This window comes from Ochotona curzoniae, unplaced genomic scaffold (genome assembly GCF_017591425.1).
Source record: "Ochotona curzoniae isolate NIBS_2020 unplaced genomic scaffold, NIBS_Ocur_1.0 contig_1341, whole genome shotgun sequence".
In the NCBI taxonomy this organism is placed as follows: domain Eukaryota; kingdom Metazoa; phylum Chordata; class Mammalia; order Lagomorpha; family Ochotonidae; genus Ochotona; species Ochotona curzoniae.
In genome coordinates this window covers 15-72,103 of record NW_024465050.1, presented here as the reverse complement: position 1 = coordinate 72,103, position 72,089 = coordinate 15, and the positions used below count along the sequence as shown (strand labels likewise).

The window sequence follows — 72,089 nt, the reverse complement described above, 5'->3', positions numbered from 1 at the left end:
CCTTCTCCTCCCCCAAGACGGGCAGCTGCTCAGAGAGCTTCAGGGCCGGCCGGGGCTCACACCTGAGCCCCACCACAGAGGGGTTGCACCTGGCCTTATGGGCTGAGAAGGAAGCCAAGGCCATTGCAGTAATGAATGCCGTCGAGGAACACCAGGGCTCCGGGATGCTCAGAAGGTGGAGGAGGCCAGCCCTCCTGCTGTACAGCAGCCCACCGACCCTGCGTCCCCCACTGTGGCCACCACACCTGAGCCTGTGGGCGCCAATGCCGGGGACAAGAATGCTACCAAATCTGCCCATGACGAGCCGGAGTACGAGGACGGCCGGGGCTTTGGCATTGGGGAGCAGGTGTGGGGAAAACTGCGGGGCTTCTCCTGGTGGCCAGGCCGCATAGTGTCCTGGTGGAGGACGGGCTGGAGTCCAGCAGCTGAGGGGACCCGCTGGGTCATGTGGTTCGGAGACAGCAAGTTCTCAGTGGTGTGCGTTGAGAAGCTGTTGCCGCTGAGCTATCACGCCGGGTCCCAATATAAAATAAATCTTAAAAAAAAAAAAAAACCTGTAAAATAGGTTGTCCTTCCATTTGACGGACAGAGATGGAGGAGGCTTACAGTTACAAGTTGAGTTTGAGATCATGCTTTAAATTAAAAGTCATCTGGACACACTGGCTCATCTTCACTTGCTTATTTACTTATTTATTTACTTATTTATTATTTACTTAGCATGTAGTTATGAAGGAGAGATGGAAAGAAATGAAAGAGAGAGAGAAATATGATCCCATCTGCTGGTTTTCTCCACAAATGCCTCAGCTGGAAATAATCCAGGCTTTTCAGCTGAGTATCATGGCCCCAACTAGTTGAGTAGTCACCTGTTGTCTCCCAGGATACACACCAACAGGGAGCTAGAACCCAGGAGAGTTCAATGCCTACCCATCATTGCCACATCCTCTGTCCCATTAAACTAGCCCATACTGCACGCATGAGTGCTACCATGCTTTGTGAAATAGATAGTATTACTAACATGATCACATCAAGAGAAAAGTGTACATGAAGCCAGTTTGAAAATATATCCTTCATAGTTCCCTCTTTGTGGAGTCATGACTCAAATCCCATCACTCACACAATAAAACTGCTTGGGTCATGCCATTTCCTTCCAGACCCGAGTCTCCATTTTCATTCTGAATTGATTTTAGGCCCTAAAATATGCACCTCTCTCATGTTTCTTGTGGTCTTTCTTCAAACTTCTTTCTCATTAAATCATTTTCTCCCTCCTGAGGGAAATTGAAATCAGAAAACAGACCTCAGTGGTCATTATACCTTTTGGATTTCACAGCACTGTCACATGCTAAAGTTTCAATAGATTTTTGGAAATAAAAAAGGATATATTCATTAAAACGGTATTATGTGAATTCAATGCAAGGGAAAGATAAGCAATGAAAATAAAAGATAAGGGCCCAGCGGTGTAGCTTAGCGGCTAAAGTCCTTGCCCTGAACATGCTGGAATCCCATATGGGCATTGGTACTGACCCAAGCAGCTCCACTTCCCATGCAGTTCCCTGCTTGTGGCCTGGGAAAGCAGTTGAGGATGGCCCAAAGCCCTAGGACCCAGCACCCGCGTGGGAGACCTGGAGGAAACTCCTGGCTCCTGGCTTTGGATCTGTGTAGCACCAGCCATTGTAGACACTTGGGGAATGAATCATCGGTTGGAAGATCTTCCTCTCTGTCCTTCCTTCCCTATGTATATCTGACTTTCCAATAAAAATAAATAAATCTTTATATAAAAAAAGGAAATGAAAGATATGCAATGAAAATTCCTTATTTTTCGCCTAATGGAAGATGCAATTTCTTAACATCTACTACATAGAGCAAAGATATGTGAATATTTTCTAGAACAAGAGCATGGAGGGTGTTTTCTCCCTTGAGACAAACCCTGCAGCACTCTGATGATGCAAAAAATTTCCTCTGCCATCTAACTGAATGATCTGGATTACTAATGATTGGATAAGATGGTTGCTAATATAGATTACATTACTCAGCTTACACATTCACCTATAAATGGAAGGAGTAATGCAGGTAATAGTATCTCATATGTCAAACATAAAATTCTTTGCATGATGAAGAATTAAGTATATCTTAATTCTCTCTCTGATTATATCTTCCCAATTGGGCTATCGTTTTTTTGTTTGTTTGTTTGTTTGTTGCGTTTCCAACTTTATTTTAGAAAAACAAGTGCAGGTTCCAGTGCCCCCCACGCCCTCCACCACCCAGCCATAATTTAAATAACAGAGACAGTTGGAGGGAGGAGGAGGGGGAGGAGTGCAGCTACAGCCTCTGCAGGGCAGCATCTACTCTGTCTTCTTGGCCACCAGCATCTTATCATGTCCATCAGATGCTTCTCAGCCTTGGGGCCCTCAGCCCCTCCCCGGCCCAGGGTCAGAGGAGGCAGCTGCAGCCCCACTCACTCACCAGGGCCCGGCCACCCTTGGCCCTCACGCCGCCATGGATCAGTGAGCAGGCGGGCATGGGTGGCACACTCCTAGCAATTCTCCAAGAGCAGGTGGCTGGTCTCCTCGTTGAGTGCAGACTAAGGGTTGGGGTGGATCAGCAGGCACTTGATGCTCAGCAGCACGTGTTGGATGCCCAGCTCTGCCGTCCAGTCCCTCTTGAGCACATTAACACAACCCTCGCCATTGGCGCCCACGTGAGGGTGGAAGATCTTGGTCAGGAAGTAGCCCTTTGTGGGAGGAGGTGGGGAAGTCCTTCCCCAGCAGGGGTTCCATGCGGGAACAAGCCTCCTCCAGCATGCGTGCAGGGTTCCCTCAGGGCCCCCAATGGTGACCTGCAGGTCAGTGTGGTCCTCCGGGTTGGGGAACAACGTGATGCCATCAAGTGGGTCAGCCGTCAGCATCTTCACCACCTTGTACACCAAGCCGATGAGGGGGAGGGAGGTGACTGCGGTCAGCCAGGCGGGTCCCCCCACCTCCTTCCAGAGCTGTCCAGGAAGCCAACCGGGGTGGGAGGGAGAGCACTGCAACCCCACTGAGGACACACAGCCCTGCTCTGGTGCCTGCTGCATCCAACGCCCACTGCGCACTCAGCGCAGACCCGCCTGCCGACGGGGCTCAGCTGCACTCACATTTGTCTTTTTGAAGTAAATTTTGCTCATACCGCAAAACCAAACAGGCAAAAGCACACGGTAATGAAAAAAAAAACAAAACAAAAAAAAAAACAGAAAAAACAAAGAAGCATACAACTGATTTACAACAGAGTCAAAGGCGACCTGGAATGCCACGGCAACTTGAACGAGGTCCATGGATCACATGTGAGAATATGAACTTCTGCAGGAGCAGAAGCTGTGGAAGACTCCATATTTCTGGACAAGGAGAACGGGGTTAATTCCAACTCAGGTTCCTGCTGACTTTGGAGGTTACAGCTATGTATTCTGTGTTTCGGCTGTTACACTTCTCAGGGCGGAACAGAATTTGTCCAAGTGATCTTAGAGCAGAAACACATCCGGATTCAGCAGTGAGTCTGTTACAGGTGAGTTTGACAGCAGTTGGCTCCCCTTTCCCTGGGTATCTGATATGAAAGATGCACCCTTCTAAAAAGGCAGAGAAAGGTGTGCTGCATGGTCTTGATTGTTCTAATGCTCAGATCTAATGATTTAATCAACGTTCTTAATTACTTATTCCTTTCCCCGTATTTTTCTTTTTCTTTTTCTTACCTTATCATGACTATTAGTATAGTTATTTCTTTTATTGGAAATGCAGATATACAGAGAGAAGAGACAGAGGGAAATCTTCTGTCTGATGATTCACTCTCCAAGCATCCAATGGCCGGAGCTGCGCCGATCCAAAGCCAGGAGCCAGGAGCTTCTTCTAGGTCTCTCACGTAGGGGCATGGTCCCAAAGCTTTGGGCCGTCCTTGACTGCTTTCTTAAGCCACAAAGAGGGAGCTGGATGGGAAGTGGGGTCGCTGGGATTAGAACTGGTGCCCATATGCAATCCTGGTTTGTTCAAGGCGAGGACTTTAGCTGCTAGGCTACCGCACCGGGCACTACTATCATTATTGAATCTCCACAATCCTCAATCTGAACTTCCTTGCTGGATTTTTCTGGGCTAAGAAAATACATTTAAATCTTCTAAATTATTTTATAAAATATTGAATACAAACTTCACTTGCATGGGAAAACAAAAAAATGAGATCTAAAAGAAAACAGAAGCAACAATAATCAATACATGAGAAATAGGAATGAAGTAGCATTTTGTAAAGCCTGATGCCTAAAAGTCTTCCTGGATTTTCATTGTCTTTTTAGATCCATCTATACATGCTAAGCTAGACATCATATTTTATCTACAATTATATGTATTTCTGGTCTTTATCACTGTATGTTAATCGAATCACAATGAGTCAGAATTCATTATTGTATGATACAATTTTGGAGATAATTTCAGTTGTGTGCATTTTAATGAAACGCAGTTGAATTTGTCATATCCTCAGTTTATGCCACATTTGCTATCTGTGCAGCTTCAATTGCATCATTTGACAAATTGGTATGTATACACACGTTTTAATATGAATCATTCACACGACTTTCAGAATTGTAGACTCTTAATTATTTGCATTTCTGTTTCAGAAGAAAAGAGAGAGAGAGATTCAGAGAGCTTCTCTTGCACTGATTTCATTGCCCACATGGCTGCAATGTGTAGGACTAACACAGACTAACACGTACCCAGGCCAGGACTCAGGGACTCAGTCTCGGTCTCCCTCGTGGATGACAGGGATCCACCTGCTTGGGCCAGCACTGATGTGTGTAGGCAGGATGTGTGTAGGCAGGGAGCTGGAGTCAGGAGCCAGAGGAAGGATCAGGCCCAGGTGCTCTAAATCTGCATGTGGCTCTCCTGGCTTCGTTTCCTTTTTAACACTCAATATTTTGCTACCCACTTCCAGATGATTTGCAGTATCTCACACCAGCAGCTGTATTCATCAGAATTACTTTCATAATAAAAAATACATAAATAAATAAGACAACACATTCCCTTCAAACTGTAAGTCTTTAGAGCCTCTTCCTTCTCTTTCCCTTGCTAATTTTCCTTTACGATGAAAAGGCATATCCCTCCGGCATTGTGTTTAGGTACAGAGCCCAGAATGCAGACCCAAGAAGACATATGCAGACACAGGAAACACAGCTGGGCACAGGAATAACTAATCGGGACTGACATATAATATGAATAACGACTTTGAAATCATTTTGAATAATTTTTGTCAATGTGAACCACTAGAATTTGGGTGTGGTTTATTACCACAGCAAAGTCTATTTTGAAGTTGTTATTATGAAATGTGTCAGTTGATTTGTGTAAATGCAAGAGATGAGTGTTTAGAATGAGAGATCAAAATGCTTGAAAAAAAATAATTTATGGTATCCGTGCTACCAGGTCCAACACTTGGCAGAAAACAATTTTGTAAAGTTGCAAAGCTAAGAGGAAAAGAAGGTTGTGTACTTGTTATGCTACTTTTAATGTTTATGATTTCTGAAAAGCTGACTATGTCATCATACCTTTGCTCAAGTTTTAAGTTTGTCTCTTTAAATTTTTAAATTTGTTACATGTAAATAAAGTTTTCAAATTTGGGGGTGATTTATTTTAAAAGCATCACAGAGGAAAAGGCATACATAAACACAAATGCAAATAGTGAGAGAGAATCTTCAATCAAATAATTAGATCATTTGTTTCTCCCAGTGGTTGCAACAACAATGTTTGGACCAGCCTTAAATCAGGAGCAAGAACTTTATCAAAGTCTTCAACATGAGGGATGGGTTCCCAGCCAAATTTGAAAGATCCCCCCTTGCTTTTTCCAAGCTGTTATCAAGGAACTCCATCAGAAGTGAAACAGCCTGGATTTGAGCCAGCCTGCATCTTGGATGGAAACATCACAGACTGTTGCTTTGCGTGCGATGCCACAACATGCCCCAAGGAAGGTTTTATTTTTCAGATGTTTAGACAGGCTTGCTAATAAAACTAACATTTTTCCTTAGGTATGTTAATTCACTTGATGAATTTTGAGTCTGTCTCCAAGTTCACCATTTCTCTACACTGATCTGTTGTCGTGATCATGCCATAGTGTTCATATTACTGTGGCATAAAATCGGCTTCTTAGCTGCTAAAGAGAAGACTGTCTTTTTCTCTTTTTTTAAAGGCGGCTTCTACTAAAAATTTTTAGTGATTTTTAAATGTGAAGGGTAGTGGGGGCGTGCACGTGGTGGGACAAAATGTCCGAAAGGGTAGGCAATTGTAGCCAAGAGTGCAGAGAGAACCATGAGACAAAAATAGGTGGAAGAAAGAGCTGAAGAAGATGCCCGGCGGCATGGCATAGCAGATAAAGTCCTCGCCTTGAACACACCAAAATCCCATATGATTGCCTGTTCTAATCCCGGCAGCTCCACTTCCCATCCAGCTCCCTGCTTGTGGCCTGGGAAAGCAGTCAAGGATGATTCAAAGCCTTGGGACCCTGCACCCATGTGGAAGACCGGCAGGAAGTTCCTGGCTCCCGGCTTCAGATTGGTGCAGCACCGGCCCTTGCCCTCACTTGGGGAGTGAATCATCGGATGGAAGAGCATCCTCTCTCTCTCCTCCTCTCTGTATTCTGACCTTGTAACAAAAATAAATAAATCTTAAAGAAAGAAGGAGCTGAAGAAGAAAAATCACTGGACAGATTGAGAGAAATTCCCCGAGGCCTCTGGAGGAAAGCAGAAGCTGCACACACAAGGAGGAACTAGTGAAAATCGCTGAAGTTGGAGCTAGCAGCACAAGAGTGGAAGCGGAGTGTGAGCACAGGAGAGAGATGGGAAGGCAGCCTGTGCCTCAGACAACAGAATTTCTTCATCCTGATGCTTAAGGCAAAAATGTTCTAGTGGAGACAAGCGTTAGTGTACGAATCGCTTCATTTCTGACTTGTGGTGCTGGGATAGAGCCCAGCCAGGAATCAGGAAGCTACTCTGATGCTGGCACATTTCCCCACGTGTAAGACAGGAAAAGTAACTATTTTTCAAAGCTGTCGTCTTATCCACCTGTCCAAGGCTCTCGGTGGTAGACTCTGATTTGAAAGACTCCTGGAACATGCCAGCTTGTTTTGGGGAAGCAGCTTCTCTTGGCTACGGCTGGTGTTCTGATCTGCCTAGATTCCATGAATGTAGGGGGAAACTGATGGAGCAACGGAAAAAAAAAACTGCTAGGATAACTAACCAATCATCTGAAATTCAGGTGAATAGGAAAGAATGTATGCTTGTATTCCTGTTCACTCTTCTCAGCTGCGGAACAAGTCTTGGAATTCATACTAAGGAAAAGAACAATCCAATCCAAGAATTGACACTAACAGAAACGCTGTGTCAAAAGATCTAAACTGCACAGTTGCAGAAATTAACTGAAATGAATGCCTTTTATTACCTTAACTAAAAGACGTGAAAAAACCTTTTGGGGAATGAAAGCGTTTACTTCATCTTAGAGCTTGGAGGTTACACTTGGGGATCAGGAGGCCCCATGATGTGGTACTAGTCTTGCCATGGCAGAAGTGGAAAAACTTTCCATCATGAGTCTGGAAGCATAAAGCAAGCTAGGTACTCAAAATAAAAAAAGATACTAAAGCTTCTGTCATGAACACTAATTCTCCACCTGCTAGTGCCAGCAAGCCACATGGGCACTGGTTCACGTCCTGGCTGATCCACTGCTGATTAGCTCTCTCTTAAGGCCTGGGAAAGAAGTAGAAGATGGCGCAAGTCCAGCACCTCGTACCCATGTGGGAGACCAGAAAGCTGCTGCTGGCTCCTGGCTTCAGAGCAGCTCAGTTCCAGCTGTTGCAGCCAGTTAGGCAGTGAATCAGCAGGTGAACGACCTTTCTCTCCCTCACTGTCTTTATCATGTGCCTTTCAAATACAAATAAGAGAGCCTTTTAAGAATTGCTTTGGCCCTACAAGGTCTCTTGTGTTTCCATGTCAATTTGGCTTGCTCCTCTTTTTTCTTTTTTCTAGATCTGGGAATGTCATGAGTCTTTCTATTGGGATCATATTGAATCTGAATTACTTGCAATAGTGTGGATAATTTCATGATATTAGTTCTACCAATTCACAGACATGGACATTTTTGCCGTCTGCTTCTGTTTTGTATTAATATTTGCAGATATCACTCACAGACATAGTTAAGTTTATTTTAGGACATTTAAATTTTAAAAATATTTCTGGGTGGACAAGCATTATGCTTTCTTTAACATGAATTGTATCATTACTATTATTGATAAAGATAACCAAAGGAAAAATAAGAATGGAAGTGATGGGGGATACAGAAGTATTCTGAAAACTCAGTTGAAATGAACAACGATCACATATCATATCAGACAATCTCTCACCATATCATATTAAAATTCTAAGTCATGTGCCTTTAAGGGATACCAGCTGAGTTGAGTTAAACAGCTCAGTGTGAGTCAGCATTTCCATTTAGGTTTCTACTAAGAAAGTGTCAGAGCTCCCCAGCCAATGTGTTAACTTCAGTTTTATCTTTTCTAAACTTTCTTCTTTCTCATTTCCCTATACTCTGTATGCTTTTGGCAAATAATAGTACTCACATGTACATTTTATGCATATCTCATATTTCTGTTACAATGAACTCTTAAAATAGCATAATTTGAGTCAATGAGATCTGCTAAATTTTGGAAAGTCACGATGCTATAATAGTTGTTTATGAATGCACTGTGTGCCCTCATTGGACCGTTTCAACAAGAGAAGGGAAGATAAAAACGAGTGTGGATTGAAACCAAGGCCAAAAGAGACTCCTACTATTGGGGCAGCAACAGGACTGTGGTGCTTGGTGTGGTCTTGACATGATAATCCATTTAAATACGGTTTCTAGAGAGTCGTGAAGACGATCAGAATACACAGATGATACAGATGGAGTTCATCGGTTTCCAATGAGTAAATCCTTCATGTGCCTTGCAATCTTCCTTATCTACTCTTGCCTACTTCGTTTTTCAATTAGTTTCATATTTAAATAAATGCAAATTTGTGGCTGAAATTACACTATTTAGCTATTCTACTAGATTGTAAAATAATTACTATGTATGACACCTAAAAGCAAAATGATATTCTATGTTTTCCATCTAATATTTAGTTTCATTTATTATTTTTAAAAAAAATTTTAAAGATTTATTTTTATTATTTTTTATTGGAAAGGCGGATATACAGAGAGGACAGACAGAGAGGAAGATCTTCTGTCCGATGATTCACTCCCCAAGTGAGCACAAGGGCCGATGGTATGCTGGTCCGAAGCTAGGAGCCTCTTCCAGGTCTCCCAAGTGGGTGCAGGGTCCCAAAGCTTTGGGCCGTCCTCCACTGCTTTCCTGGGCCACAGGGAGGGAGCTGGAAGGAAAGCAGGGCTGCCGAAATAGAACAGGAGCCCATATGGGATACCTGGCGTGTAAGGCTCGGACCCTAACCACTGCGCAACCGCGCTGGGCCCTTGAACACAATGGGAGACTCGGAAGAGGCTCCTGGCTTTGGACCACCATAGTATCGACCAATGCAGTCGCCTGGAGAGTGAATAATTGGATGGAAGATCTTCCTCTCTGTCTCTCCTCTCTGTATATCAGCCTTTCCAATAAAAATAAAATAAATCTTAAGAAAAAAAAACAAATTTTACTGAAACCTGGTGGGTTTTAGGATGTGGCATCTCATGCCTGGATCCCAGATGACAGCCACCATGTGCACCTGGTGTGCTGTCCTTGGGCCTGCCTGGGCTCCGGGGACTGCTCCCTTTGGAATAAGTACACTGAGGGGGGCGGTCTCTGTGAATGGAATGGTCCAAGGCAAACCCGCCGCCCTCATTGTTTGGTGAATGGGACTGGGGAGGGGCGCGACATTGGGCCTGTGAGTTTAAACTTCCAGCAGCCTCCTGGCTGCTGGTGGGTCTCAGGATGGGGTGTCTCATGCCTGGATCCCAGACGACAGCCACCATGTGCACGTGGTGAGCTGTCCTTGGGCCTGCCTGGGCTCTGTTTTGTGCCAGGCTCTGCCTGCTGACCACCCGGCCTGGGAGCTCTAGGGTTTTAATTCTTTGAATTGCTGCTTAGGTAAACACAGGTTGAATCCACTGTGCTTCTAGAATGTGAAGCAATTGTAAAAATTCCCAATGACAGCAACTCTTCCTTTGAAAATCTTGTAATCACTGAACAATGCTGACCACCAAATACCTGTCCATGCAAAAGCTATGGCTCAGGGCTTGTCCTGCAGAGATCTATCATGTTACCTGACATGATGATGGATCAGGAGAAGGGTCACACTAAGCAGGGCCATTACACTAACTAGCACACAAGAACCATAACCGGGGGCCGATTCTGTGAGGGATGTGTGGGCCAAACCCTGTGGAAATTCTAGCCCACTGGTTAGCTCAAGAGATGGGGTGGTGATGGACTAAGCTAGGTATGACCAAGGAGCCTGCCATCAATCACAGGTGAAGGAACCCCTAATAGTCTGGACTGGTCAGGGCAGCAGCACCCAAATGTGCATCCTGAATAGGGTGTGGGGTAGGCTGGGCTGCAACGTTCACCAGCTCATACAAGGCCAAATGGAAGGCAAGACTTTGCCAGAACCTGACCTAAATCCAGTGGCATGTATGAGAACTGGGTCTGAAAGTGGATTAAGGAGAGGAGCTTGGGAAACTCAATTGGCGAATCATAGCTCCCACTGGTGATCATGTGGTCCATACCTGGGAGTCGGACAAGCTGAACAAAGTAGCTCCAACAGCTGGCTAATGTGTCAGTTCATAATAGAACAGGGTAGATCAGGCAGGACTGAGCGAACCTTAGCCCACAAGCAAAACTAAAGACCAGGAGGGAGCATAGGTCATGCCGAACTAGGCTCTTGCACCTACTGGTCAGCATGAGCCAGGAACACTAAGTCACAGTGTCTAAGTCAGAGGTTGGGACAGGTGAGGGACTGAGCCAACCTGTGTCAGAGCAACCACTGGCATGTACGTGATCTATGGCTGGGAACAGGCCTGGTTGGGGGCTAAGAGGACAACCCTAGCTGGTTTGAGGTTCCGACCAAGGGGCGTGTGGGCTGGAATGGGGGCTGAGTTCTGAACGGGAAATGGTTGTAGTCTCCCTTGGCACAAGTGTGGACTGGGATTGGATGCACCAAACCGGGCCAGACTCCAACACCCTCTGGTGTCCTGGAGGACCAGGGTAGATGTGGGATGGACTAGGCAAGGTCTCAACCCCTACTGAGCCATGTGTGAGTCATATGTGGGTATGCAAGAGCCATGGCTGGGCTGAAACATCCAACAGCAAGGACCAGTTTGGGTTGAAGACCAGTCAGGAAAAGCCACAGTTCCTGCTAAGATAGGAGGTAAACTGAGTAGAGCTGGCTCATGGACCCAACTGGGATAAGCCATGCTGGGCTGATTACTTTTACTGAGCAAACAAAATTAGGGTTGTTTGGGCTTAGCTGCAGCATCAGCTGGCAGAAGCTGGGACTGGGGCCTAGTTCTGTCAAGTCAAATCACAGAACCACCTGGATAGTGCATAATCCGGGAGTGAGAGACCTGGGAGGGCAATAGTGGGCTCATCCCATTATTCCAGCCTTGTGCTAATAGGAAAGAAGGCTAACAAATTGATCTGGCTGCTTCCTGCTACGGGTGTCCTTGACCCTAACTGAGGTCCAGAAGAGACTCCATGGGCACCAGAGTGTAGGGGTAGAGCAGCATCCACTTGAAGGCAGTCCATGGGGTTTCATGAATTTTCTTCTAAATGAATGTTAGAAAACAAGGGGCAATAGTTCATAAGAGACCTATTATTACTAACGGAATGAGTATTGGAATAAGCCATGACGTGAGTGTGGCTCCCCCAATATCGAGACTGAAGTTGCTGTTTGAACTGTGTGAATCAGTTCATCTGCTTTGTTAACGTGCTTTAGAAAATTAGTAGGGTTGGAGGAAGGGGATGCATTTTGACATTGAAAGGTTGGTGTGGTAGGCCCTGTCTGTTGCACCTTCCACAAAGATGTGGTAGAAGTTTTGAAAGGATTTAGATGGGAAAGATGGCACCAGGAGGTGTAGCCAAGAGGTACACCACAGTGGGCGTGGGAAGGATCACTGTGGGAGGTCAAATTCACCAGGGCTGAAGTAAGTCTGGGTAAAGAGTCTTGAGTAGAAAGGAGTCTCCTTGTTGGAGAGGAAGGGCATCTGGGTCCACTGATGTGTTCGAGTCAGGACACGGGAGACACAGGTCTGCGTGTTCTCAGAGAAGCTTGAGAATCAGAGTCAGATAAGGTAAACAGTTAGCCAAGGTAGAAGACTTTGTAGGAAGCTGGTGCTTAACCAGGAGGGGTCGGCCACACATCAGCTCAAATGGGCTCCATTCAAGGGGCTTGTGAGAGGTGACCCTGATGTGTAGTAGGGCCCGGGGGAATCAATCCACCCATGAGGATCTGAGCTCCAGGTGATGGGTAAGACCTCTGACACCTGTTGAGTGACCTGTGAGATGAAAGCCGGCCCATTGTCAGACTGGATGGACAGAGGCACACCAAACCTGGGAATGATGTGTTTCAGTAGCGTCTCTGCCACCACTGCTGAGGTCTCCTTGGCCATTGGGAACATTTCTACCTAACCTGAAAGGGAGTCATGTTTTTAACTGGGGTAATGAATTTCTTAATTGTGAAGATCCAGCCCTCTGATGATTTAAATAAGTATGATATTTCAAATAAAAGTACAGAAATGTAGGACATTTTCTCAAACATTACATTTTAGAAAAAATGAAATCACCAAAACAATCAATCAAATGCATTAAATGGACATGACGGTTTAAACACATACTAGAGAACAATTCAGGAAAAAAAGCATGACAAATGTAAATATTTTCCACAAGTGCAAATAAAGACTGTATTTACAACACAAATACAGAAGCTGACAGATCACTTTGAAAGAAATACAATGCCCAAAGTGGAAAAAGGCATGCACATTCATTGCATGGAAAAGGCACTACCAATAGCATGACAACTATGTGTGCATTTGGCTAATGCGAGTGTAGGAGCAATGGTAGGCATTTGAGACAGAACTTCAGGTGCCCTTTGATGTGTGCACCCACATCAGAGGAACTGGGCTGTGCTCCTGGGGCAGGCCTAATTCTAGCTTCTTGCTAATGTGTCCTCTGGGAGGCAGCCGGCCACACTCCAATCCATGGGTCCCTACAATCCCTGCTCCCAGCTCGGGGCAGCTCTGACTGTAGCAGGCATCTGAGGAGTGAACCAGCTGAAGGGAGAAATCTCTCTCTTTCAAATAACTGAATATTTTCAAAAGAATTCTATTCAGCTTAAGACAACTAAGAATATTATACAAGCTACAAAGTAAAAAATCACAAAGTTTGCAATCAAATTTAAACAAAAGTTGTAAGACAAGCCCAAATAAAGCCCAAGGCTGCATTTCCCAGCCTGTTGAGAAAGTTCATGATGAGGCTGTGGGGATTCTATCAAAGGTCCTGCCCAGATGCCAGGTGGGGGCACATTTTAACTTATACTAACATGAAACATGCTCATACAAATGTCCAAGTGTCAACAAGTCTGACGATCATGCATTGCTATCAGTTTCAATTACTGTCTTCCTAAAAGCAAAGGCCCTGAGGTCTAAAACCTGCAAGAGGATTTAAAAGCCTACAACTGCAATGCAAATGCTCTATGGAGTAAACACTTCCTTCCTGTTGTTGGTTCATGACTTCATGCTTCACTCATGGCTGCTTAAAGTGTCTAAGAATTACGTTTTCCTACTCTCCTTGAAAACACACAGCCATTTCAATATGGTTCATTCTCATTCATAAAAGCAGCGTCAATTGGTGGTCATTTTAAGACATCAGCTAAGGAACTAAAGACTCAGCAATATATATACTACAAAAACTACTTGTTCTGTCATATCATGTGTGTTGTATGTGTGCTTACTGAGTTTATACATGCTACAATTTATTGAGGAAACATGTTCTAATTGGCTGAAAAAGAACACTCATAAATTAAAACTGCTACATAGTTCAATATGTTTATAATGCCTGTGATATACACACTGGTTTGAACATATGGTAGAAAGAAATAAAAATGTGTTTAAGTCATTGACACATTCATGCTCCAGTTTTCTGGGGAAACAGTATACACTTGTTTTACACATTCAATATCAAATCCAACTTAGCTCCTACAGATGTTTGATAAATTTCATGACTGAAAATATAACCATGTTGTTCTAGCATTTCCTACTCTTAAATATGTATATATCATTCAAGTGCATAAATGTAAATGCTACATGTTTCCCATACATATACTCAAGTCTTAAAATCTATAGAACACATTGTTACTTGGGTCAACATTTCCTTAGGTTATTCAAATGCAACAGTTAAATTCTTAGGTTCTCAGTTAATGACTCAGAACACAACTTTAAAAGCTATGCCTCATTCCATCGTTTCTCCTTGGTTCTGAGATGAAAAATTCATTCCACTCTGAAGGAATTTCAAGATGGATACTTAGATCATGAGACCTTAGAGAGGGATGGGTGTCTTTCTCTGTAATCATGCCAACAAATACACCACGTGTTTCTGTAGTTTGGGGTGGAGAGGTCTTTCAGCATGAGCTCCTCTGCACTGCTGGCAATCAGGACTTCCACATCAGAATCAGTGTGTAGCGCTCCTCTGTACGGCATGCAGAGGTATAACAAGACCATCTAGGATATAACCTTCAATTTCAAAGTGGATTTAGCATCACAAACTCAATGAATCTGACATATCCAACCCATAGAACACAAAAACTGCAAGACAATATCACTCTGCACAGAGAAAATCAATGGACAGACTTCCTCATCAATTGACACAAAAATCCTCCATGAGAATGACAAGAGTGCCAGTCACCTGGCACAGGTATTACTCAAAACAGAACCTAACATGATCACACCGCAGGGCCAATAGAGTCTGGCTCCAAGGACAGCAAGAACAGGATGGGGGACATTGTGAAAACTGTCATTTCTGCTGAAGCCAGAAAGGAAAGCTACATAAGGAAAGAGACATAAGTGGGGACAGGATCACCTTTCTAAAGCAGAGATTTTCTGCTGGAGCTCCCCCTTCAGTGTCAGTGCCATGCAAAGGGATGAAGCCAGCACTGTACTGGCAGGGCAACCTGCAGGCATGAAATCATCTGGGGCTTGCTGGCTGCATGGGCATTGGCAGCCATTGGCTAGGGAGATGACCCTGGGTGGTCAGGGAGCATATTGTCTAGGGTGATGGGGATGCCTGCTACCAGCACCTCTTCTGCGAGCCAGCCCATGACAGTAGCAAGTGGAAGGGCAGCTGTGAGTGTGAGGGCGGCCACTGAAATGGTCTCTGTAGCAGCTAAGACTGGGACTGGGGTTGTGGGTGTGTGTGGCTCTCTCAGGAAGCAATCCATGAGATGGATGACACCAAGCATAGAGGTGGGGTGTGGCAGAGTCTCCAAGCACTCCGGAGTAAGGAGGAGTGGATGTGTCAAAACAAGTGAGAGAGGTGTGCAGGGGCCAAGGTATTTGCCCTGTCGGGTGGGCAGTCTCCCCTGGGAAGTGAGGAGAGAAGAATGCAGCCTGTACATGGAGGTTAGAAGCCGTGGTCCACATGGGGTCACTTGGGGAATAGCTAAGGCCCCTGGAAGATTCTCTGTGGGCTGGAGAAGTGAGGGCAGACAGTGGGGAGGAGGCCCCAAATATCCCAGGGGAACGGAGTCTCCTCAAGTTCAGTAGGGCTGACTCGCCCAGAATTGTGGGGCCAGTGGGGGAAGTGCAAGTGGAGACGGAGGAAAGACTGAGAGATGGGAGTGATGCCATGACAATCGGGGGAGAGGAACATTGTGAAGTTCTGGAAACATCAGAAGTTCCCTGAGTCTGGAGGGCTGACTCCCCCTCATCTGTCATGTCGGTGGGCAATGAAGTGGATGAGATAGAAGAAAGACTGAGGGACACAGGACTAGGAGACCTTAAAGGCCCCGACTCACAAGCAGTCCCCGGAAATGGGTGGTCTGATGCAGGTGGAAATCCATGCATTGTTGTGGAGTAGCTAGTTGAAGCATGAAGGGGATTAAGGTGTGGGAGTGCTCGGACTGTGGTGAAGCTGGAAGAAGCATTTGAAAGGCCTGAGACAATGGCAGGTCCCTGAGACAGGAGAGCACATTTCTCCTCAACAATAGAGTCACGTGGGGAGGAACAGTTTGCGATGGGAGATAGAAGGAGGGAAGGCAGTGATGGGCCAGAGGCAATAGGAGAGGAACATCGAGGTTCCAATGCAGTCGGCTCACTGAAACAATTGTGGGAAAAGGGAGAAGATACCGAGGTATACACTAGGGAGTCAGGCCCTGGTGTGCCCTGAGAAGGACATTCTGATGGAACCCCAGTCTCCTCCATGGTAGACATGAGGGCCAAGTCTCCTGCTCCCAGGGAGCCTGGCCTCTCTTCGAGGCACAAATGGCTCTGGTTATTGACCTCGCGGAGAAATCTCTGGAGGATAGGGGAGCAGCTGCGTGAGAGAGGAGACTGTGGTGGGAGAGGGTTGATGGTGGAGGAACAGGGAGAATTTCCTGCCACACTAGGACCTCCCTCTCCTAGGGGTGCTGATTCCTCCACAATGATACAACTGCTACTCAAGGAGCAGAATGACGTGGAAGACAGACGGATGCACTTGCAGCTGGGAGACCTTAAGTTCCCTGAGTTGACAGGAATCCCATGGCATGGGTTGTTTGACTCAGGCTGATGTCTGGACATAGTTGGGAAGTAGCTAGGTGCCGTGAGATGGACACGGGATGGCACTGCAAAATAGAGTGCCCTATGGGAGGAGGTGTCAGATGAGGGAGAGTGATGTCTGGATGGGCTTGGTTGTGTGGGTGACAATGATGGGTGGTGTGCATTCTTTGGAGAAATGGCGACACATGTGGGGTTCCTTGTGTGGGATGTTCGCACAGTGAGGGGGTCATTGGCAACTAAGGGTGGAAAATAAGAGGAGGGTGGGTTGAAGACTGTGGAGTCAGGCTCTGGTGTGCCCTCAAAAGAACATTGAGATGGAACCCCAGTCTCCTCCATGGTAGACATGAGGGCCAAGTCTCCTGTTCTCAGGGAGCCTGGCCTCTCCTCGAGACACAACTGGCTCTGGTTATTGACCTCACGGAGAAATCTCTGGAGGATAGGGGAGCAGCTGCGTGAGAGAGGAGACTGTGGTGGGAGAGGGTTGATGGTGGAGGAACAGGGCGAATTTCCTGCCACACTAGGAGCTCCCTCTCCTAGGGGTGCTGACTCCTCCACAATGATACAACTGCTACTCAAGGAGCAGGATGACGTGGAAGACAGACTGAGGCACTTGCAGCTGGGAGACCTTAAGTTCCCTGAGTTGGCAGGAATCCCATGGCATGGGTTGTCTGACTCAGGCAGAACTGTGGGCATAGTTGGGGAGTAGCTAGGTGCTGTGAGATGGCCACGGGATGGCATTGCAGAGTTTTGTGTCCTACAGTAGCAGGTGTCAGATGAGGGAGAGTGATGTCTGGATGGGCTTGGTTGTGTGGGTGACAATGATGGGTGGTGTGCATTCTTTGGAGAAATGGCGACACATGTGGGGCTGCTTGTTTGGGATGCTCGCACAGTGAGGGTGTCATTGGGAACCAGGGTAGGATAATAGGACAATGGCAGGGTAAAAACTTTATGCTTAGGCTTTGGTGTACCCTCAGAAGAACATTCTGATGGAACCCCTGTCTCCTCCATGGTAGACATGAGGGCCAAGTCTCCTGCTCCCAGGGAGCCTGGCCTCTCCTCGAGACACAACTGCCTCTGGTTGGCTTTCTTTCGGAGAAACCTCGGGATGGTAGGAGAGTAGCTGGGAGAGAGAGGAGACAGTGGCGGGAGAGGATTGATGGGGGAGGAACAGGGTGAATTTCCTGCCACACTAGGATCTCCCTCATTCAGGGGGGCTGACTCCTCCACAATGATACAGCTGCTACTCAAGGAGCAGAATGAGGTGGAAGATAGAGTGTGGCACAAGGGGCTGGGAGACCTTAAGTTCCCTGAGTTGGCAGGAATCCCATGGCATGGGTTGTCTGACTCAGGCAGAACTGTGGGCATAGTTGGGGAGTAGCGAGGCACCCCGATATAGCCATGGGATTCAATTGCAGAATTGGGTGTCCTAAAGGGGGATGTGTAAGAATGAGGAGAGTGATGTCTGGATGGGCATGGACGTGTGGGTGACAATGAGGGATGCCATGAAGCCATTGGAGGAAGGTGGGCACCTGTCGGGCTCTCTGTGGGGGATACTCGCCTGGTGAAGTGATCATTGGGTCCCATGAGAGAATTGTGAGGGGATGGTGTGGTGAAGACTGAGGCGTTATGATCTTTTTTGCCCTGAGAAGAACATTGCGATGGAACCCCAGACTCCTCCATGGTAGACATGAGGGCCAAGTCTCCTGCTCCCAGGGAGCCTGGCCTCTCCTCGAGACACAACTGCCTCTGGTTCGCTTCCTCGTGGCGAAACCTCGGGACAGTAGGAGAGTAGCTGGGAGAGAGAGGAGACAGTGGCGGGATCGGGTTGATGGGGGAGGAACAGGGCGAATTTCCTGCCACACTAGGATCTCCCTCATTCAGGGGGGCTGACTCCTCCACAATGATACAACTGCTACTCAAGGAGCAGAATGAGGTGGAAGATAGAGTGTGGCACAAGGGGCTGGGAGACCTTAAGTTCCCTGAGTTGGCAGGAATCCCATGGCATGGGTTGTCTGACTCAGGCAGAACTGTGGGCATAGTTGGGGAGTAGCTAGGTGCTGTGAGATGGCCACGGGATGGCATTGCAGAGTTTTGTGTCCTACAGTAGCAGGTGTCAGATGAGGGAGAGTGATGTCTGGATGGGCATGGTCGTATGAGTGACAATGACATGTGGCGTGAAGCCATTGTGGAAATGGCAGCACCTGTGCGGCTCCCTGTGGGGGATGCTCGCACAGGAAATGGTTCGCTGGAATACCCAAAATTTTCAGTCGGTGATCCTGGTCTGATCTCTAGGGAGTCAGACCTGGAGGACCCTTCAGACGATCTAGATTGGTCCCTAGTCTTCACCGAGAAAGACATTATTACAGGAAGTAAGCTGCAATTCCCTGGTGTGTGTTCAAATCTGCAAGGGAGGGGCCGTCAATAGGATATCCACCCTGAGATTTGGGGTTGGGACTGTGGTGTGATAAGAGCAAGGATGCGTGTGTGATGTTTGTTGTGTGATTGTATGTGTGTGTTGGTTGTCTGTGTGTGTGTGTTCGTGTGTGTGTTTTTGTGGGTGTGTGTTGAGGCTTCCTGGAGAGCCTCTCTCAAAATACCGAGTAAACAAATGATAGGACTACTCACCCAAGTCTTCTGTCAGTCCGTTTCACGATCCAAGTGACAAGATGCTTGCTAGAAGCTCGCAGGATGCTCTGGGAAGCTGTGCAGCACAGAAGCCTGCTCTGGCCTTCACTTTCCTCAGAGAGAATCCCAGCTCATGGCCTTGCTAAAGGACTTATATACCGGTGCTGGGTGGGGTTTAGCGGACGGGGCGGAGCTTCCTGTCAGCTGACAGCCTACCTGCCACCTAGACTCCACCCACACCTGCTGCCTCTTCTCATTGGACGATCGGCCTGTCACTCTTTGGAACCATCCAAAGCAGACCCGGGGGTGTCCCACTCCCTCCATGTTATTGCCTGTCATGCCTGTGGTGGGGATAGCTTCACCCCCATCCCTGGTATTTTCCACCGGGAGGTAGTTTGTGTAGAAGCAGACATTGCCCTGTGAGTTCATTGGAGAAAACCCCCAGGGCCAGACCACAATGAACTCATTGGATTGGCATGTGTTCCCTGGAGCCTATTAACATAATCAAATCACCTGGGAAGAGCCTCCATGGAGTTGTTTTGATAATCCATTATTTAGACTGAAGTTCAAGGGCTCTGTTTTCCACCCTCCTCCACCTGTCAGCTAGGGTCAGTTCTCTCTTCAGTCCCGGGGGGGAAGTTTGGATCCCACCCAGTACATTCCAATCTTGGAGGTGACACAAGGAAACACTCCCAGCATCTATCACACCGTTAAGGGACCATCAACGCACTGAAGGAGAGCAGGCTCACCTGAAGACCTCCCAGAACAACAGGCTCACACCTTGGTCACCTGGGGGACAGCCTGCACAGCGGCCCAGGGGAGATACACTTCTTCCGAGGGAGCAGGGACAAGGCCATTCTACTGAACACAGAAAGAAAATGTGGACTAGACAGAGAGCAAGTGCCAAGGGCTCTGTGGTGAGCTTTTGTTCCCACCACATTGAAGTTTTCTCTTTGTTAAGATGTATCTATTTTTCTTGAAAGGCAGATATACAGACAGGAGGAGAGACAAGAAGATCTTCTGTCTGATCATTCACTCCCAAAGCAGCCGAAACTGCCAGAGTTGATCCCATCTGTAGCCAGGAGGCAGGAGCACCTTCCATGTCTCCCACACAGGTGCAGGGTCCCAAGGCTTTGGAGTGGCCTTGACTGCTTTTCAAGGCCAGAACCCGAGAGTTGGATGGCAAGTGGGGCTGCGGAGAGACAAAACCACGCCCATGTGCGATCCTGGTGCATGCAACGCAAGGACTTTTAGCCCCTGGGCTAATGCACCGGGCCCTTGGTGCAATGTTTTCACAGGCCAAGACAAACAGCTGAATCATTGCTGCTCTGGCTCCCAGTGTGCTTACTCCCGGTACAGAAACCAGTGCTTGTACCTGATCAAAGCTTGTGACAGGCTCATTCAGGGCTCAGCCCCGTGTTGCATTACCCAGTACTCTCTGTTGTCCAGGGTCCCTTGGGAAGCCTGGCTGGGAGAGCACTCAAGGCAGGGCACCCCATCCTCCACCTGATGATTGGCATGTCAATCACACCTAGGCACACAGGATGGGTCCTTGCATCCCAGACGTCATCTTGGTTCCTCTTAGCTTCTGAAATAACCCGGTAAATACACTGTCTTTGGAGAAAATGGTTTGGTAATCACTTGTTTCATTCAAATAAAAGCATAAAATGTATAACCACAGGCACTGACTATTAACAATTATATAGTTGAGGAATATTCCATCAGGGCCTGCCTCCTGGCCTTGCCCTGTCCAGCCCTGAGAAGTTCAATCTTTTGGGAGCAGAAACCACCACAAGAAGCCTTCTCTCTGTTTCTGTCCTTTCCTGTCTCTGCCTCACTCTTTCCAAATAAACAAATACATTTTAAAAACAACTAAGGAGAAATGACCTTGTGTTGACTCAAATACTAGTTGAAATGAGACCTTGGAAAATCACAGAGAATTGTCATAGAAACAATGGGTTTGGGCCCGGCATGGTGGCCTAGAACCTAAGGTCCTCCCCTGGAACGTGCTGGGATCCCATGTGGGTGCCCGTTCTAATCCCGGCAGCTCCACTTTTCATCCAGCTTCCTGCTTGTGGCCTGGGAAAGCAGTCCAGGATGGCCCAAAACCTTGGGACTCTGCACCTGTGTGGGAGACCCAGAAGAGCTCCTGGCTCCTGGCTTTGGATCAACCTCAGGCTGGTTCCGCAGTTCAGGGAGCTCACATTTCTCAACAGATGAGTTTCCTGTTATGTCCTATATTTCTGAGAAGAATGTTGTTGGAATTTTGATAGGGTCTGCATTGAATCTGTGGAATACTTTTCGTAATGTGGATATTTTGATGATATAGATTCTTCCAATCCTGGAGCATGGTACATCTTTATCTGACACGGAGCAGTCTCAGGACCCGTCATGGAGCATAGGCTCCTCCCAGAAATCCCAGGGGATCCTGGCACCACAGCCGTCTAACAGAAACATTGTAAAACACCTGTCTTCTGAAGATACATGGGGCAGAAGAGAAGAAAGAGAATAACCCGGCGTGTCTGCTGTCGCGTCTATGTCTGTCCCGATCAGACGAGCAGCAGACAGTCCATTGCCATTGCTCCGGATGGGGCCACACAGTTGGCCAGTCCAGGCACAGATGGCATACAGGGCCTGCACACATTGACCAGGACAAGGTCAGGCACTGCTCACAAGGGACGATGCTCCAGTATGAGTGCACCTCTGATGCACAGCAGATTCTTGTGCCCAGCAAGCAGGTGGTGGCACAACCGCATCGGGAGTTGTGCAGACACACCAGATCCGGACCACACCCTCAGTGACTTCAATGCCACAATCTGTGGTGATGAAGTCACTGATGACATTGACATCTCAGGCAACTAAAACAGATGGCCCCCAGGTGAAAAGAGGAATACGGCTGATGAAAAACTGGGAAGCTACTAGAGAATGTCGCAGAAAGAAGAATCTGTGATATGTGAATATGGAAAATCAAAATAAAACTCTGATAGAAGAGGATGCACCAAAGCCTTGCACTCCTCGTTCCTTGTGGGAGACTTCCAAAGAAGCTCCAGGCTCCTCGCTTCTGAAGAAACTGGCTCAGTTCTGGCCGTTTCATCCAATTGGGGTCAATGGAAGACCTCTCCTTTGTCTCTCTCTCTTTTTTTTTTTTTATTGGAAAGGCGGATATACAGAGGAGAGACAGAGAGGAAGATCTTGTGTCCGATGATTCACTCCCTAAGTGAGCGCAATGGCCGATGCTGTGCCGATCTGAAGCCAGGAGCCTCTTCCTGGACTCCCACGCGGGTGCAGGGTCCCCAAGCCCTGGGCTGTCCTATACTGCTTTCCCGGGCCACAAGCAGGGAGCTGGAGGGGAAGCAGGGCTGCTGGGATAGAACCGGCGCCCATATGGGATCCCGGGCGTGCAAGGCGAGGACCTTAACCACTTGTGCCACCACGCCGGGCCCCCCTTTGTCTCTTTTAAGACTTAATGAAGAATGTCAATGGAACTAGAATGGATTGGTTATTTTGTTTTAATGTTTAATTATGCTGATCATCTGAATAAGTACTGGCACATAACAACCAGTCAGGGTGTCCCGGCAGCTGGTGGGTCGCAGGATGGGGCATCTCATGCCTGGATCCCAGACAGACGCCATGTGCACATGGTGAGCTGTTCCCCAGACCTGCTGGGTTCCGGGGCTGCTTCCTTAGGTGTGAGTAGGGGCGGGGGGTGGGATCTCTGGGACTGGGCATGTCCGGAACGAACCCATTGCCTTCATTGGGTGGTGAATGGGATTTGGGAGGGGCGCGACTTGGGCCTGGGAATTTTTTTTTAAAGATTTATTTTTATTATTTTTTTATTTTAAAGGTGGATATACAGAGAGGAGAGACAGAGAGGAAGATCTTCCATCCGATGATGCACTCCCCAAGTGAGCGCAAAGGCCGATGCTATGCGGATCCAATGTCAGGAGCCTCTTCCTGGTCTCCCACGCGGGTGCAGGGTCCCAAAGCTTTGGGCGGTCCTCAACTGTTTCCCTGGGCACAGCAGGAAGCTGCAAGGAAGCAGGGCTTTTGGGATAGAACTGGTGCCCATATGTGATTCCTGGTGTGCAAGGTGAGGACCTTAACCATTGCACCACCACGCCTGGCCTGGGCCTGGGAAGTTAAACCTCCAGCAGCCTCACGGCAGCTGGTGGGTCTCAGGAGGGCCGTCTCATGCCTGGATCCCGGACAGCCGCCATGTGCACATGCGCCATTTGGTGCCAGGCTCCGCCTGCTGGCAGCCTGGCTGGGAAGCTCTGGGGATTTGGTTCTTTGAATCGCTGCTTAATTACCTCCAGGTTGAACCCATTGTGCTTCTTGGACCTGAATCAGGCAGTAACTCTTCCTTTGTAAAACTTATAATCACTAATAATGCTGAGCACCAATACCAGTCCATACAGAAGCTATGGCTTGGGGCTTGTCCTGCAAAAGTAGCTCCAACAGCTGGCTAATGTGTCAACTCGTAAGGGAACAGAGTAGATCAGACACGACTGAGCAAAGCTTAGCCCACAAGTAAAACTAGAAACCAGAAGGGAGCAGAGGTCATGCCGAGCTAGGCTCTTGTACCTACTGGTCTGTGGGAGCCAGGGACGCTAAGACACAGTGTCTAAGGCAGAGTTCGAGACAGGGGAGGGGCTGGGCCAAGCTGAGTCAGAGCATCCACTCGCAGGTACGTCATCTATGGCTGGAAACAGACCCGGTTGGGGAGCAAAGGGGACAACCCTAGCTGGGCTGAGGTTCCCACCAAGAAGCGTGTGGCCTGGAAGGGGGCTGCGTTCTGATCTGGAAACAGTTGTAGTCTCCCATGGCACAAGTGTGGACTGGGATTGGATGCACCAAACCGGGACACACCCCAACACCCCCTGGTGTCCTGGAGGACCAGGGCAGATGTGGGATGGACTAGGCAAGGTCTCAACCCCTACTGAGCCATGTGTGAGCCATACGTGGGTATGCACAAACCATGGCTGGGCTGGAACATCCAACAGCAAGAACCAGATTGGGTGGAAGGCCAGTCAAGAATAGCCACAGTTTCTGCTATGACAGGAGGTGGACTGAGTAGGGTTGGCTCATGGACCCACTGGTAAGCGTGAAACCTGGCATTGGGAGAGGTTCTGATGGAGGAGCCTGGGCAACTTCTCTGGCAGGACACAGACCTGGCAGGTAAACACAAGAAACATGATAGGAAACAGCCCAGAAAAGGGCTGTATATATTTAGACAGTTTGAAAATGGCTGTATATATTTAGACAGTTTGAATTTGTTTCTTTTTATTTTTCCTTTCTATTGAGACCATCCTTCTGCAAAGCAGTTTTCACAAAGCAAAAGCTGTATAGTATACTACAAAAGGAATATCAGGAGGAAGTAGAAATACTCTAGAAAGTTTCATCTTATTAGGGGATGACGTCTTGAATGAATGTTTTACACTCAAAAATACTATTCATTTGAAAAATAAAAGATTCTAAAACAATTGAATCTTTTTGAAAACCCTGTGCCAATCAGTTTAGGATTATAGATTGAAATAGATGAATAAATAGCTAAGGCAGAATGGAGACTGAGGCTATTACAAGACTGCAAGAAAATGAAACACGCCACTGAGTTACCAACCAACCCAGGAGTGACAAATATTGTTTCAGCATTCTTTCCTTATTCATTTGAGGGGAGCTTGATTACAGTGTGTCTGGGTGAGGGTCTTTGTGGATAGGATCTGTTTGGGGTTCTCCAGCCTTCCTGATTTTGACTTGCTTTTATGTTCTTCAAGTGTGGGTTATTCACCTACACAATTGTTTCAACACCTCCTGCAATCATGATTGTCTTTCCACACCTTCCGGATCGCCTATAATTTTTGATGCTGTTGTTAATTTCCTGTATAGATTTCTTGGTTTTGATCAGATTTGCTTCCAGGTTTCTTATTAGTTGTGAGTTCTGAATCTGATTATCTTCTTTGTCTGATATTCTTCCCTTGGCAGCATTCATTCTGTTGGTCAAGGTTGCTATTGTGGTTTTCAGTTGTGAAAGTTCATGTTGGACCTGCTGAATGTCTGTGAAACTGTTCTTTTTTAATCCCTTAGACTCTTCCCAAAGCTTCTCACTATCTTTGATTTTCTTTTTCATGCCTATTTTATTTCTTGATTATTTTTTATTATTTCTATCTTTTGGGTCCTCAAAGTCTCTGTCTCACAACTCTGAGTTTGAGGTGGTTATCATTATTATTATTATTGGTAAATTTTGGGTTGAGCGTTGGATTTTTCATCTGAACAATTTCTTTTTCTGGTACCCCTCCTCATTTCTTTGTGCTTTCTTTTGTTTTAAGATTTTGGCCTTTGATGTGCTTCTGTGGATAAAGGACCAGTGTGTGTGTCTGCTGGTTTGTTGAGTTTTGAGCACCTCAGACAGCCAAGTAACCAGTGTGTTTGTCCGCTGCTGCCACCTTGTGGCATACCAGTGCTTTCAAGCTCCTCAGCCTTCATGCTTTCCAGCTTCAGGTGGTTGTGGAGCTTTGCATATTAAACCTGTAAATTCCAGTTCTGTTTGCAAACCCCTGACCACCTAGTGTGGTCACAGCGTCTGCCTGCTGTACACTTACCTAGAGTGGGTGTGACCCAGCTTCTGCTACACAGTGTGCAATCGTTACCTAAGTTCTTCATAGAAAAAAGACTTTGTACGTTTAAATTCACCAATCTTTTTGTTGTTATTTTTTTAAAGATTTATTTATTTATTGGAAAGTCAGATATACAGAGAGGAGGAGAGACAGAGAGGAAGATCTTCCATCCAATGATTCACTCCCCAAGTGAGCGCAACGGCCGATGCTAAGCCAGGATCTAGGAACCTCTTCTGGGTTTCCCACACGGGTACAGGGTCCCAAGGCTTTAGGCCATCCTCGACTGCTTTCCCAGGCCACAAGCAGGAAGCTGGATGGGAAGTGGAGCTGCCGGGATTAGAACACACATTCATATGAGATCCCGGCACTTTCAAGGCGAGGACTTATGCCGATAGGCTACATTGCCAGGCCCATGCTTTGTTTTAAAAACAAACTAGTAATACCTATTTATTCTACATTCAAGATGTAGCGCTCACCCCCTATTTGCAACCTCCAACTCTTGACCTTCATTTTTAACTTAAAATGGTAAAAATTCTCTTAAACTGTATTTCATCATCTCTCTGATACTTTAGCACCTGACATTATTCATCTGACTCTGATCTGGCAACATCGATTGCCCTGACTGCTCAAGATGCCAAAGACTTACTCTTGCTCTCAACCTTGTGTCCTTCTCCCTCTATATTTACTTATATAACAAGGCAGAATCTATAGGAATATATTTCTTCTACTGCATTTTACGTCGACATGGTTTCTGCCCTCCAGGTTTTTTCAAATGCCCCCTTTTCAGCCAGCATGATCTCCCCTAACCACATACTTTTAATTTACACCACCTTCTCTTGTCTCCTCCCCTTACATGGACCAGTTGTGAAGAGGCAGACAATTTTGTAATTGTTCTGAATACTCATTACGTCACATTAAAAAACCTGTAGGGCCTGGTGCTTCAGCCTAGCAGCTAAAGCACTCACCTTGAATGCGCCAGGATCCCATAATGGCGCCGGTTCTAATCCTGCCAGCTCCACTTCCCATCCAGCTCCCTGTTTTGGCCTGGGAAAGCACTCGAGGACGACCCAAAGCTTTGGGACCCTGCACCTGCGTGGGAGACCCAGAAAAAGCTCTTGGCGCCTGACTTTGGATTGGCTCAGCTCTGGTCGTTGCAGCTGCTTGGGGAGTGAATCATTGGATGGAAGACCTTCCTCTCTGTCACTCCTTCTTTCTGTATATCTGTCTTTCCAATAAATATATATATATATATGTATTTATTTTTAAGCTCTTCTGGTTCTCCCATGCAGGTACAGAGTCCCAAAGCTTTGGGCTGCCCTTGACTACTTTCCCAGACCACAGGCGGGGAGCTGGATGGGAAGCAGGGCCGCCGGGATTAGAACTGGTGACCATATGGGATTCCAGAGCATGCAAGGCGAGGACTTTAACCACTACGCTATCACGCCGGGTCCCAATATAAAGTAAATCTAAAACAAAAAAAGAACAAACCTGTAAAATATGTTGTCCTTCCATTTGACGGACAGAGATGGAGGAGGCATACGGTTACAAGTTGAGTTTGAGATCATGCTTTAAATTAAAAGTCATCTGGACACACTGGCTCATCTTCACTTGCTTATTTACTTATTTATTTACCTATTTATTATTTACTTAGCATGTAGTTAAGAAGGAGAGATGGAAAGAAATGAAAGATGGAGAGAGGGCAATATGATCCCATCTGCTGATTTACTCCACAAATGCCTCAGCTGGAAATAATCCAGGCTTTTCAGCTGGGTATCATGGCCCCAACTAGTTGAGTACTCACCTGTTGTCTCCCAGGATACACACCAACAGGGAGCTAGAACCCAGTAGAGTTCAATGCCTACCCATCATTGCCACATCCTCTGTCCCATAGTGCATGCATTAGTGCTATCATGCTTTGTGAAATAGATAGTATTACTAACATGATCACATCAAGAGAAAAGTGTACATGAAGCCAGTTTGAAAATATATCCTTCATAGTTCCCTCTTTGTGGAGTCATGACTCAAATCCCATCACTCACACAATAAACCTGCTTGGGTCATGCCATTTCCTTCCAGACCCGAGTCTCCATTTTCATTCTGAATTGATTTTAGGCCCTAAAATATGCACCTCTCTCATGTTTCTTGTGGTCTTTCTTCAATGTTCTTTCTCATTAAATCATTTTCTCCCTCCTGAGGGAAATTGAAATCAGAAAACAGACCTCAGTGGTCATTATACCTTTTGGATTTCACAGCACTGTCACATGCTAAAGTTTCAATAGATTTTTGGAAATAAAAAAGGATATATTCATTAAAACGATATTATGTGAATTCAATGCAAGGGAAAGATAAGCAATGAAAATAAAAGATAAGGGCCCAGCGGTGTAGTCTAGCGGCTAAAGTCCTTGCCCTGAACATGCTGGAACCCCATATGGGCATTGGTACTAACCCAAGCAGCTCCAGTTCCCATCCAGTTCCCTGCTTGTGGCCTGGGAAAGCAGTTGAGGATGGTCCAAAGCCCTAGGACACTGCACCCGCATGGGAGACCTGGAGGAAATTCCTGGCTCCTGGCTTTGGATCTGTGTAGCACCAGCCATTGTAGACACTTGGGGAGTGAATCATTGGATGGAAGATCTTCCTCTCTGTCCTTCCTCCCCTATGTATTTCTGACTTTCCAATAAAAATAAATAAATCTTTATATAAAAAAAGGAAATGAAAGATATGCAATGAAAATTCCTTATTTTTCGCTTAATGGAAAATGCAATTTCTTAACAGGCCCTCCCCCACCCAGCCATAATTTAAATAACAGAGACAGTTGTAGGGAGGGGGAAGGGGAGGGGGACGAGAGCAGATACAGCCTCTGCAGGGCAGCATCTAGTCTGTCTTCTTGGCCACCAGCTTCTTATCATGCTCATCAGATGTTTCTCAGCCTTGGGGCCCTCAGCCCCTCCCCGGGCCCAGGGTCGGAGGAGGCAGCTGCAGCCCCACTCACTCACCAGGGCCCGGCCACCCTCGACTCTCATGCTGCCATGGATCAGTGAGCAGGCGGGCATGGGTGGCACATTCCTAGCAGTTCTCCAAGAGCAGGTGGCCGGCCTCCTCCTTGAGTGCAGACTAAGGGTTGGGGTGGATCAGCAGGCACTTGATGCTCAGCAGCACGTGTTGGATGCCCAGCTCTGCCGTCCAGTCCCTCTTGAGCACATTAACACAGCTCTCGCCATTGGCGCCCACGTGAGGGTGGAAGATCTTGGTCAGGAAGTAGCCCTTTGCGGGAAGAGGCAGGGAAGTCCTTCCCCAGCAGGAGTACCATGCGGGAACAAGCCTCCAGCATGCGTGCAGGGTTCCCTCAGGGCCCCAAATGGTGACATGCAGGTCAGTGTGGTCCTCCGGGTTGGGGAACAACTTGATGCCATCAAGTGGGTCAGCCGTCAGCATCTTCACCACCTTGTACACCAATCCGATGAGGGGGAGGAATGTGACTGTGGCCGGCCAGAACGGGTCCCCCCACCTCCTTCCAGTGCTGTCCAGGAAGCCAACCAGGGCAGGAGGGAGAGCACTGCAACCCCACCTAGGACGCACAGCCCTGCTCTGGTGCCTGCTGCGGCTGACGCCAACTGCGCACTCAGCGCAGACCCACCTGCCGAGGGGGCTCAGCTGCACTCCCATTTGTCTTTTTGAAGTAAATTTTGCTCACACCGCAAAATCAAACAGGCAAAAGCACACGGAAATGAAAAAAAAAAAAAAAAAGAAAAGAAAAACAGAAAAAACAAAGAAGCATACAACTGATTTACAACAGAGTCAAAGGCGACCTGGGATGCCAGGGCAACCTGAACGAGGTCGATGGATCACATGTGGGAATATGAAATTCTGCAGGAGCAGAAGCTGTGGAAGACTCCATATTGCTGGACAAGGAGAACGGGGTTAATTCCAACTCAGGTTCCTGCTGACTTTAGAGGTTACAGCTATGTATTGTGTGTTTCGGCTGTTACACTTCTCAGGGTGGAACAGAATTTGTCCAAGTGATCTTAGAGCAGAAACACATCCGGATTCATCAGTGAGTCTGATTACGGTGAAATTTGACAGCAGTTGGCTCCCCTTTCCCTGGGTATCTGATATGAAAGATGCACCCTTCTAAAAAGGCAGAGAAAGGTGTGCTGCATGGTCTTGATTGTTCTAATGCTCAGATCTAATGATTTAATCAATGTTCTTAATTACTTATTCTCTTTCCCGTATTTTTCTTTTTCTTACCTTATCATGACTGTTAGTATAGTTATCTCTTTTATTGGAAATGCAGATATACAGAGAGAAGAGACAGAGGGAAATCTTCTGTCTGATGATTCACTCTCCAAGCATCCAATGGCCGGAGCTGCGCCGATCCAAAGCCAGGAGCCAGGAGCTTCTTCTAGGTCTCTCACGTAGGGGCATGGTCCCAAAGCTTTGGGCCGTACTTGACTGCTTTCTTAAGCCACAAAGAGGGAGCTGGATGGGAAGTGGGGTCGCTGGGATTAGAACTGGTGCCCATATGCAATCCTGGTTTGTTCAAGGCGAGGACTTTAGCTGCTAGGCTACTGCAAAGGGCACTACTATCATTATTGAATCTCCACAATCCTCAATCTGAACTTCCTTGCTGGATTTTTCTGGGCTAAGAAAATACATTTAAATCTTCTAAATTATTTTATAAAATATTGAATACAAATCTTCACTTGCATGGGAATACAAAAAAATGAGATCTAAAAGAAAACAGAAGCAACAATAATCAATACATGAGAAATAGGAATGAAGTAGCATTTTGTAAAGCCTGATGCCTAAAAGTCTTCCTGGATTTTCATTGTCTTTTTAGATCCATCTATACATGCTAAGCTAGACATCATATTTTATCTACAATTATATGTATTTCTGGTCTTTATCACTGTATGTTAATTGAATCACAATGAGTCAGAATTCATTATTGTATGATACAATTTTGGAGATAATTTCAGCTGTGTGCATTTTAATGAAACGCAGTTGAATTTGTCATATCCTCAGTTTATGCCACATTTGCTATCTGTGCAGCTTCAATTGCATCATTTGACAAATTGGTATGTATACACACGTTTTAATATGAATCGTTCACACGACTTTCAGAATTGTAGACTCTTAATTATTTGCATTTCTGTTTCAGAAGAAAAGAGAGAGAGAGATTCAGAGAGCTTCTCTTGCACTGATTTCATTGCCCACATGGCTGCAATGTGTAGGACTAACACAGACTAACACGTACCCAGGCCAGGACTCAGGGACTCAGTCTCGGTCTCCCTCGTGGATGACAGGGATCCACCTGCTTGGGCCAGCACTGATGTGTGTAGGCAGGATGTGTGTAGGCAGGGAGCTGGAGTCAGGAGCCAGAGGAAGGATCAGGCCCAGGTGCTCTAAATCTGCATGTGGCTCTCCTGGCTTCGTTTCCTTTTTTAACACTCAATATTTTGCTACCCACTTCCAGATGATTTGCAGTATCTCACACCAGCAGCTGTATTCATCAGAATTACTTTCATAATAAAAAATACATAAATAAATAAGACAACACATTCCCTTCAAACTGTAAGTCTTTAGAGCCTCTTCCTTCTCTTTCCCTTGCTAATTTTCCTTTACGATGAAAAGGCATATCCCTCCGGCATTGTGTTTAGGTACAGAGCCCAGAATGCAGACCCAAGAAGACATATGCAGACACAGGAAACACAGCTGGGCACAGGAATAACTAATCGGGACTGACATATAATATGAATAACGACTTTGAAATCATTTTGAAGAATTTTTGTCAATGTGAACCACTAGAATTTGGGTGTGGTTTATTACCACAGCAAAGTCTATTTTGAAGTTGTTATTATGAAATGTGTCAGTTGATTTGTGTAAATGCAAGAGATGAGTGTTTAGAATGAGAGATCAAAATGCTTGAAAAAAAATAATTTATGGTATCCGTGCTACCAGGTCCAACACTTGGCAGAAAACAATTTTGTAAAGTTGCAAAGCTAAGAGGAAAAGAAGGTTGTGTACTTGTTATGCTACTTTTAATGTTTATGATTTCTGAAAAGCTGACTATGTCATCATACCTTTGCTCAAGTTTTAAGTTTGTCTCTTTAAATTTTTAAATTTGTTACATGTAAATAAAGTTTTCAAATTTGGGGGTGATTTATTTTAAAAGCATCACAGAGGAAAAGGCATACATAAACACAAATGCAAATAGTGAGAGAGAATCTTCAATCAAATAATTAGATCATTTGTTTCTCCCAGTGGTTGCAACAACAATGTTTGGACCAGCCTTAAATCAGGAGCAAGAACTTTATCAAAGTCTTCAACATGAGGGATGGGTTCCCAGCCAAATTTGAAAGATCCCCCCTTGCTTTTTCCAAGCTGTTATCAAGGAACTCCATCAGAAGTGAAACAGCCTGGATTTGAGCCAGCCTGCATCTTGGATGGAAACATCACAGACTGTTGCTTTGCGTGCGATGCCACAACATGCCCCAAGGAAGGTTTTATTTTTCAGATGTTTAGACAGGCTTGCTAATAAAACTAACATTTTTCCTTAGGTATGTTAATTCACTTGATGAATTTTGAGTCTGTCTCCAAGTTCACCATTTCTCTACACTGATCTGTTGTCGTGATCATGCCATAGTGTTCATATTACTGTGGCATAAAATCGGCTTCTTAGCTGCTAAAGAGAAGACTGTCTTTTTCTCTTTTTTTAAAGGCGGCTTCTACTAAAAATTTTTAGTGATTTTTAAATGTGAAGGGTAGTGGGGGCGTGCACGTGGTGGGACAAAATGTCCGAAAGGGTAGGCAATTGTAGCCAAGAGTGCAGAGAGAACCATGAGACAAAAATAGGTGGAAGAAAGAGCTGAAGAAGATGCCCGGCGGCATGGCATAGCAGATAAAGTCCTCGCCTTGAACACACCAAAATCCCATATGATTGCCTGTTCTAATCCCGGCAGCTCCACTTCCCATCCAGCTCCCTGCTTGTGGCCTGGGAAAGCAGTCAAGGATGATTCAAAGCCTTGGGACCCTGCACCCATGTGGAAGACCGGCAGGAAGTTCCTGGCTCCCGGCTTCAGATTGGTGCAGCACCGGCCCTTGCCCTCACTTGGGGAGTGAATCATCGGATGGAAGAGCATCCTCTCTCTCTCCTCCTCTCTGTATTCTGACCTTGTAACAAAAATAAATAAATCTTAAAGAAAGAAGGAGCTGAAGAAGAAAAATCACTGGACAGATTGAGAGAAATTCCCCGAGGCCTCTGGAGGAAAGCAGAAGCTGCACACACAAGGAGGAACTAGTGAAAATCGCTGAAGTTGGAGCTAGCAGCACAAGAGTGGAAGCGGAGTGTGAGCACAGGAGAGAGATGGGAAGGCAGCCTGTGCCTCAGACAACAGAATTTCTTCATCCTGATGCTTAAGGCAAAAATGTTCTAGTGGAGACAAGCGTTAGTGTACGAATCGCTTCATTTCTGACTTGTGGTGCTGGGATAGAGCCCAGCCAGGAATCAGGAAGCTACTCTGATGCTGGCACATTTCCCCACGTGTAAGACAGGAAAAGTAACTATTTTTCAAAGCTGTCGTCTTATCCACCTGTCCAAGGCTCTCGGTGGTAGACTCTGATTTGAAAGACTCCTGGAACATGCCAGCTTGTTTTGGGGAAGCAGCTTCTCTTGGCTACGGCTGGTGTTCTGATCTGCCTAGATTCCATGAATGTAGGGGGAAACTGATGGAGCAACGGAAAAAAAAAACTGCTAGGATAACTAACCAATCATCTGAAATTCAGGTGAATAGGAAAGAATGTATGCTTGTATTCCTGTTCACTCTTCTCAGCTGCGGAACAAGTCTTGGAATTCATACTAAGGAAAAGAACAATCCAATCCAAGAATTGACACTAACAGAAACGCTGTGTCAAAAGATCTAAACTGCACAGTTGCAGAAATTAACTGAAATGAATGCCTTTTATTACCTTAACTAAAAGACGTGAAAAAACCTTTTGGGGAATGAAAGCGTTTACTTCATCTTAGAGCTTGGAGGTTACACTTGGGGATCAGGAGGCCCCATGATGTGGTACTAGTCTTGCCATGGCAGAAGTGGAAAAACTTTCCATCATGAGTCTGGAAGCATAAAGCAAGCTAGGTACTCAAAATAAAAAAAGATACTAAAGCTTCTGTCATGAACACTAATTCTCCACCTGCTAGTGCCAGCAAGCCACATGGGCACTGGTTCACGTCCTGGCTGATCCACTGCTGATTAGCTCTCTCTTAAGGCCTGGGAAAGAAGTAGAAGATGGCGCAAGTCCAGCACCTCGTACCCATGTGGGAGACCAGAAAGCTGCTGCTGGCTCCTGGCTTCAGAGCAGCTCAGTTCCAGCTGTTGCAGCCAGTTAGGCAGTGAATCAGCAGGTGAACGACCTTTCTCTCCCTCACTGTCTTTATCATGTGCCTTTCAAATACAAATAAGAGAGCCTTTTAAGAATTGCTTTGGCCCTACAAGGTCTCTTGTGTTTCCATGTCAATTTGGCTTGCTCCTCTTTTTTCTTTTTTCTAGATCTGGGAATGTCATGAGTCTTTCTATTGGGATCATATTGAATCTGAATTACTTGCAATAGTGTGGATAATTTCATGATATTAGTTCTACCAATTCACAGACATGGACATTTTTGCCGTCTGCTTCTGTTTTGTATTAATATTTGCAGATATCACTCACAGACATAGTTAAGTTTATTTTAGGACATTTAAATTTTAAAAATATTTCTGGGTGGACAAGCATTATGCTTTCTTTAACATGAATTGTATCATTACTATTATTGATAAAGATAACCAAAGGAAAAATAAGAATGGAAGTGATGGGGGATACAGAAGTATTCTGAAAACTCAGTTGAAATGAACAACGATCACATATCATATCAGACAATCTCTCACCATATCATATTAAAATTCTAAGTCATGTGCCTTTAAGGGATACCAGCTGAGTTGAGTTAAACAGCTCAGTGTGAGTCAGCATTTCCATTTAGGTTTCTACTAAGAAAGTGTCAGAGCTCCCCAGCCAATGTGTTAACTTCAGTTTTATCTTTTCTAAACTTTCTTCTTTCTCATTTCCCTATACTCTGTATGCTTTTGGCAAATAATAGTACTCACATGTACATTTTATGCATATCTCATATTTCTGTTACAATGAACTCTTAAAATAGCATAATTTGAGTCAATGAGATCTGCTAAATTTTGGAAAGTCACGATGCTATAATAGTTGTTTATGAATGCACTGTGTGCCCTCATTGGACCGTTTCAACAAGAGAAGGGAAGATAAAAACGAGTGTGGATTGAAACCAAGGCCAAAAGAGACTCCTACTATTGGGGCAGCAACAGGACTGTGGTGCTTGGTGTGGTCTTGACATGATAATCCATTTAAATACGGTTTCTAGAGAGTCGTGAAGACGATCAGAATACACAGATGATACAGATGGAGTTCATCGGTTTCCAATGAGTAAATCCTTCATGTGCCTTGCAATCTTCCTTATCTACTCTTGCCTACTTCGTTTTTCAATTAGTTTCATATTTAAATAAATGCAAATTTGTGGCTGAAATTACACTATTTAGCTATTCTACTAGATTGTAAAATAATTACTATGTATGACACCTAAAAGCAAAATGATATTCTATGTTTTCCATCTAATATTTAGTTTCATTTATTATTTTTAAAAAAAATTTTAAAGATTTATTTTTATTATTTTTTATTGGAAAGGCGGATATACAGAGAGGACAGACAGAGAGGAAGATCTTCTGTCCGATGATTCACTCCCCAAGTGAGCACAAGGGCCGATGGTATGCTGGTCCGAAGCTAGGAGCCTCTTCCAGGTCTCCCAAGTGGGTGCAGGGTCCCAAAGCTTTGGGCCGTCCTCCACTGCTTTCCTGGGCCACAGGGAGGGAGCTGGAAGGAAAGCAGGGCTGCCGAAATAGAACAGGAGCCCATATGGGATACCTGGCGTGTAAGGCTCGGACCCTAACCACTGCGCAACCGCGCTGGGCCCTTGAACACAATGGGAGACTCGGAAGAGGCTCCTGGCTTTGGACCACCATAGTATCGACCAATGCAGTCGCCTGGAGAGTGAATAATTGGATGGAAGATCTTCCTCTCTGTCTCTCCTCTCTGTATATCAGCCTTTCCAATAAAAATAAAATAAATCTTAAAAAAAAAAACAAATTTTACTGAAACCTGGTGGGTTTTAGGATGTGGCATCTCATGCCTGGATCCCAGATGACAGCCACCATGTGCACCTGGTGTGCTGTCCTTGGGCCTGCCTGGGCTCCGGGGACTGCTCCCTTTGGAATAAGTACACTGAGGGGGGCGGTCTCTGTGAATGGAATGGTCCAAGGCAAACCCGCCGCCCTCATTGTTTGGTGAATGGGACTGGGGAGGGGCGCGACATTGGGCCTGTGAGTTTAAACTTCCAGCAGCCTCCTGGCTGCTGGTGGGTCTCAGGATGGGGTGTCTCATGCCTGGATCCCAGACGACAGCCACCATGTGCACGTGGTGAGCTGTCCTTGGGCCTGCCTGGGCTCTGTTTTGTGCCAGGCTCTGCCTGCTGACCACCCGGCCTGGGAGCTCTAGGGTTTTAATTCTTTGAATTGCTGCTTAGGTAAACACAGGTTGAATCCACTGTGCTTCTAGAATGTGAAGCAATTGTAAAAATTCCCAATGACAGCAACTCTTCCTTTGAAAATCTTGTAATCACTGAACAATGCTGACCACCAAATACCTGTCCATGCAAAAGCTATGGCTCAGGGCTTGTCCTGCAGAGATCTATCATGTTACCTGACATGATGATGGATCAGGAGAAGGGTCACACTAAGCAGGGCCATTACACTAACTAGCACACAAGAACCATAACCGGGGGCCGATTCTGTGAGGGATGTGTGGGCCAAACCCTGTGGAAATTCTAGCCCACTGGTTAGCTCAAGAGATGGGGTGGTGATGGACTAAGCTAGGTATGACCAAGGAGCCTGCCATCAATCACAGGTGAAGGAACCCCTAATAGTCTGGACTGGTCAGGGCAGCAGCACCCAAATGTGCATCCTGAATAGGGTGTGGGGTAGGCTGGGCTGCAACGTTCACCAGCTCATACAAGGCCAAATGGAAGGCAAGACTTTGCCAGAACCTGACCTAAATCCAGTGGCATGTATGAGAACTGGGTCTGAAAGTGGATTAAGGAGAGGAGCTTGGGAAACTCAATTGGCGAATCATAGCTCCCACTGGTGATCATGTGGTCCATACCTGGGAGTCGGACAAGCTGAACAAAGTAGCTCCAACAGCTGGCTAATGTGTCAGTTCATAATAGAACAGGGTAGATCAGGCAGGACTGAGCGAACCTTAGCCCACAAGCAAAACTAAAGACCAGGAGGGAGCATAGGTCATGCCGAACTAGGCTCTTGCACCTACTGGTCAGCATGAGCCAGGAACACTAAGTCACAGTGTCTAAGTCAGAGGTTGGGACAGGTGAGGGACTGAGCCAACCTGTGTCAGAGCAACCACTGGCATGTACGTGATCTATGGCTGGGAACAGGCCTGGTTGGGGGCTAAGAGGACAACCCTAGCTGGTTTGAGGTTCCGACCAAGGGGCGTGTGGGCTGGAATGGGGGCTGAGTTCTGAACGGGAAATGGTTGTAGTCTCCCTTGGCACAAGTGTGGACTGGGATTGGATGCACCAAACCGGGCCAGACTCCAACACCCTCTGGTGTCCTGGAGGACCAGGGTAGATGTGGGATGGACTAGGCAAGGTCTCAACCCCTACTGAGCCATGTGTGAGTCATATGTGGGTATGCAAGAGCCATGGCTGGGCTGAAACATCCAACAGCAAGGACCAGTTTGGGTTGAAGACCAGTCAGGAAAAGCCACAGTTCCTGCTAAGATAGGAGGTAAACTGAGTAGAGCTGGCTCATGGACCCAACTGGGATAAGCCATGCTGGGCTGATTACTTTTACTGAGCAAACAAAATTAGGGTTGTTTGGGCTTAGCTGCAGCATCAGCTGGCAGAAGCTGGGACTGGGGCCTAGTTCTGTCAAGTCAAATCACAGAACCACCTGGATAGTGCATAATCCGGGAGTGAGAGACCTGGGAGGGCAATAGTGGGCTCATCCCATTATTCCAGCCTTGTGCTAATAGGAAAGAAGGCTAACAAATTGATCTGGCTGCTTCCTGCTACGGGTGTCCTTGACCCTAACTGAGGTCCAGAAGAGACTCCATGGGCACCAGAGTGTAGGGGTAGAGCAGCATCCACTTGAAGGCAGTCCATGGGGTTTCATGAATTTTCTTCTAAATGAATGTTAGAAAACAAGGGGCAATAGTTCATAAGAGACCTATTATTACTAACGGAATGAGTATTGGAATAAGCCATGACGTGAGTGTGGCTCCCCCAATATCGAGACTGAAGTTGCTGTTTGAACTGTGTGAATCAGTTCATCTGCTTTGTTAACGTGCTTTAGAAAATTAGTAGGGTTGGAGGAAGGGGATGCATTTTGACATTGAAAGGTTGGTGTGGTAGGCCCTGTCTGTTGCACCTTCCACAAAGATGTGGTAGAAGTTTTGAAAGGATTTAGATGGGAAAGATGGCACCAGGAGGTGTAGCCAAGAGGTACACCACAGTGGGCGTGGGAAGGATCACTGTGGGAGGTCAAATTCACCAGGGCTGAAGTAAGTCTGGGTAAAGAGTCTTGAGTAGAAAGGAGTCTCCTTGTTGGAGAGGAAGGGCATCTGGGTCCACTGATGTGTTCGAGTCAGGACACGGGAGACACAGGTCTGCGTGTTCTCAGAGAAGCTTGAGAATCAGAGTCAGATAAGGTAAACAGTTAGCCAAGGTAGAAGACTTTGTAGGAAGCTGGTGCTTAACCAGGAGGGGTCGGCCACACATCAGCTCAAATGGGCTCCATTCAAGGGGCTTGTGAGAGGTGACCCTGATGTGTAGTAGGGCCCGGGGGAATCAATCCACCCATGAGGATCTGAGCTCCAGGTGATGGGTAAGACCTCTGACACCTGTTGAGTGACCTGTGAGATGAAAGCCGGCCCATTGTCAGACTGGATGGACAGAGGCACACCAAACCTGGGAATGATGTGTTTCAGTAGCGTCTCTGCCACCACTGCTGAGGTCTCCTTGGCCATTGGGAACATTTCTACCTAACCTGAAAGGGAGTCATGTTTTTAACTGGGGTAATGAATTTCTTAATTGTGAAGATCCAGCCCTCTGATGATTTAAATAAGTATGATATTTCAAATAAAAGTACAGAAATGTAGGACATTTTCTCAAACATTACATTTTAGAAAAAATGAAATCACCAAAACAATCAATCAAATGCATTAAATGGACATGACGGTTTAAACACATACTAGAGAACAATTCAGGAAAAAAAGCATGACAAATGTAAATATTTTCCACAAGTGCAAATAAAGACTGTATTTACAACACAAATACAGAAGCTGACAGATCACTTTGAAAGAAATACAATGCCCAAAGTGGAAAAAGGCATGCACATTCATTGCATGGAAAAGGCACTACCAATAGCATGACAACTATGTGTGCATTTGGCTAATGCGAGTGTAGGAGCAATGGTAGGCATTTGAGACAGAACTTCAGGTGCCCTTTGATGTGTGCACCCACATCAGAGGAACTGGGCTGTGCTCCTGGGGCAGGCCTAATTCTAGCTTCTTGCTAATGTGTCCTCTGGGAGGCAGCCGGCCACACTCCAATCCATGGGTCCCTACAATCCCTGCTCCCAGCTCGGGGCAGCTCTGACTGTAGCAGGCATCTGAGGAGTGAACCAGCTGAAGGGAGAAATCTCTCTCTTTCAAATAACTGAATATTTTCAAAAGAATTCTATTCAGCTTAAGACAACTAAGAATATTATACAAGCTACAAAGTAAAAAATCACAAAGTTTGCAATCAAATTTAAACAAAAGTTGTAAGACAAGCCCAAATAAAGCCCAAGGCTGCATTTCCCAGCCTGTTGAGAAAGTTCATGATGAGGCTGTGGGGATTCTATCAAAGGTCCTGCCCAGATGCCAGGTGGGGGCACATTTTAACTTATACTAACATGAAACATGCTCATACAAATGTCCAAGTGTCAACAAGTCTGACGATCATGCATTGCTATCAGTTTCAATTACTGTCTTCCTAAAAGCAAAGGCCCTGAGGTCTAAAACCTGCAAGAGGATTTAAAAGCCTACAACTGCAATGCAAATGCTCTATGGAGTAAACACTTCCTTCCTGTTGTTGGTTCATGACTTCATGCTTCACTCATGGCTGCTTAAAGTGTCTAAGAATTACGTTTTCCTACTCTCCTTGAAAACACACAGCCATTTCAATATGGTTCATTCTCATTCATAAAAGCAGCGTCAATTGGTGGTCATTTTAAGACATCAGCTAAGGAACTAAAGACTCAGCAGGGTTTTAAGATGGCCGACGTAGGAGGAAGGCTGTGAGGGAGCGTTCAGCGAGATAGGGATAAAACGCTACAGAAGCAGCAAAGAGGAACAGCAGGGAACCGCAGGGAGAGGTCTGTGAAGCTCCCTGGGACAGTGTGGAGCCAAAAAGATCCACACAACTCGGAAGAACAACGAGAATGGAGCAGGACAAAGGTAGAGAAACCGACATCCCACTCCAGACCTGCAGAGTCACTTTTGAAAACAGCCTGACGGGAGACGCGGCCAGCTCGGAGGCAGGGAGATCGGGTGGATCGTCGCCGGCGGGAAGCCTTTGACAGCGGCGGAGGCAGACTGCATCAGCCGGACGTTTGGTGAGCGGGGGGGGGTGGGGTTGACGTGGCAGCCTCCGCATTCCTCGCCCCCTACTGAGGTTCCAGCCTCTGAGAAGGCGGGGCAGGCAGCCTGAAACGGTTGGGTCTGTGCCTTGGGAACTACGCACAGTGGTGTTGGTGGTGAGGGAAGGCGCCTCAGATGTTCCTGCGCTGAGGGGGGACAGTGCGTCTCGGTGCGCAGAGGCTGCTGGCGAGGATCTGGAGTCCCCCACATCCTGCCTGGTGGATGCGCGAGAACACCAGGAGGATTCTGATCGCTGCCTGCAGCAGCCGCCTCCGCAGCACAGGTGTCAGGTGTCAGGTGTCAGGAGAGCTCCCAGTTTTGGGAAGTGTAGCGCTGTGTGTCCCTGGCACGCAGGTACCACTCCCATAGGGTGAACTGCTCACTCCTAGCCTCCCACCCCACAGTTCTGAGCGTGGGCGACCCACCAGGAGAGCTCTGAAAACTCCTGCATCACACTGACACGGTGAGAACCTGCCATGAAGTCATTATAACAGGGCGCCTGGGTCACTCCTCCGCTAAGGGCCTGTGTGGGGGAGCCACACGGGAGCAGGGGCTCTGAACACCCACACACCACGAGTGGTGGATTCACTGCACAAGAGCCACGCCTGGAAAGTGCCTCACCCACAGTCCCGTGTGTGGGACACGCAACAGGTGGGCCCTGAAAAACCCTGCAGTCCCTGACACGGAGAACGCAGGGAGAAAGCACATAAAACCTTCTAAGCCCTGGGGATTCCCGCACAGGGGGCACACCCAGAGAGCGCCTCCATCCCTCCACGCCCTGGGGTGTCACACCTGTAGAAGAGGTGCCCAGAGTGTGCCTGGAATCCACTGGGCCCCCAAGGTGGTGCTCTACAGCCCCGGGCCCTGAGAACGCACCAACGGTGCCTTGAAAATTACCACGCCTGGCAACACCACGCCTGCAGGCTCCAATCTCTACAGGAAAGCACCTGACAGCCCCTCAACACACGGGTCCATTTGCCCCACCAGAATACACCAACGCAATGGGAAAAACCACCAGAAAGAGTTGTGCTCCAGATGAAAGAGCCAGCACCCCACCAAACAAGGGCCAAAAGCCATTATCAATATCGGCGATGCGAGATGAAGACATGGAAGTGTTACCAACAAAGGAATTGATGAAAATAATGCTAAAATCTCTCAGAGACGTGGACACAAAGCTGGAAGACCTCCAGAACCGCATAATCACCGAAATACAACAAATCAAAACCAAACTGGATGCCCAAGAGAATAAAATTGAAAGCCTCATCAACAGAATAAATGCGGCAGAGGAAAGGATCTCTGAAACAGAAGACACACAAAATGAAGGTGTCCAGCGAATTAAACAGCTGGAGACAAACCTCAGCAAAACTAATAAAATGATGCAAGAGATGAAAGATTACCTTAGAAAACTGAATATTCGGATCATCGGCCTCCCCGAGGGAGTAGAAAGAGAATCTGGGATGCAAGCAGTGCTTGATGAAATTATACAGGAAAACTTCCAAAACACTTGGAACACAAATCCACCCCGCATACAGGATGGACAGAGAACTCCCAACAGACATGATCCAAAGAGATCTTCACCCAGACACACGGTGCTCAAGTTCTACTCCAATGAAGACAAAGAAGGAATCCTGAGACAAGTACGAAGTAGAGAAAAGATCACATACAGGGGAAAACCCATCAGAATCACTGCTGACTTCTCCGAAGAGACCCTACAAGCAAGGAGAGAATGGACAAAGATCTTCCAAGTCCTGAAACAAAACAACTGTCAACCAAAAATAATCTACCCAGCAAAGATCTCATTTGTATATGAGAACGAAATCAGATACTTCAATAGCAAAGAAAAACTAGAAGAATATGTCTACACAAAACCAGCTCTGCAAAGTCTCCTTAGAAATGCGCTAGTCCCGGACAAAAAGGAGGCAAATCACAAACAAAATTGGCAAATAAGAAGGTCTCCAAACTAAAGGCCACACAAATAAGACAATTACATAGGCAACAACACACACACAACACAATCACATGGCAGGGCAAAATTGCAACCTCTCAATTTTAACTCTCAACACAAATGGTCTAAATTCACCAATCAAAAGACAGAGATTAATAGAATGGATCATCAAACAAGACCCAACCATCTGTTGCCTACAAGAAACGCATCTAACCAGAAAGGATGCAAAGAAACTGAAAGTGAAGGGATGAAAAAAGATATTTCACGCCAATAGACGAGAAAAAAAAGCTGGGGTAGCTATCCTAATTTCAGACGAAATAGATTTCATTCTAACTAACATCAAAAGAGACAGGGAAGGCCATTTTATACTGGTGAAAGGAATGATCCATCAAGAAGCAATCACCATCATTAATGTTTATGCACCGAATCTTAATGCACCTACTTACGTAAAGCAATTACTTACAGACTTAAGGGAAGACATAGACACCCGCACAATTCTTGTAGGCGATCTCAACACACCTCTAACAACAATGGACCGGTCTACGAAACAAAAACTCAACAAAGAAACAACAGAGCTCACACAAACAATAGAACAACTGGACTTAGTAGACATATATAGAACTTTTTATCCTAAGGCCACAGACTATACATTCTTCTCAGCGGTGCATGGCACCTTCTCCAGAATCGACCACATGATAGGACATAAAGCGAATCTAAACAACTTCCAAAACATTAGTATCATACCATGTACCCTCTCAGACCACCATGGGATGAAACTGGAAATCAACAACTCAAAACTCCCCAGGAAGTATAGGCACTCTTGGAAATTGAACAATATGCTATTAAACGAACAATGGGTCAGAGAAGAAATTAAAGATGAGATCAAAAAATTCATGGAAACCAATGAAAACTCTGATACAACATTCCAAAACTTGTGGGACACCGCCAAAGCAGTGCTACGAGGTAGATTCATCGCAATCAGAGTGCATGTCAAGGCCCAAGAAAGACGCCAAATACAGGAACTAACCACACACCTCCAGGATCTGGAAAAACAGCAGCAGAAGAGTCCCACGCACAATAGGAAACAAGAAATCATCAAAACAAGGGAGGAGATAAACCAAATAGAAATCAAAAAAACTATACATAAAATCAACAAATCAAAAAGTTGGTTTTTTGAGAAAATAAACAAAATAGACACTCCACTGGCCCGATTGACCAAAAAAAAAAACAAGAGAAAGTGAGAATCAACAGCATTAAAGATGAAAAAGGCAACATAACAACAGACACTGCAATCATTAAGAAAATAATTAGAAATTACTACAAAGAACTGTACTCCCACAAATTTGAGGACCACCAAGAAATAGAAAAGTTCTTGGACTCCCACCACTTACCAAAACTCAGTCCGGAGGCAACTGCAGAATTAAATAAACCCATAACCGAGGTAGAGATTGAAACAGTCATCAAGGATCTCCCAACGAAAAAAAGCCCAGGCCCAGACGGCTTCACTACAGAATTCTACAAAACATTCCGAACAGAACTAACCCCAATCCTCTACAAGCTCTTCAAAACAATAGAGGAGGAAGCAACCCTCCCAAACTCATTCTATGAAGCCAACATCACCTTAATCCCAAAACCTGACAGAGAACCATCAGAGAAGGAAAACTACAGACCTATTTCTCTGATGAACACTGATGCTAAAATTCTCAACAAAATCCTAGCCAATAGAATTCAAAAAATCATCAGACAGATCATTCATCCGGATCAAGTAGGATTCATCCCTGGAATGCAGGGATGGTTCAACATTCGGAAATCCATAAATGTTATAAACCATATCCAAAAACTGCAAAACAAGAACCACATAATAGTTTCAATAGATGCAGAAAAAGCTTTCGACAAAATCCAACACCTCTTCATGCTAAAAACTCTAGCCAAAGTAGGCATAGATGGGAAAATACACAACATAATCAAGGCAATTTATGAAAAACGCAACGCCAGTATCATACTGAATGGAGAAAAGCTAGAACCCTTCCCACTGCGATCTGGAACAAGACAAGGGTGCCCGCTATCACCACTGCTATTCAACATAGTCCTAGAGGTACTTGCAGAGGCCATAAGACAAGAAAAAGAAATCAAAGGCATACGTATAGGAAACGAAGAAGTCAAGCTTTCACTATATGCAGATGACATAATCCTATACATAGAAAAACCAGGAGACTCAATACAGAAACTGCTAGAACTTATACGAGAGTTTGGCAGAGTGGCGGGGTACAAAATTAACGAACGAAAATCAACAGCCATAGTGTACGCAAATAACACCAAGATGGAAGAAGATCTAACCAACAGGATACCATTCAAAATAGCAGAGAGAAGTATGAAGTATTTGGGAATAAATCTAACCAAAAGTGTAGGAGACCTATTCGAAGAAAACTACAAACTATTTAAAAAGGAAATTGAACAAAACCTCAAAAGATGGAATAACATCCCGTGCTCCTGGATAGGCAAAATCAATATCATTAAAATGTCTATACTACCACAAGCAATATACATTTTCAACGCAATTCCAATCAAATTGCCCAAAACATTCTTCACGGAACTGGATACAATGATTCAAAAGTTCATCTGGAAACACAAAAAACCACGAATAGCTAGAACCATCCTGAAAAATAAGAAATTAGCAGGGGGAATCACAATCCCGGACCTCTGGACATACTATAGAGCAGTGGTTATCAAAACAGCCTGGTACTGGCACAAAGACAGAAAGGAAGATCAATGGAATAGAATAGAAGCACCAAAAGGGAATCCACACAGATACAGCCAATTAATCTTTGACAAAAAGACCAATGACAGCTCAAGCAAGTGGGAAGGACTCTTTAGTAAATGTTGTTGGGACAACTGGCTGATAGCCTGTAGAAACAAAAAGATAGACCCACATCTATCACCATACACTAAGATCCAATCTACATGGATAAAAGACCTAAACCTACATCCAGAAACCTTCAAACTCTTGCAAGAAAATGTAGGAAATACCCTGCAAGACCTAGGAGTAGGTTCCGACTTTCTAAGAAGGACACCAAAAGCAATAGCAGTTGAGAACAGAATAAACAAATGGGACCTCATCAAACTAAGAAGCTTCTGTACAGCAAGGGAAACAATCAACAAAGTAAAAAAGCAACCCACAGAGTGGGAGAAGATCTTTGCACACGATATAGGCGATAGGGGGCTAATTTCCAGGATATACAAAGAACTTCAAAACAACCAAAAAACCAAAACGAACAAGCCACTCAAGAAATGGGCACGGGAAATGGGCAAACATTTCACAAAGGAACAAGTCCAAATGGCAAACAAACATATGAAAAAATGTTCCAGCTCCCTAGCAATAAGGGAAATCCAAATTAAAACATCGATGAGGTACCACCTAACACCAGTAAGATTGGCCCACATAAACAAGAACACCAACGACGCTTGCTGGCGAGGATGCGGGGAAAAGGGAACCCTACTCCACTGCTGGTGGAGCTGCAAATTGGCACAGCCTCTATGGAAATCAGTCTGGAGAACACTCAAACAACTCAAAATCTGCATACCATATGACCCAGCAATAGCACTCCTAGGAATATATCCAAAACACCTGTTTTACGACAAACCAACATGCATCCCTATGTTCATTGCAGCACAATCAGTAATTGCAAAAACATGGAAGCAACCGAAATGCCCATCAGCAGAAGATTGGATAAGAAAGCTTTGGTTCATCTACTCCATGGAATACTACTCAGCTATTAAAAAAAACAAAATGCAGTTCTTTGTGGCTAAATGGGCACAACTGGAAACTATAATGCTAAGGGAAATGAGTGAATCCCAAAAGATTAGATACCACATGTTTGCCTTGATTTAACCTGTAATTTTTGTATGGTTGTTTGTTATTTTTTGAACCTGTCATTGATACTGTCTCAACCCAGATGTTTCGAAGAATGGAACTTGCATTATTTTTAACATATTGTTTACCCAATACTATGTCAATTAATTCCATAATGTTGTATATTGATACTGAGGCCTTGTTGGGGCTTTTAACTGACCGGATCTTTACTCTGTTAGACCTATCTTCAGACCATAGAAGGTCTCCCCAAGAGGCCACTGAACTTATCTGGACAATAAGACGCTGAACTTTATGCTAGGCATGTGTTTGCAAGCAATGAATCTCAACTGAACTTGAACTATGGTTATGCAACAAGGTGGAGGAATCCACCATGGGGGGAGGGGTATGGGAGGGGTGGGGGGAATCCCCAGCGCCTATAAAACTGTACTACATAATACAATGTAAGCAACAATAAAAATAAATAAATAAAAAAAAGGATGACAGATCCATATTCTCTCAATTCACACACAGAATGTTCTATTTATGTGTAAGAGATGTACAAAGCTATTTAAGCAACAGAATCAGCTTAAAAAGCACATGAATACACACAGTGGTAGAAAAGTGTATTAGTGACAGTACTGTGAATATAGAAATACAGATCCTCAGGCTTGAAATGGCATGTTATTTCCATTCATACCAAAGACCAGAGTCACCGCTATGAGTACAGCACATCATAGAATATTGTAAAGAAGTTGGCCTGCCCTAATGATACTTCTTATTTTTTTCCACATTTTATTATTATTGCTATCATTTTACGATACAGTTATATATTCCCCTATCTCCTCCCCAATTCCTCCCCCACCCTCCAGTTCTTTTATATCATTATTAACATATAGTTCTTCATACTCAGTCATATGTTCATCATTGCGGGCATGGACAATGGCAGAGAGTCCAGAATCCTATTGTCAAAATATAATATAAACAGTTTCAATGTAAGTCCATCTTTGTCTGGAAACAGAGATGCTGACCACACTGCATCCTCACATCTGGTTGTTAGTCTCCATTACATAACTACTGTACATTCCCTTAAAGGAAAAGTCATGATATAAAATCAACAATAGAAAGAAAAATAGAAATTTACAATGCCATGGAGTTAAGTGACATGTTACTTGATATGACAGTCTCCATTACACAACTACTTTACCTTCCCTTAAATGAAGAGCCACAAAACAAAATCAACTTCTGGAAGAAAAAAGAAATTAACAACACCAAGAAGTTAAACAACATGCTTTTAAATGTCCAACGTGTAGCTGAAGAAGTGAAAATCAAGAACCTTCTTGAGGAAAATGCTGCCACTGCATGATCTACGGTCATTGAATGATTTAATCAGAAGAACATGTTTTGAAGAGATGAAACCAACAGAAAACAACAAAACCGATGTGATATAGTTTCCGCTGATCTTTGTTGGAGTGTGTCTCCTCCCGACAATAAACAGATGGGTTTTGTTTTTTAATCCAGTGTACTAATCTATGATGTTTGATTGAGCTGAAGCAATTTACATTCAGAGTTAAATATACATAGGTGGTACTTTGGTCCTGTCATTTTAGGAATGGGTTGTTCATTGATTTAGTCTTCTGTTGTCATTTTACTGGGATGTTCTTCCCATTTGCCTTTGGTTTTGGTAGGTGCTATTCCTCTTTGTCAAGAGAACATCTTGAAGTATCATTTGTAGAGCAGGTTTGGAAGAGGCAAATTCTTTTAGCTTTTCTTTACTATGGAAGAATTTTATTTCATTTTCAAAGATGAAAGAAAGCTTTGCAGGGTATGTTATCCTAGGCCGACAATTTTTTTCTTTTAGAATCTGGAATATGTCACTCCATTCTCTTCTTGCCTGTAGAGTTTCCTGTGAGAGATCTCCTGTGAGCTTAATTGGCCTTCCTTTATATGTCAATTGATGTTTTTCACGTGCACATTTCAGGATCTTTTCCTTATGTTCAATTGAAGAGAGCTTGATGATCATATGTCGTGGGGAAGATGGCTTTTGATCAAGCCTGTTGGGAGTTCTGTGTCCCTCCTGGATCTTGTTTCCCAAATCTTTCTCCAGATTAGGGAAATTTTCCTTGATTATTTCATTAAATACATTTACAAACTCAGCTTCTCTTCCGCACCTTCCGGGACTCCCATAACTCTTCTATTTGGCCTCTTAATAGTGTCTTTCAATTCTTGAATACCTTTTTTGGCCTGATCCAGCTCTGCTTCCAGCTTTTTGTTTGCTTCCCCCTGGTGACAGGAGATATCTGCCAATTCTGAGATTTTTTCTTCTGCTTGCTTCATTCTATTTTGGAGACTCTCCACTGTACTTGTAATTTGCTCTACTGTGTTCTTAATTTCTGATATACCAGCCTTGATTTCCTTTACTGCTTCCTTAAATTCTTTGAACTCTTGCATTAACTTCTCATTTTTGACCAGAATCTTTAAAGTGAGTCTTATGGATTCTGTGTCCCCCATTTTCTCAATGTCTTCCTCAGTGAACTGTGAGGTTGTCATAGGGTTTTGATCCTTTGCAGGGGAGTTTTCAGTACTATTCATTGTGCCATGTCTCTTCTTTTGCTCCTGATGATTGTACTTCTGGTTAGCAGAGTCTTCTTCTTGGGGCAGGTTTCTAAGCTGTGTCACCCACAGGTCTACAATGCAATTTTACTTATTGCAGTTGGTACACAACTTTTTGCTTGCAGCCACTTGTGCCACAACCTCCAGTGTGTTCCAGGTCTGGCTTCTTATGTCAGATATCCACCGTGGTCTCCACAGCCCAGCTTTTGGCTCACCATTCTCCACCTCCTGTGATACCGTGCTGAGGCTGCACTGTTGTCTCTGCAACCTGTCTCCCTCTTCTGGTTGGAGTGGGTTCCAGGATTAAAGAGACACCAAGTGTCCTATCTAGTTAGGTTGTTGGTGGTGCTGATCTTGTCGAAACTCGTTGGGTGCTAGGTCTGGGTGCCACACGGACCTGTACTTAACCGGTACGATGCCACAGTCGGTATTATTTTCCTGCGGGACCTCAGTGAGTTCTCGCGAGCTCAGCACATGCGCAGTTCACTGTTGCCCCTGCAGTCCCAAAGCTTTTGCACAGTGCACAAAATGGTGCACAAAGAGCTACCACAACAGTTCTTGATCTGCTGGCTGACAGATTCGAGGGTTACCCAGACCTGCCCTGGATGGAACCCGTCGAATGCCACATCGTTGCACTTCACTGAGTCAGAAATGAGCTCATTCCCTCTCAGAGCATGCTCAGTCCTTGTTGCTGGGCACAAGAATCTGCTGTCCATCAGAGGTACACGCATACTGGAGAAGCCTCCCTTGCTGAGCAGTGCCTGACCTTGTCCTGGTCAATGTGTGCAGGCCCTGTATGCCATCTGTGCCTGGACTGGCCAACTGTGTGGCTCCATCTGGGGCAATGGCAATGGACTGTCTGCTGCTCGTCTGATCGGGACAGACATAGACGCGACAGCAGACACGCCGGGTTATTCTCTTTCTTCTCTTCTGCCCCATGTATCTTCAGAAGACAGGTGTTTTACAATGTTTCTGTTAGACGGCTGTGGTGCCAGGATCCCCTGGGATTTCTGGGAGGAGCCTATGCTCCATGACGGGTCCTGAGACTGCTCCGTGTCAGATAAAGATGTACCATGCTCCAGGATTCGAAGAATCTATATCATCAAAATATCCACATTACGAAAAGTATTCCACAGATTCAATGCAGACCCTATCAAAATTCCAACAACATTCTTCTCAGAAATATAGGACATAACAGGAAACTCATCTGTTGAGAAATGTGAGCTCCCTGAACTGCGGAACCAGCCTGAGGTTGATCCAAAGCCAGGAGCCAGGAGCCAGGAGCTCTTCTGGGTCTCCCACACAGGTGCAGAGTCCCAAGGTTTTGGGCCATCCTGGACTGCTTTCCCAGGCCACAAGCAGGAAGCTGGATGAAAAGTGGAGCTGCCGGGATTAGAACGGGCACCCACATGGGATCCCAGCACGTTCCAGGGGAGGACCTTAGGTTCTAGGCCACCATGCCGGGCCCAAACCCATTGTTTCTATGACAATTCTCTGTGATTTTCCAAGGTCTCATTTCAACTAGTATTTGAGTCAACACAAGGTCATTTCTCCTTAGTTGTTTTTAAAATGTATTTGTTTATTTGGAAAGAGTGAGGCAGAGACAGGAAAGGACAGAAACAGAGAGAAGGCTTCTTGTGGTGGTTTCTGCTCCCAAAAGATTGAACTTCTCAGGGCTGGACAGGGCAAGGCCAGGAGGCAGGCCCTGATGGAATATTCCTCAACTATATAATTGTTAATAGTCAGTACCTGTGGTTATACATTTTATGCTTTTATTTGAATGAAACAAGTGATTACCAAACCATTTTCTCCAAAGACAGTGTATTTACCGGGTTATTTCAGAAGCTAAGAGGAACCAAGATGACGTCTGGGATGCAAGGACCCATCCTGTGTGCCTAGGTGTGATTGACATGCCAATCATCAGGTGGAGGATGGGGTGCCCTGCCTTGAGTGCTCTCCCAGCCAGGCTTCCTAAGGGACCCTGGACAACAGAGAGTACTGGGTAATGCAACACGGGGCTGAGCCCTGAATGAGCCTGTCACAAGCTTTGATCAGGTACAAGCACTGGTTTCTGTACCGGGAGTAAGCACACTGGGAGCCAGAGCAGCAATGATTCAGCTGTTTGTCTTGGCCTGTGAAAACATTACACCAAGGGCCCGGTGCATTAGCCCAGGGGCTAAAAGTCCTTGCGTTGCATGCACCAGGATCGCACATGGGCGTGGTTTTGTCTCTCCGCAGCCCCACTTGCCATCCAACTCTCGGGTTCTGGCCTGGAAAAGCAGTCAAGGCCACTCCAAAGCCTTGGGACCCTGCACCTGTGTGGGAGACATGGAAGGTGCTCCTGCCTCCTGGCTACAGATGGGATCAACTCTGGCAGTTTCGGCTGCTTTGGGAGTGAATGATCAGACAGAAGATCTTCTTGTCTCTCCTCCTGTCTGTATATCTGCCTTTCAAGAAAAATAGATACATCTTAACAAAGAGAAAACTTCAATGTGGTGGGAACAAAAGCTCACCACAGAGCCCTTGGCACTTGCTCTCTGTCTAGTCCACATTTTCTTTCTGTGTTCAGTAGAATGGCCTTGTCCCTGCTCCCTCGGAAGAAGTGCATCTCCCCTGGTCTGCTGTGCAGGCTGTCCCCCAGGTGAGGTCTTCAGGTGAGCCTGCTCTCCTTCAGTGCGTTGATGGTCCCTTAACGGGGTGATAGATGCTGGGAGTGTTTCCTTGTGTCACCTCCAAGATTGGAATGTACTGGGTGGGATCCAAACTTCCCCCCGGGACTGAAGAGAGAACTGACCCTAGCTGACAGGTGGAGGAGGGTGGAAAACAGAGCCCTTGAACTTCAGTCTAAATAATGGATTATCAAAACAACTCCATGGAGGCCCTTCCCAGGTGATTTGATTATGTTAATAGGCTCCAGGGAACACATGCCAATCCAATGAGTTCATTGTGGTCTGGCCCTGGGGGTTTTCTCCAATGAACTCACAGGGCAATGTCTGCTTCTACACAAACTACCTCCAGGTGGAAAATACCAGGGATGGGGGTGAAGCTATCCCCACCACAGGCATGACAGGCATTAACATGGAGGGAGTGGGACACCCCCGGGTCTGCTTTGGATGGTTCCAAAGAGTGACAGGCCGATCGTCCAATGAGAAGAGGCAGCAGGTGTGGGTGGAGTCTAGGTGGCAGGTAGGCTGTCAGCTGACAGGAAGCTCCGCCCCTTCCGCTAAACCCCACCCAGCACCGGTATATAAGTCCTTTAGCAAGGCCATGAGCTGGGATTCTCTCTGAGGAAAGTGAAGGCCAGAGCAGGCTTCTGTGCTGCACAGCTTCCCAGAGCATCCTGCGAGCTTCTAGCGAGCATCTTGTGACTTGGATCGTGACACGGACTGACAGAAGACTTGGGTGAGTAGTCCTATCATTTGTTTACTCGGTATTTTGAGAGAGGCTCTCCAGGAAGCCTCAACACACACCCACAAAAACACACACACGAACACACACACACAGACAACCAACACACACATACAATCACACAACAAACATCACACACACGCAACCTTGCTCTTATCACACCACAGTCCCAACCCCAAATCTCAGGGTGGATATCCTATTGACGGCCCCTCCCTTGCAGATTTGAACACACACCAGGGAATTGCAGCTTACTTCCTGTAATAATGTCTTTCTCGGTGAAGACTAGGGACCAATCTAGATCGTCTGAAGGGTCCTCCAGGTCTGACTCCCTAGAGATCAGACCAGGATCACCGACTGAATATTTTGGGTATTCCAGCGAACCATTTCCTGTGCGAGCATCCCCCACAGGGAGCCGCACAGGTGCTGCCATTTCCACAATGGCTTCATGCCACATGTCATTGTCACTCATACGACCATGCCCATCCAGACATCACTCTCCCTCATCTGAAACCTCCTCCTGTAGGACATACAACTCTGCAATGCCATCCCGTGGCCATCTCACAGCACCTAGCTACTCCCCAACTATGTCCAGACGTCAGCCTGAGTCAGACAACCCATGCCATGTATTCCATGCCAACTCAGGGAACTTAAGGTCTCGCAGCCCCTTGTGCCTCAGTCTGTCTTCCACATCATCCTGCTCCTTGAGTAGCAGTTGTATCATTGTGGAGGAGTCAGCCCCCCTGAATGAGGGAGATCCTAGTGTGGCAGGAAATTCGCCCTGTTCCTCCCCCATCAACCCGATCCCGCCACTGTCTCCTCTCTCTCCCAGCTACTCTCCTACCGTCCCGAGGTTTCTCCGCAAGGAAGCCAACCAGAGGCAGTTGTGTCACGAGGCGAGGCCAGGCTTCCTGGGAGCAGGAGACTTGGCCCTCATGTGTACGGTGGAGGAGTCTGGGGTTCCATCGGAATGTTCTTCTCAGGGCAGAAAAGACCCTGACGCCTCAGTCTTCACCACACCATCCCCTCACAATCCTCTCATGGGACCCAATGATCACTTCACCAGGCAAGTAACCCCCACAGAGAGCCCGACAGGTGCCGCCCTTCCTCCAATGGCTTCATGGCATCCCTCATTGTCACCCACACGACCATGCCCATCCAGACATCACTCTCCCCATTCTTACACAGCCCCCTTTAGGACACCCAATTCTGCAATTGAATCCCATGGCTATATCGGGGTGCCTCGCTACTCCCCAACTATGCCCACAGTTCTGCCTGACTCAGACAACCCATGCCATGGGATTCCTGCCAACTCAGGGAACTTAAGGTCTCCCAGCCCCTTGTGCCTCAGTCTGTCTTCCACGTCATCCTGCTCCTTGAGTAGCAGTTGTATCATTGTGGAGGAGTCAGCACCCATGAATGAGGGAGATCCTAGTGTGGCAGGAAATTCACCCTGTTCCTCCACCATCAACCCTCTCCCACCACAGTCTCCTCTCTCACGCAGCTGCTCCCCTATCCTCCAGAGATTTCTCCGCGAGGTCAATAACCAGAGCCATTTGTGCCTCGAGGAGAGGCCAGGCTCCTTGGGAGCAGGAGACTTGGCCCTCATGTCTACCATGGAGGAGACTGGGGTTCCATCTCAATGTTCTTCTGAGGGCACACCAGAGCCTGACTCCACAGTCTTCAACCCGCCTTCCTCCTATTTTCCACCCTTAGTTCCCAATGACACCCTCACTGTGCGAGCATCCCACACAAGGAACCCCACATGTGTCGCCATTTCCCCAAAGACTGCACACCACCCATCATTGTCACCCACACAACCAAGCCCATCCAGACATCACTCTCCCTCATCTGACACCTCCTCCCATAGGACACTCAATTCTGCAGTGCCATCCCGCGTCCATCTCATGGCACCGAGCTACTCCCCAACTATGTCCAGACGTCAGCCTGAGTCAGACAATCCATGCCATGAAATCCCTGTCAACTCAGGGAACTTAAGGTCTCCCAGCTGCAAGTGCCTCAGTCTGTCTTCCACGTCATCCTGCTCCTTGAGTAGCAGTTGTATCATTGTGGAGGAGTCAGCACCCCTAGGAGAGGGAGATCCTAGTGTGGCAGGAAATTCACCCTGTTCCTCCACCATCAACCCTCTCCCACCACAGTCTCCTCTCTCACGCAGCTGCTCCCCTATCCTCCAGAGGTTTCTCCGTGAGGTCAATAACCAGAGCCATTTGTGCCTCAAGGAGAGGCCAGGCTCCCTGGGAGCAGGAGACTTGGCCCTCATGTCTACCATGGAGGAGACTGGGGTTCCATCTGAATGTCCTTCTCAGGGCACACCAGGGCCTGACTCCCTAGTGTCTACCTCGGTATCTTCTCCCTATTCCCACAATTGTTCCAGTGTGCCAACTGCATTGGAACCTCGATGTTCATCTCCTATTGCCTCTGGCCCATCACTGCCTTCCCTCCTTCTATCTCCCATCGCAAACTGTTCCTCCCCACGTGACTCTATTGTTGAGGAGAAATGTGCTCTCCTGTCTCAGGGACCTGCCGTTGTCTCAGGCCTTTCAAATGCTTCTTCCAGCTTCACCACAGTCCGAGCACTCCCACACCTTAATCCCCTTCATGCTTCAACTAGCTACTCCACAACAATGCATGGATTTCCACCTGCATCAGACCACCCATTTCCGGGGACTGCTTGTGAGTCGGGGCCTTTAAGGTCTCCTAGTCCTGTGTCCCTCAGTCTTTCTTCTATCTCATCCACTTCATTGCCCACCGACATGACAGATGAGGGGGAGTCAGCCCTCCAGACTCAGGGAACTTCTGATGTTTCCAGAACTTCACAATGTTCCTCTCCCCCGATTGTCATGGCATCACTCCCATCTCTCAGTCTTTCCTCCGTCTCCACTTGCACTTGCACTTCCCCCACTGGCCCCACAATTCTGGGCGAGTCAGCCCTACTGAACTTGAGGAGACTCCGTTCCCCTGGGATATTTGGGGCCTCCTCCCCACTGTCTGCCCTCACTTCTCCAGCTCACAGAGAATCTTCCAGGGGCCTTAGCTATTCCCCAAGTGACCCCATGTGGACCACGGCTTCTAACCTCCATGTACAGGCTGCATTCTTCTCTCCTCACTTCCCAGGGGAGACTGCCCACCCGACAGGGCAAATACCTGTGCCCCTGCACACCTCTCTCACTTGTTTTGACACATCCACTCCTCCTTACTCCAGAGTGCTTGGAGACTCTGCCACACCCCACCTCTATGCTTGGTGTCATCCATCTCATGGATTGCTTCCTGAGAGAGCCACACACACCCACAACCCCAGTCCCAGTCTTAGCTGCAACAGAGACCATTTCAGTGGCCGCCCTCACACTCACAGCTGCCCTTCCACTTGCTACTGTCATGGGCTGGCTCGCAGAAGAGGTGCTGGTAGCAGGCATCCCCATCACCCTAGACAATATGCTCCCTGACCACCCAGGGTCATCTCCCTAGCCAATGGCTGCCAATGCCCATGCAGCCAGCAAGCCCCAGATGATTTCATGCCTGCAGGTTGCCCTGCCAGTACAGTGCTGGCTTCATCCCTTTGCATGGCACTGACACTGAAGGGGGAGCTCCAGCAGAAAATCTCTGCTTTAGAAAGGTGATCCTGTCCCCACTTATGTTTCTTTCCTTATGTAGCTTTCCTTTCTGGCTTCAGCAGAAATGACAGTTTTCACAATGTCCCCCATCCTGTTCTTGCTGTCCTTGGAGCCAGACTCTATTGGCCCTGCGGTGTGATCATGTTAGGTTCTGTTTTGAGTAATACCTGTGCCAGGTGACTGGCACTCTTGTCATTCTCATGGAGGATTTTTGTGTCAATTGATGAGGAAGTCTGTCCATTGATTTTCTCTGTGCAGAGTGATATTGTCTTGCAGTTTTTGTGTTCTATGGATTGGATATGTCAGATTCATTGAGTTTGTGATGCTAAATCCACTTTGAAATTGAAGGTTATATCCTAGATGGTCTTGTTATACCTCTGCATGCCGTACAGAGGAGCGCTACACACTGATTCTGATTTGGAAGTCCTGATTGCCAGCAGTGCAGAGGAGCTCATGCTGAAAGACCTCTCCACCCCAAACTACAGAAACACGTGGTGTATTTGTTGGCATGATTACAGAGAAAGACACCCATCCCTCTCTAAGGTCTCATGATCTAAGTATCCATCTTGAAATTCCTTCAGAGTGGAATGAATTTTTCATCTCAGAACCAAGGAGAAACGATGGAATGAGGCATAGCTTTTAAAGTTGTGTTCTGAGTCATTAACTGAGAACCTAAGAATTTAACTGTTGCATTTGAATAACCTAAGGAAATGTTGACCCAAGTAACAATGTGTTCTATAGATTTCAAGACTTGAGTATATGTATGGGAAACATGTAGCATTTACATTTATGCACTTGAATGATATATACATATTTAAGAGTAGGAAATGCTAGAACAACATGGTTATATTTTCAGTCATGAAATTTATCAAACATCTGTAGGAGCTAAGTTGGATTTGATATTGAATGTGTAAAACAAGTGTATACTGTTTCCCCAGAAAACTGGAGCATGAATGTGTCAATGACTAAACACATTTTTATTTCTTTCTACCATATGTTCAAACCAGTGTGTATATCACAGGCATTATAAACATATTGAACTATGTAGCAGTTTTAATTTATGAGTGTTCTTTTTCAGCCAATTAGAACATGTTTCCTCAATAAATTGTAGCATGTATAAACTCAGTAAGCACACATACAACACACATGATATGACAGAACAAGTAGTTTTTGTAGTATATATATTGCTGAGTCTTTAGTTCCTTAGCTGATGTCTTAAAATGACCACCAATTGACGCTGCTTTTATGAATGAGAATGAACCATATTGAAATGGCTGTGTGTTTTCAAGGAGAGTAGGAAAACGTAATTCTTAGACACTTTAAGCAGCCATGAGTGAAGCATGAAGTCATGAACCAACAACAGGAAGGAAGTGTTTACTCCATAGAGCATTTGCATTGCAGTTGTAGGCTTTTAAATCCTCTTGCAGGTTTTAGACCTCAGGGCCTTTGCTTTTAGGAAGACAGTAATTGAAACTGATAGCAATGCATGATCGTCAGACTTGTTGACACTTGGACATTTGTATGAGCATGTTTCATGTTAGTATAAGTTAAAATGTGCCCCCACCTGGCATCTGGGCAGGACCTTTGATAGAATCCCCACAGCCTCATCATGAACTTTCTCAACAGGCTGGGAAATGCAGCCTTGGGCTTTATTTGGGCTTGTCTTACAACTTTTGTTTAAATTTGATTGCAAACTTTGTGATTTTTTACTTTGTAGCTTGTATAATATTCTTAGTTGTCTTAAGCTGAATAGAATTCTTTTGAAAAGATTCAGTTATTTGAAAGAGAGAGATTTCTCCCTTCAGCTGGTTCACTCCTCAGATGCCTGCTACAGTCAGAGCTGCCCCGAGCTGGGAGCAGGGATTGTAGGGACCCATGGATTGGAGTTTGGCCGGCTGCCTCCCAGAGGACACATTAGCAAGAAGCTAGAATTAGGCCTGCCCCAGGAGCACAGCCCAGTTCCTCTGATGTGGGTGCACACATCAAAGGGCACCTGAAGTTCTGTCTCAAATGCCTACCATTGCTCCTACCCTCGCATTAGCCAAATGCACACATAGTTGTCATGCTATTGGTAGTGCCTTTTCCATGCAATGAATGTGCATGCCTTTTTCCACTTTGGGCATTGTATTTCTTTCAAAGTGATCTGTCAGCTTCTGAATTTGTGTTGTAAATGCAGTCTTTATTTGCACTTGTGGAAAATATTTACATTTGTCATGCTTTTTTTCCTGAATTGTTCTCTAGTATGTGTTTAAACCGTCATGTCCATTTAATGCATTTTATTGATTGTTTTGGTGATTTCATTTTTTCTAAAATGTAATGTTTGAAAAACTGTCCTACATTTCTGTACTTTTATTTGAAATATCATACTTATTTAAATCATCAGAGGGCTGGATCTTCACAATTAAGAAATTCATTACCCCAGTTAAAAACATGACTCCCTTTCAGGTTAGGTAGAAATGTTCCCAATGGCCAAGGAGACCTCAGCAGTGGTGGCAGAGACGCTACTGAAACACATCATTCCCAGGTTTGGTGTGCCTCTGTCCATCCAGTCTGACAATGGGCCGGCTTTCATCTCACAGGTCACTCAACAGGTGTCAGAGGCCTTACCCATCACCTGGAGCTCAGATTCTCATGGGTGGATTGATTCCCCCGGGCCCTACTACACATCAGGGTCACCTCTCACAAGCCCCTTGGATGGAGCCCATCTGAGCTGATATGTGGCCGACCCCTCCTGGTTACCCACCAGCTCCACTGATTGACATACTCCATCATAGAGTCTCTGTTTGCCCTGTGTTTCGATGCCAACATATAACTGAGATGGTTGATTGACCTGTTCTGTCTTCTCTCTTCTCTTTGTTAGGGTTCTGATACAGCATTTTGATTGGGGAGATCTCCAAAGAAACTTTGAGGTGTTTTCAGACCAGATTCTTGTATGTACTAGCAGGTACAGGGCCTGGCACCGTTCATTGCCCTAATCAGCTGGTGGTTGCGATCTCTGGGTTGATTCTGTTTTCAGCCCCGACTTCCACTGGAACCAATGGGTGTTGCAGTCCAGCCTGGTGCTGCCCAGCACATTCTTGGCCCTCTCATAAATCAGTGGGGGGTGCAGCCTCGTTGGAATGACCCACAGTAACCCCCACCAGGCCTCTCCTACCCTGGTTTGCCAGTAAGTGTAGCAGTAGTCCACTCTGTCCCACACCGCATTCCACCCCAGCCCCTGTCCTAGTTTTATGCCCTCCTGTGGAAGTGGTAACCCAAGAGGGATGAGCCCATTATTTCCCTCCCAGGTCTCTCACTCCCGGATTATGCACTATCCAGGTGGTTCTGTGGTTTGACTTGACAGAACTTGGCCCCAGTGCCGGCCTCTGCCAGCTGATGCTGCAGCTAAGCCCAAACAACCCTAATTTTGTTTGCCCCAGTAGGAATAATCAGCCCAGCCTGGCTTTTCCCTGATCTAATCCACATGAAGCAGACAGGTGTTGTAGCCCTGCTTAGGCTGGTCTGCCCCCATCCCAGCAGGAGTAGCTTTCCAGCAAAGGAACCACCCCTTATTCCCTTGCTGGCTCCAACCCCTGCATTTCTGGTTCTCATGCATGCTGGTTGGGTGTTGCGGTCACATCTGGCACAGGCAACCTCACCTTGGCTTTCTGTATTGTACACTACTTTTTGTTGCGACCAAACCTGGCTCAACCCACACTGTACTAATGCTTGGATTTGCCAGTGGATGAAGTGGACAGATTCAGTCTGGTCTTCCCCTGATCCATACCAGATGTATGTCCATGCGTAACTTTCCATGGCCTGTTCTGGGCTGCTTCCTATCATGTTTCTTGCGCTTACCTGCAGAGTATGTGTCCTGCCAAAAGAGTTGCCCAGGCTCTTCCATCAGAACCTCTCCCAATGCCACATTTTGCACATACCAGTGGGTCCATGAGCCAGCTCTACTCAGTTCACCTCCTATCTTAGCAGGAACAGTGGCTTTTCCTGACTGGTCTTCAACCCAAACTGGTTCTTGCTGTTGGATGTTTCAGCCCAGCCATGGCTCGTGCATACCCACATATGGCTCACACATGGCTCAGTAGGGGTTGAGTCCATCCCACATCTGCCCTGGTCCTCCAGGACACCAGAGGGTGTTGGAGTCTGGCCCGGTTCGGTGCATCCAATCCCAGTCCACACTTGTGCCAAGGGAGACTACAACCATTTCCCGGCCAGAACACAGCCCTCATTAAAGCCCACACGCCCCTTGGTCGGAACCTCAAACCAGCTAGGGTTGTCCCTTTAGCCCCCAACCAGGCTTGTTCCCAGCCATAGATCATGTACATGCCAGTGGTTGCTCTGACACAGGTTGGCTCAGTCCCTCACCTGTCCCAACCTCTGCCTTAGACACTGGGGCTTAGTGTTCCTGGCTCATGCAGACCAGTAGGTGCAAGAGCCTAGTTCGGCATGACCTATGCTCCCTCCTGGTCTTTAGTTTTGCTTGTGGGCTAAAGTTTGCTCAGTCCTGCCTGATCTACCCTGTTCCATTACCAACTCACATATTAGCCAGCTGTTGGAGCTACTTTGCTCAGCTTGTCCGACTCCCAGGTCTGGACCACATGATCACCAGTGGGAGCTATGATTCGCCAAGGGAGTTTCCCAAGCTCCTCTCCTTAATCCACTTTCAGACCCAATTCTCTTACATGCCACTGGATTTAGGTCAGGTTCTGGCAAAGTCTTGCCTTCCATTTGGCCTTGTATGAGCTGGTGAATGTTGCAGCCCAGCCTACCCCACACCCTATTCAGGATGCACATTTGGGTGCTGCTGCCCTGACCAGTCCAGACTATTAGGGGTTCCTTTACCTGTGATTGATGGCAGGCTCCTTGGTCATACCTAGCTTAGTCCATCACCACCCCATGTCTTGAGCTAACCAGTGGGCTAGAATTTCCACAGGGTTTGGCCCACACATCCCTCACAGAATCGGCCCCCGGTTATGGTTCTTGTGTGCTAGTTAGTGTAATGGCTCTGCTTAGTGTGACCCTTCTCCTGATCCATCATCATGTCAGGTAACATGATATATCTCTGCAGGACAAGCCCTGAGCCAGGGCTTGCAAGGACAGGCATTTGGTGGTCAGTATTGTTCAGTGATTACAAGATTTTCAAAGGAAGAGTTACTGACATTGGGAATTTTTACAATTGCTTCACATTCTAGAAGCACAGTGGATTCAACCTGTGTCTACCTAAGCAACAATTCAAAGAATTAAAACCTTGAGCTCCCAGGCCGGGTGGTCAGCAGGCAGAGCCTGGCACCAAACGGAGCCCAGGCAGGCCCAAGGACAGCTCACCACATGCACATGGTGGCTGTCGTCTGGGATCCAGGCATGATACGCCCCATGCTGAGACCCACCAGCAGCCAGGAGGCTGCTGGAAGTTTAAACTCCCAGGCCCAAGGTCGCGCCCCTCCCCAGTCCCATTCACCACCCAATCAGGGTGGCGGGTTTACCTTGGACCATCCCAGTCACAGAGACCGCCCCCCTCAGTGTACTCATCCCAAAGGGTGCAGTCCCCGGAGCCCAGGCAGGCACAAGGACAGCACACCAGGTGCACATGGTGGCTGTCATTTGGGATCCAGGCATGAGATGCGCCATCGTGAAACCCACCAGGTTTCAGTAAAATTTGTTTTGTTTTGTTTTGTTTTTCTTAAAGATTTATTTTATTTTTATTGGAAAGGCTGATATACAGAGAGGAGAGACAGAGAGGAAGATCTTCCATCCAATGATTCATTGCCCAGGCGACCACAATGGTCGATACTATGGTGGTCCAAAGCCAGGAGCTTCTTCTGAGTCTCCCACGCGGGTGCAAGACCAAAAAGCTTTGGGCCGTCCTCGACTGCTTTCCCGGCCCACAGGCAGGGAGCTGGATGGGAAGCAGGGCTGCTGGGATTCGAACCAGCATCCATATGGGATCCCATTGGAGAAAGGCGAGGACCTTAACAACTGCGCCACCATGCTGGGCCCAGGTTTCAGTAAAATTTGATTATAGCTTGCTCAGATATATATTTGAATTATTATTATTTCCTGTCTTCATGTTTTTTTCATTCAGTTACCAATAATTAGCTTTTTGTGTTTTGGAGTTTTTAAATCATTTTTACTTGAAAGCAGATATGCAGAGAGGAGAGACACATAGAAAGATATTCTATCTGCTGTTTTACTTCCCAAGTGGTTGCAATGGCCAGAGCTGAGACAATGCAAAGCCAGGAGCCAAGAATCTCCTCTGGATCTCCCATGAGGATTTAGAGTCCCAAGGCTTTGGGCCATTCTCGACTGCTTTCCCAGGCCACAAGCAGGGAGCTGGATGGGAAGCCGAGCATCCAGGATACAAACTGGTGCTCACATGGGATCCTGGCGCTTGCAATGCAAGGACTTGAGTCACTAGGCTACTGTGTCAATTCCACATATTGCCTAAATGACTCTTTTTTAGAAAAGTTTTATTTATTTTTATTACAAAACCAGATATACAGAGAGGAGGAGAGATAGAGAGGAAGATCTTCCATGTAAAGTTCACCCCCCAAATGAGCACAATGGCCAGTGCTGTGATGATTCGAAGCCAGGAGCCAGGAAATTTTCCCAGGTCTCCCTCATGAATGCAGTGTCCCAAATCTTTGGGCCATCCTCAACTGCCTCCCCAGGCCACAAGCAAGGAGCTGGATGGGAAGTGGAGCAGTCAGGATATTAGCAAGCCTGTCTAAACATCTGAAAAATAAATCCTTCCTTGGGGCATGTTGTGGCATCGCACGCAAAGCAACAGTCTGTGATGTTTCCATCCAAGATGCAGGCTGGCTCAAATCCAGGCTGTTTCACTTCTGATGGAGTTCCTTGATAACAGCTTGGAAAAAGCAAGGGGGGACCTTTCAAATTTGGCTGGGAACCCATCCCTCATGTTGAAGACTTTGATAAAGTTCTTGCTCCTGATTTAAGCCTGGTCCAAACATTGTTGTTGCAACCATTGGGAGAAACAAATGATCTAATTATTTGATTGAAGATTCTCTCTCACTATTTGCATTTGTGTTTGTGTATGCCTCTTCCTCTGTAATGCTTTTAAAATAAATCACCCCCAAATTTGAAAACTTTATTTACATGTAACAAATTTAAAACTTTAAAGAGACAAATTTAAAAATTGAGCAAAGGTATGATGACATATTCAGCTTTTCAGAAATCATAAACATTAAAAGTAGCATAACAAGTACACAACCTTCTTTTCCTCTTAGCTTTGCAACTTTACAAAATTGTTTTCTGCCAAGTGTTGGAACTGGGAGCACGGATACCATAAATTCTTATTTTTTTTCAAGCATTTTGATCTCTCATTCTAAACACTCATCTCTTGCATTTACACAAATCAACTGACACATTTCATAATAACAACTTCAAAATAGACTTTGCTGCGGTAATAAACCACGCCCAAATTCTAGTGGTTCACATTGACAAAAATTATTCAAAATGATTTCAAAGTCGTTATTCATATTATATGTCAGTCCCGATTAGTTATTCCTGTGCCCAGCTGTGTTTCCTGTGTCTGCATATGTCTTCTTGGGTCTGCATTCTGGGCTCTGAACCTAAACACAATGCCGGAGGGATATGCCTTTTCATTGTAAAGGAAAATTAGCAAGGGAAAGAGAAGGAAGAGGCTCTAAAGACTTACAGTTTGAAGGGAATGTGTTGTCTTATTTATTTATTTATTTATTTTATTATGAAAGTAATTCTGATGAATACAGCTGCTGGTGTGAGATACTGCAAATCATCTGGAAGTGGGTAGCAAAATATTGAAGGTTAAAAAGGAAACGAAGCCAGGAGAGCCACATGCAGATTTAGAGCACCTGGGCCTGATCCTTCCTCTGGCTCCTGACTCCAGCTCCCTGCCTACACACATCAGTGCTGGCCCAAGCAGGTGGATCCCTGTCATCCACGAGGGAGACCGAGACTGAGTCCCTGAGTCCTGGCCTGGGTACGTGTTAGTCTGTGTTAGTCCTACATATTGCAGCCATGTGGGCAATGAAATCAGTGCAAGAGAAGCTCTCTGAATCTCTCTCTCTCTTTTCTTCTGAAACAGAAATGCAAATAATTAAGAGTCTATAATTCTGAAAGTCGTGTGAATGATTCATATTAAAACGTGTGTATACATACCAATTTGTCAAATGATGCAATTGAAGCTGCACAGATAGCAAATGTGGCATAAACTGAGGATATGACAAATTCAACTGCGTTTCATTAAAATGCACACAACTGAAATTATCTCCAAAATTGTATCATACAATAATGAATTCTGACTCATTGTGATTCGATTAACATACAGTGATAAAGACCAGAAATACATATAATTGTAGATAAAATATAATGTCTAGCTTAGCATGTATAGATGGATCTAAAAAGACAATGAAAATCCAGGAAGACTTTTAGGCATCAGGCTTTACAAAATGCTACTTCATTCCTATTTCTCATGTATTGATTATTGTTGCTTCTGTTTTCTTTTTTAGATCTCATTTTTTTGTTTTCCCATGCAAGTGAAGTTTTACATTCAATATTTTATAAAATAATTTAGAAGCTTTAAATGTATTTTCTTAGCCCAGAAAAATCCAGCAAGGAAGCTCTGATTGAGGATTGTGGAGATTCAATAATGATAGTAGTGCCCGGTGCGGTAGCCTAGCAGCTAAAGTCCTCGCCTTGAACAAAGCAGGATCATATATGGGCACCAGTTCTAATCACAGCGCTCCCACTTCCCATCCAGCTCCCTCTTTGTGGCTTAAGAAAGCAGTCAAGGTTGGCCCAAAGCCTTGGGACCATGCCCCTACGTGAGAGACCTAGAAGAAGCTCCTGGCTCCTGGTTCCTGGCTCCTGGCTTTGGATCGGTGCAGCTCCGGCCATTGGATGCTTGGAGAGTGAATCATCAGACAGAAGATTTCCCTCTGTCTCTTCTCTCTGTGAAATCTGCATTTCCAATTAAAAAAAAAATAACTATACTTGTAGTCCCGGGAAAAGAATAAGTAATTGAGGACACTGATTAAATCATTAGATCTGAGCATTAGAACAATCAAGACCATGCAGCACACCTTTCTCTGCCTTTTTAGAAGGGTGCATCTTTCATATCAGATACCCAGGGAAAGGGGAGCCAACTGCTGTCAAATTTCACTGTAAACAGATTCACTGATGAATCCGGATGTGATTCTGCTCTAAGATCACTTGGACAAATTATGTTCCGCCCTGAGAAGTGTAACAGCTGAAAGACAGAATACATAGCTGTAACCTCCAAAGTCAGCAGGAACCTGAGTTGGAATTAACCCCGTTCTCCTTGTCCAGAAATATGGAGTCTTCCACAGCTTCTGCTCCTGCAGAAGTTCATATTCTCACATGTGATCCATGGACCTCGTTCAAGTTGCCCTGGCATCCCAGGTCGCCTTTGACTCTGTTGTAAATCAGTTGTATGCTTCTTTTCTTTTTTTTTTTGTTCGTTTCCGTGTGCTTTTGCCTGTTTGGTTTTGCGGTATGAGCAAAATTTACTTCAAAAAGACAAATGTGAGTGCAGCTGAGCCCCGTCGGCAGGCGGGTCTGCGCTGAGTGCGCAGTGGGCGTTGGATGCAGCAGGCACCAGAGCAGGGCTGTGTGTCCTCAGTGGGGTTGCAGTGCTCTCCCTCCCACCCCGGTTGGCTTCCTGGACAGCGCTGGAAGGAGGTGGGGGGACCCGCCCTGGCTGACCGCAGTCACCTCCCTCCCCCTCATCGGCTTGGTGTACAAGGAGGTGAAGATGCTGACGGCTGACCCACTAGATGGCATCACGTTGTTCCCCAACCCGGAGGACCACACTGACCTGCAGGTCACCATTGGGGGCCCTGAGGGAACCCTGCACGCACGCTGGAGGAGGCTTGTTCCCGCATGGAACCCCTGCTGGGGAAGGACTTCCCCACCTCCTCCCACAAAGGGCTACTTCCTGACCAAGATCTTCCACCCTCACGTGGGCGCCAATGGCGAGGGTTGTGTTAATGTGCTCAAGAGGGACTGGACGGCAGAGCTGGGCATCCAACACGTGCTGCTGAGCATCAAGTGCCTGCTGATCCACCCCAACCCTGAGTCTGCACTCAACGAGGAGACCAGCCACCTGCTCTTGGAGAATTGCTAGGAGTGTGCCACCCATGCCCGCCTGCTCACTGATCCATGGCGGCGTGAGGGCCAAGGGTGGCCGGGCCCTGGTGAGTGAGTGGGGCTGCAGCTGCCTCCTCTGACCCTGGGCCGGGGAGGGGCTGAGGGCCCCAAGGCTGAGAAGCATCTGATGGAAATGATAAGATGCTGGTGGCCAAGAAGACAGACTAGATGCTGCCCTGCAGAGGCTGTAGCTGCTCTCCTCCCCCATTCCCTCCCTCCAACTACTGTTATTTAAATTATGGCTGGGTGGGGGAGGGTGTGGGGGGCACTGGCACCTGCACTCGTTTTTCTAACTAAAGTTGGAAATGCAACAAACAAACAAACAAACAAACAAAAAACAAGAGCCCAATTGGGAAGATATAATCAGAGAGAGAATTAAGATATACTTAATTCTTCATCATGCAAAGAATTTTATGTTTGACATATGAGATACTATTACCTGCATTACTCCTTCCATTTATAGGTGAATGTGTAAGCTGGGGAATGTAATCTATATTAGCAACCATCTTATCCAATTATTAGTAATCCAGATCGTTCAGTTAGAAGGCAGAGGAAATTCTTTGCATCATCAGAGTGCTGCAGGGTTTGTCTCAAGGGAGAAAACACCCTCCACGCTCTTGTTCTAGAAAGTATTCACATATCTTTGCTCTATGTATTAGATGTTAAGAAATTGCATTTTCCATTAGGCGAAAAATAAGGAATTTTCATTGAATATCTTTCATTTCCTTTTTTAATATAAAGATTTATTTATTTTTATTGGAAAGTCAGATATACATAGGGAAGGAAGGACAGAGAGGAAGATCTTCCATCTGATAATTCACTCCCCAAGTGTCTACAATGGCTGGTGCTGCACAGATCCAAAGCCAGGAGCCAGGAGTTTCCTCCAGGTCTCCCACGCGGGTGCAGGGTCCTAGGGCTTTGGGCCATCCTCAACTGCTTTCCCAGGCCACAAGCAGGGAACTGCATGGGAAGTGGAGCTGCTTGGGTTAGTACCAATGCCCATATGGGATTCCAGCATGTTCAGGGCAAGGGCTTTAGCCGCTAGGCTACACCGCTGGGCCCTTATCTTTTATTTTCATTGCTTATCTTTCCCTTGCATTGAATTCACATAATATCGTTTTAATGAATATATCCCTTTTTATTTCCAAAAACCTATTGAAACTTTAGCATGTGACAGTGCTGTGAAATCCAAAAGGTATAATGACCACTGAGGTCTGTTTTCTGATTTCAATTTCCCTCAGGAGGGAGAAAATGATTTAATGAGAAAGAACATTGAAGAAAGACCACAAGAAACATGAGAGAGGTGCATATTTTAGGGCCTAAAATCAATTCAGAATGAAAATGGAGACTCGGGTCTGGAAGGAAATGGCATGACCCAAGCAGGTTTATTGTGTGAGTGATGGGATTTGAGTCATGACTCCACAAAGAGGGAACTATGAAGGATATATTTTCAAACTGGCTTCATGTACACTTTTCTCTTGATGTGATCATGTTAGTAATACTATCTATTTCACAAAGCATGGTAGCACTCATGCGTGCACTATGGGCTAGTTTAATGGGACAGAGGATGTGGCAATGATGGGTAGGCATTGAACTCTCCTGGGTTCTAGCTCCCTGTTGGTGTGTATCCTGGGAGACAACAGGTGACTACTCAACTAGTTGGGGCCATGATACCCAGCTGAAAAGCCTGGATTATTTCCAGCTGAGGCATTTGTGGAGAAAACCAGCAGATGGGATCATATTTCTCTCTCTCTTTCATTTCTTTCCATCTCTCCTTCTTAACTACATAACAAGTAAATAATAAATAAGTAAATAAATAAGTAAATAAGCAAGTGAAGATGAGCCAGTGTGTCCAGATGACTTTTAATTTAAAGCATGATCTCAAACTCAACTTGTAACTGTAAGCCTCCTCCATCTCTGTCCGTCAAATGGAAGGACAACCTATTTTACAGGTTTTTTTTTTTTTTAAGATTTATTTTATATTGGGACCCGGCGTGATAGCTCAGCGGCAACAGCTTCTCAACGCACACCACTGAGAACTTGCTGTCTCCGAACCACATGACCCAGCGGGTCCCCTCAGCTGCTGGACTCCAGCCCGTCCTCCACCAGGACACTATGCGGCCTGGCCACCAGGAGAAGCCCCGCAGTTTCCCCCACACCAGCTCCCCAATGCCAAAGCCCCGGCCGTCCTCGTACTCCGGCTCGTCATGGGCAGATTTGGTAGCATTCTTGTCCCCGGCATTGGCGCCCACAGGCTCAGGTGTGGTGGCCACAGTGGGGGACGCAGGGTTGGTGGGCTGCTGTACAGCAGGAGGGCTGGCCTCCTCCACCTTCTGAGCATCCCGGAGCCCTGGTGTTCCTCGACGGCATTCATTACTGCAATGGCCTTGGCTTCCTTCTCAGCCCATAAGGCCAGGTGCAACCCCTCTGTGGTGGGGCTCAGGTGTGAGCCCCGGCCGGCCCTGAAGCTCTCTGAGCAGCTGCCCGTCTTGGGGGAGGAGAAGGGGCCCTGGGGCCTGGGGGCAGAGAGGGCCACCGGGAGGGAGAGGGCTATTTCACATTTCTGATGAGCTTCTCAGGATCTAACGCCACTGTAAATCAGGGAACAGCTGGAATCCTCAGGCAGTTTATTTATGTTACACTGGATTTTCAAAATCTCCATGACAGTCCATTAAATGTGTGGCATGCAGGATGGGCATTGTCACTTGGCAGCAACTTTGAAGTGGTCACTTGGAAGGCTGGCATCCCATATGAGTGTGCTCAGTTCAAGGTCCTGCTACTTGCCACTTCCAATGCAGCACCTGCTACTAACATGCCTGAGAGAACACAGATTATGTTACAAAAGCTTTGAAATTATACATGTGTGTGTATTTGTGTGTGTGTGAGCCCCTCCTTCTGCAAAGCAGGTATCACAAAGCAAAAACTGTATAACACCAAGCAAATATTAGGAGGAAATAGAAATATTCCATAGAGGTTTTCAGTCCTATGGGATGATGTCTTGGAGTAATGTTTTATATTCAAAAACAGTGTTCATTTTTAAAAAATGAGCATCTAGCATATCAGAATCTTCGTGAAAACCCTACCCCAGTCAATCTCTCATATCCTTCAGCACCTCGCATGCTTCCTTATATTCCACAACTTTTTCTAAAATCAAGAATATATATTAAAAACACATCCTTCAGTAAATTTTCCTCTGGAGTGAGTACAAGTAGTTATTGGCATCACACTTTAAATATTTTCTTTCCTTATGAGCTTTTTTCTACTGTCTAAATTTGCCTTCCTTTAACAGCTTATTTTTATTAGTAGGTTTCCCTTCTCTCACTTCCTCACTTTGGGGTTTAGTTGATTTCTTATTATATTGATTTTTCATACAAAAGAAATCCATTCCTTGTTTAGAGATACTCCAGACATTTCTGAGAAACCTGACTTGCAATGGAACACGTTGAATCTATTTCCAGCTACTCTGTTTTTTTCAAAGAATTATGATTTCCTCATTAAAGAATGGTATTGACCAGATATCCGTCGACTGATGACTGAATAAGGAAAAGGTGGTATATATACGCTATGGAGTACTCAGCCATAAAAAATGAAGTCTTTTGCAACAAAGTGGATGCAATTGGAAACTATTATTGCTATTAAAATAAACCAGTCTTAAACATACAAATGTATGTTTCTCTTGCACATGGCAGTTAAGATAGAATACAAATATCTATAGAAATAAATGGATCATTTTGGTATATGATTATTGGTTTTAGTCTTTATTTATACTCATGGGGATTTAGGGTTTTCTATACCTGTTTAAAGTTTGATTTGTGGTGGATAAAGCCCGTAGGTATAGAGTGGATTGAAATGATGTCTCGGCAAAAACCAACAGAGTCCAGAGGGAGGGAGCGGGATGATGGCAACAGGGGAGTAAGAAGAGTGAGGTGGTCTTGTTCAAACTACCTATGCAGTGAATGAATCCAGCCCCTTCGTGCTAATGTAATAAAAGAATGCTGTTGAAAATGCTGTCCTTAATACCATTTTAGATGGTTTCAAATGAACTCTTTAGGGAAAATGGAAACACAAAAAAGAACAACAGTGCAATCGGATAAAGCACAACCATTTAGCAGCATAAAAGTGCTTAGTGAGCTGGGTACACTGCTTTTGGTGGAGATGTGCCGTGTAACACTTGATGGACAGAAAGTGAGACAGAAATGGAACTGTGGGTCATAAATACTTTATTTTTCTTGGAAATTGGAGTAGAGACATTGGTTATTGTTTTATATGAAAGAGTTACTCAAGTGAAGTCAATTTCAGTATTTTTAATAAAATATTACATTTGTATGCTGAGGGAAAAGTCTAGGTGGTATAGACGAAAGGGTTAATAGACAATAGAAATTTGTAGAAGTTCTCAGATTAGAGTTTCCATTGTGCTTAGTGAAATAAAACAAATTAACTGTAAAATATGATTGGAGGAATCTTGGGGATTGAGGAGAGAAAAATTGACATACACATTTTAGGAGAGTAGAATACAATATTTTCTTGCCAAGAGTAAGAAGTTCAAAGATGTTCATTGAAATTGACATTCATTGAGATTGATTGCATTTTATATCACAGGAATCAAGGCAAACAGTTTTTTCTGTCTTTACCATGGTCAACAGCAATGTAATGTGTACTATATATTGAAATAATAGGGCCCAGAGGCGTGGCCTAGCGACTAAATCCTCGCCTTGATCACTCCGGGTTCCCGTATGGGCACCAGTTCTAATCCTCCCCTCTCACCGCCCCCCCCCCCCATGCAGCTCCACTTTCCATCCAGCTCCCTGCTTGTGGCCTAGGAAAGCAGTCGACAAGGCCCAAAGCCTTGACACCCTACACCTGTGTGGGAGACCCGGAAGAAGTTCCTGGATCCTGGCTTCAAATTCGCATAGATTGGCATTACGCTCACTTGGGGAGTGAATCACGGATGGAAGATCTGCCTCTCTGTCTCTCCTCCTCTCTGTATATCGGACTTTGTAATACAAATAAATAAATCTTCAAAAGGCATATATGTAGAAGTGTTTGGGTTAGTTGGGAAGCCAGGAATTTAAAAATAAATAAATAATAATAAAACTACTACTAATAATAGACTGGGAACGGCGGTGTGGCCTAGTGGGTAAAGTCCTCAGCTTGAACGCGCAAAGATTCCATATTTGCGCCCGTTCTAATCCCGGGAGCTACACTTCCCATTCAGCTCCCTGCTTGTGGTCTGGGAAAGCAGTTGAGGACGGCCCAAAGCCTTGGGACCCCGCACCCACATGGGAGACTTGGAGGAAACTCTTGGCTCCTCACTTCGCATTGGCTCAGCTCTGGCCATTGCAACTACTTGGGGAGTAAAACAGCAGATGGAATATCATTCTGTCTCTCCACTCTGTGTATCTGCTTTCAAATACAAAATGATTTAAAAACTCCAAAACACAAAAAAGCTCATTATTGGTAACTGAATGAAAAAACATGGAGACAGGAAATAAAAAGAATTGAAATATATATCTCAGGAAGCTATCTTCTAATTTTACTGAAATCTTTGCACACACATTATTATACTTAAAGGAGAGAGAGAGAGGTTGAGAGACAATCTCCCATCTGCTGATTCACTCCCCAGAGCTGAGAGCTGGGTGCTCCATTCAGATCCCTGACAGGGCTGACAGGGGCC

At 45.9% G+C, this 72,089-nt stretch overlaps 4 pseudogenes; 2 read left to right on the top strand and 2 right to left on the bottom strand.

Moving 5' to 3' along the window:
• Positions 1 to 2,405: 2,405 nt before the first annotated feature.
• On the bottom strand, positions 2,406 to 3,070 carry LOC121146837 (annotated as a pseudogene).
• A 359-nt stretch (positions 3,071 to 3,429) lies between these two features.
• On the top strand, positions 3,430 to 22,338 carry LOC121146832 (annotated as a pseudogene).
• A 6,535-nt stretch (positions 22,339 to 28,873) lies between these two features.
• LOC121146824 lies at positions 28,874 to 29,665 on the bottom strand (annotated as a pseudogene).
• Positions 29,666 to 38,390: 8,725 nt separating this feature from the next.
• LOC121146841 lies at positions 38,391 to 66,558 on the top strand (annotated as a pseudogene).
• Positions 66,559 to 72,089: the final 5,531 nt, after the last annotated feature.